General features: G+C 60.9%; 3 protein-coding genes and 1 long non-coding RNA gene across 7 annotated transcripts; 2 read left to right on the plus strand and 2 right to left on the minus strand.

The window, feature by feature from the left end:
* Positions 1-2,943: 2,943 nt before the first annotated feature.
* On the minus strand, positions 2,944-10,327 carry LOC131275009 (uncharacterized). 2 transcript variants are annotated; one of them, XR_009182368.2, is made up of 2 exons: positions 8,972-10,327; positions 2,944-8,363 (listed from the first exon to the last, which is right to left on the minus strand). It is a non-coding gene; the product is annotated as an uncharacterized lncRNA (long non-coding RNA). The 2 variants fall into 2 exon arrangements; XR_009182367.2 differs by having other exon boundaries at positions 8,987-10,320.
* GGT6 (gamma-glutamyltransferase 6) lies at positions 5,456-7,958 on the plus strand. Of its 2 annotated transcripts, XM_071210386.1 has the most exons (4): positions 5,456-5,571; positions 6,165-6,367; positions 6,450-6,563; positions 6,925-7,958. In XM_071210386.1, exons 1-4 carry the CDS (start codon positions 5,456-5,458, stop codon positions 7,956-7,958), a joined length of 1,467 nt encoding a protein of 488 aa, XP_071066487.1. The 2 variants fall into 2 exon arrangements, with proteins under 2 accessions (XP_071066487.1, XP_071066486.1); XM_071210385.1 differs by lacking the exon at positions 5,456-5,571 and having other exon boundaries at positions 6,004-6,367.
* Positions 10,328-10,353: 26 nt separating the features above from the next.
* Positions 10,354-24,815, plus strand: MYBBP1A (MYB binding protein 1a). The gene is given in 28 exon segments (XM_058283744.2): positions 10,354-10,595; positions 10,775-10,870; positions 11,521-11,604; positions 11,699-11,773; positions 11,874-11,981; positions 12,821-12,996; positions 13,135-13,302; positions 13,418-13,535; positions 14,801-15,096; positions 15,287-15,397; positions 15,964-16,089; positions 16,200-16,367; positions 16,456-16,549; positions 18,449-18,545; positions 18,645-18,796; positions 19,068-19,163; positions 19,254-19,397; positions 19,481-19,657; positions 19,770-19,927; positions 20,981-21,233; positions 21,444-21,476; positions 21,478-21,570; positions 21,649-21,717; positions 22,170-22,283; positions 22,480-22,581; positions 23,616-23,764; positions 23,911-24,174; positions 24,424-24,815. Coding segments are annotated over 28 exon segments (4,071 nt in total). The 5' UTR covers positions 10,354-10,388; the 3' UTR covers positions 24,767-24,815.
* Positions 24,816-25,149: 334 nt separating this feature from the next.
* Positions 25,150-60,371, minus strand: SPNS2 (SPNS lysolipid transporter 2, sphingosine-1-phosphate). Of its 2 annotated transcripts, none has more exons than XR_009182366.1 (13): positions 59,849-60,371; positions 46,978-47,043; positions 37,380-37,516; positions 33,409-33,560; positions 33,142-33,208; positions 31,562-31,704; positions 31,046-31,198; positions 30,747-30,936; positions 30,457-30,522; positions 28,243-28,341; positions 27,972-28,135; positions 27,381-27,541; positions 25,150-26,820 (listed from the first exon to the last, which is right to left on the minus strand). XR_009182366.1 is itself a non-coding variant. In XM_058283743.2 (13 exons), the coding sequence occupies exons 1-12, from the start codon at positions 60,207-60,209 to the stop codon at positions 27,385-27,387; spliced, it is 1,641 nt and encodes a 546-aa protein (XP_058139726.1). In that variant the 5' UTR covers positions 60,210-60,326; the 3' UTR covers positions 25,150-26,820; positions 27,381-27,384. The 2 variants fall into 2 exon arrangements, 1 of the variants encoding a protein (XP_058139726.1); XM_058283743.2 differs by having other exon boundaries at positions 27,381-27,427; positions 59,849-60,326.
* Positions 60,372-64,288: the final 3,917 nt, after the last annotated feature.

The raw sequence follows: 64,288 nt of genomic DNA on the forward strand, positions 1-64,288 counted from the left end.
GATTCTGGATCCAGCTTGGAAGGCTACGGGGCAGCGAGAAGAACGACGGGGCGGGAGGGTGGTGCGGTGCGGAGGGCACAGGCACGAGGCGCCGGGGAGCGCTGGGGGGTCTCGAGCAAGGCGCGGAGCTGGAGGGTGGATTTTAGTGGGGCCAGGAGGGGCCAAGGATTCCAATTAGGTGTGCACCTAACTCAGCCCGGAAATGAGTTAAGCCAAAACTGGTCGAACTACAAAGAGTGAGAAATCCATTCATCACGGGGGGTGGGGGGTGGAACTCGTAGACGCGGCGCCGCTCAGCCCCTCCCGCGTCCCCAGCTCCCTTCCTCCCCGCTCGGCCCCTCCCGCGTCCCCAGCTCCCTTCCTCCCCGCTCAGCCCCTCCGGGGTCCCCAGCTCCCTTCCTCCCCGCTCAGCCCCTCCCGCGTCCCCAGCTCCCTTCCTCCCCGCTCAGCCCCTCCGGCGTCCCCAGCTCCCTTCCCGCGTTCCCCAGCTCCCTTCCTCCCCGCTCAGCCCCTCCGGCGTCCCCAGCTCCCTTCCTCCCCGCTCAGCCCCTCCGGCGTCCCCAGCTCCCTTCCTCCCCGCTCAGCCCCTCCGGCGTCCCCAGCTCCCTTCCTCCCCGCTCAGCCCCTCCGGCGTCCCCAGCTCCCTTCCTCCCCGCTCAGCCCCTCCGGCGTCCCCAGCTCCCTTCCCGCGTTCCCCAGCTCCCTTTCTCCCTGCTCAGCCCCTCCGGCGTCCCCAGCTCCCTTCCTCCCCGCTCAGCCCCTCCGGCGTCCCCAGCTCCCTTCCTCCCTGCTCAGCCCCTCCCGCGTTCCCCAGCTCCCTTCCTCCATGCTCAGCCCCTCCCGCGTCCCCAGCTCCCTTCCTCCCTGCTCAGCCCCTCCCGCGTTCCCCAGCTCCCTTCCTCCCTGCTCAGCCCCTCCCGCGTTCCCCAGCTCCCTTCCTCCCCGCTCAGCCCCTCCCGCGTCCCCAGCTCCCTTCCTCCCCGCTCAGCCCCTCCCGCGTTCCCCAGCTCCCTTCCTCCCCGCTCAGCCCCTCCGGCGCCCCCAGCTCCCTTCCTCCCCGCTCAGCCCCTCCGGCGCCCCCAGCTCCCTTCCCGCGTTCCCCAGCTCCCTTCCTCCCCGCTCAGCCCCTCCCGCGTCCCCAGCTCACTTCCTCCCCGCTCAGCCCCTCCGGCGTCCCCAGCTCCCTTCCTCCCCGCTCAGCCCCTCCGGCGTCCCCAGCTCCCTTCCTCCCCGCTCAGCCCCTCCGGCGTCCCCAGCTCCCTTCCTCTCCGCTCTGCCCCTCCGGCGTCCCCAGCTCCCTTCCTCCCCGCTCAGCCCCTCCGGCGTCCCCAGCTCCCTTCCTCCCTGCTCAGCCCCTCCGGCGCCCCCAGCTCCCTTCCTCCCCGCTCAGCCCCTCCGGCGTCCCCAGCTCCCTTCCTCCCCGCTCAGCCCCTCCGGCGCCCCCAGCTCCCTTCCTCCCCGCTCAGCCCCTCCGGCGTCCCCAGCTCCCTTCCTCCCCGGCACGGCGCCGTCGGCTCCGCCAGGCCCAGCTGACACCCCCCAAGTGCCGCAGCCCTCGGGTCTCTTCCAGCCGCTCCCGGCTGCCCCCTTCCCCGTCTCGCCCCAGGTGGCAGCTCGGGTCTTCTGCCCTCTCCAGGCTCCTTCTACTCCCAGCCCCGCCCCCAACTCCAAGCCCACAGCTACCCGCAGCGCCTCTCCGCCGCCCCAGCCGTCTCCTCGGTCCTCCAAACCTCCCCTGGCGCCCCACGCCTCCTCCAGCGACGGGAGGCGACGAGGACCTCGCGGCTGGCCGTCTCCTCCCTCGAAGACAGCGCCACTGTCGCTTCCAGGCCTCGCGTCCTCTCCCGTCCGCCCAGCTCCTCCAGTTCTCCCTGGACGCTATCTCGGCCCATCTCTTTTCCCACATCTGCCCTGTCCCAACCCAGTTCAGCCCTGCTCTTCCCCCAGTCCTGCGGCCGCCCCACGCTTCCCTTGCCCCCAGCGCCTCGGAGCCCTCCCCGTCCCCAGCAGGCCCTCCGGGTCCTCCAGGCCTCTCCCAGCGTATCCACCCCCAACCCCCACCCGGCAACGTCTCCTGCCACTCCCTCCCCTCCTCCCCCCCTCCCCCCCTCCCCTCCTCCCCTCCCCTCCTCCCCCCCTCCCCCCCTCCCCTCCTCCCCTCCTCCCCCCTCCCCCCCCCCCTCCCCCCTCCCCTCCTCCCCTCCTCCCCCACTCAATTGCCCCAATGTGGCCACAGTTATCTGTGTGTCCCGGGAGCTATTTTTCCTCTCTGGGTTTGCAGGAGTTAGGAATTGTGATAGAAACCCTCCTGCAGTGGTTTAAACACGCGGAGCAGGATGTGAGAACCGGACTTGCCTGTCTCAGTATCAACTAAGACTCCAAGACAATAGGTGCCAATGCCGCCTCCGTTCCACGGTGACGTGAGACCACCAAAGCAGGCTGCGAAGGAGGAGGCTTTGCGACCCTGAGCTGATCACCCCCTCACTCACAAAAGCAGCCGGAGAGGCTCAAAGGGCTGAAAAAATTAGAGAATTTCTCTGGAGAGATTATGCAGTGTTCCCACTACCAACCCCCTGCAACAAAGGGGGTGTGTGCTTGTCGCTCGCCTCAGCACTAGGGAAAGGGGCTTCAGTAGGATCACTCTCAGAAAGTTCAATGTGCATCAGTCAGTCAGTCAACAAACACTGAGCACCTACCATATGCCACAGACTGTTCTAGGAACTAGAGGTACAACTGAGGGTGAAATAGGGGTCTTCAATAACAGAGAATATAGAACAGAGAATATATAACTGGTCTCTTTAGTCATGCCTGAAAAATCTAATAAATGGCTGTAGTCATGAAAACTGGTGAATTTTACATGATATAAATTTTACCTCAGGATACAAGGTCAATACACAAAAATCAATAGTATCTATTTAAATGAACAATAATTGAAACATTGAAAATTTTTAAAACACTTTTATAATAGCATCAAAAAACTCAAAACACTTAAGGATGTGTTTAACAAAATATGTGCAGACCGGTACATGAAAAACTACAAAATACTGCTGAGATAAATTAAAGAAGCCCTAAATAAATGGAGAGAGATACCATGTTATGGAGTACAAGACTCAATATTATTTAACCTGAAAAAAAAAGGCTCAGTATTGTTGTCAGTTCTCCCTAAATTGATATATAGACGATCACAATCACAACTAAACAAACAAACAAAAAACACTAGGCTTTCCTTTGTAGAAATTGGCAAGCTAAAGCTAATTCTAGAATTTAGCCAAAGGATATTTTTAAAAAGAAGAAATGTGCTGGAAGACTCAAACAAAGACCTGACTTTGAGCCTTATGACACACTACAGTAATCAAGATAGTGTTTTCCTGGTGTAAAGATAGACCTAGATATCAATGGAACAGAATAGAAAGTCCAGAAATAAACACATATATGGTCTGTTGATTTTTAACAAAGGTGCCAAGGTAACTCAATGAGGAATAATTGGATACTTGTATGCAAAAACAAAAATAAACTTGATGGTTTCCTCACACCATGCTCAAATATCAATTTGAAATAAATCATAGACCTATATATAAGAGTTAAAACTGTAACATTTTTAGAAGAAAACCTGACAAAACTTTATAATCTTGGGCTTAGATAGGAAACAAAAGCAAATTATATGCTAAGTGAAAGAAGCCAGATATGAATGGCTAGACATATTAATGATTTCATTTACATAATATTGTGATAAAGGCAAATGTATAGGAATAGAAATCAGAACGGTGGTTGCCAAGAGTCACAATGAAGGGGAGGGGCAAGAGGGCCCTGGGAAACCTGTGTGTGATGGAAATATTCTTTATCTTGACTATTCACTAAAACTGGTGCATTTTCCTTGATGTAAATTATAACTCAATAGATCTTGTTTTTTAAATCGAATTGTGAGAGACTGGCCAATAGTGGTTTGCTGGTAAACTGAAGGGAGGTTGCTGCATTGGAAACTGGTACCCGTAAAGTCTATTGGGGAAAAAGAATGTTTCCTGTGGCCCACATATGGGCCAAGGGAAAAAAGGGCCAGCAACCAGCCCAACAGCGCCACCTGGAGGATGACGAGACCTCAGCAGCGAGAGGCCGAAGGTCAAGACTTGAACAGCCAGGGGACCTAGAAGTCAGCTGCCAGGCACACCCAGGAACTGCGAGTGAGAGCCTAATAATGGTGGGCATAGAGGGTCTTGGAGAAGCTTACAAAAGCTCACACTAGCTGAAGAGTCAGCTTTTGTGCCAGCTCACAAGAGTACTAGTCAAAATAAGAACTTTCCATGAACCTTGAAGGCATCACGTTGAGGGAAATAAGCCAGATACAAAGTGACTATGTATGACCTCATTTACATGAAATAACTAGAATATGCAAATTCCTAGAGACAGAAGGTAGATTACAGAGTGCCAGGGCCAGTGGCGGGGGTGTGGAATGCAGAGTTCGTGCTTAAGGGGTGCAGAGTTTCAGTGTGGGGTCATGAAAAGTTTTAGTAACGGATGGTGGCGATGGTAGCACAAAACTGCGAATGTCATTAACACCACGGAACTGTCTACTTGAAAGTGACCAAAACGACTAATTTTAGGTTGTGTATAAGTTACCAGAATAGAACTGTACAACCCAAAGAGTGTATCTTAATGTAAACTATGGACTATTGTTAATAGAATAATTAAAATAATATTATTTATCGTAACAAAGGTATCACACTAATGCAAAATATTAATAATGGGGAAAACCGTGGTGGATATATGGAATTCTTTCTGCATGATTTTTCTGTACAACTGTTGTAATAAATTTGTTTTCATTAATGAAGTGATATAAAATAAGACCTTTCCTGCCCCTTACCTCCTTTCCCTCCCCCACTTGAACCCCAGAGTAACCGAAGGCAGCCTAAAAAGTGAAGAGGATCCCAGGGTGGGTGGGCTCCCAAGAGGTCTGTGGCGCCACCTGCTGGACAAGAGGCCATACGACAGGCCCTTGTCCACCAGGAAACTGCTCCCCAGATAGGGAAACCCAGAATTCAGGCTGAACCCTGACCCCAGGCCCAGCCCAGATGCACGCACCAAGCTGAACCTAGTCACGTGATGTGCCACAAAGTAACTGCAGCTCTAATTCAAGCTCCGCTGTTCCTACACCAGAGTCCAGGGCTGGGTGGGGGACCCGTCCAAGGGGACCGGGCCAGCCGGCGTCCAGGGCTGGGGTCCCCCTCCTCGACAGGGATCCACTCTGGGCACCCTGCTATGAGAGCCCCTGGTCCCTGGTCCCTACAGGGCAGCCTCCCGCTGGCGCCCCGGTCCTCCACCTGCACAAACCTGTTCTAGCCTCCGCCACCACCCTTCCCCAAGGCCGCCTCCGCCTCCCTCCCACCCACCCAGCCTGGGCAGGGCCAAGACTCAGCCAGGCAGGCTGGCAGCCAGGAGGGCTGGGCAGGCACTGGGGGCCATGGAACCCCAGTACCAGAAGCTACTGCTCTTGGAGCCAGGCTTGGAGTCTGAGGAGGAAGAGGAGCCGTCGGCACTGCTGGTTCCCCACCCCCGAAGGCCCCAGGAAACCTCTGGGTGAGTCTGGGTGCCCGGCTCCTCAGGTCTGAGGCTGGCAAGTCCCTGAGGGGGACCGACAACCCCACGCCTGGCTCAGCTCCAGGAACTTTCTGGTCGAATGGGGATGGGAGGAACCTGGGCTGCAGCCCCAGACCAGGCCGGGGCTGGGCAGCCAAAGGCCTGTGAAGTGGAAGGGGCATTTGTACCAAGCTAGCCCCTGCCTGTCGCTCTGTCCCAGCCCCCACCCCTGGGGCAGGAGGCACCTGCCTGACGGGTTGGAGCCTGGCTACACCTGGCCAGCCAGCTCTGCTAGGTATGTCTCCTCGGCCTCTTCTCCCCTGTCAAGGCCCCCTCAAGCCCCTCTGCCAACTAACTTGATCCTGCCTCTCCAACCTCCTTCCCAGACCTTCCCTAGCTAGCCTCAGTTTCCCCAACGTTGTTCCCATCTCCATGTCGTTGTCCATCCTGTGCCATCTGCCTGAAAACTCTTTCTCCCTGGCAAATGCACACTCCTCTTACAAGACCAAACCTCCTTGGGAAACATTCCCTGGTTGTCTTGGGGCTCTTGGGTACCCCCAGGGAGCTCTGGCTCAGGACACCCTTCTCTGCAGGAACCAGGTTGGTGGCCTGCCCGGAGCCTGGGCCCGGCTAGTTGCAGCCCTGCTGCTGCTGGCTGTTGGCATCTCCCTGGCCCTTAGGCAACTCCACACCTGGGGCGCCTCGACAGGGAGTTTGAGCTCTGCGGCCCCTCCGCCCACCGGACACTCCCACCACCCCGGCGTATACCCCCACGGGGCCGTCATCAGCCCTGCAGGTCAGAGCTGGGGGCAGCCTGGGGAGAGGCAGGGGCCACTGGTCCCTGGCCCCTTCCCGTAACAGAGCCTTCCTTGCTGCAGCCACGTGCTCCCGCCTGGGCCGAGAGCTGCTTGTTGCCGGGGGCAATGTGGTGGACGCCGGAGTGGGAGCAGCACTGTGCCTGGCGGTGGTGCATCCTCACGCCACAGGGCTAGGTCAGTGACCCACGACCCCAGAGGCGACCCAACCCCGGGCTCTGTCACTGACTTGGAATTCAAGCATAGGCAGTGGCCCTGACCTCACGGCTGGCTGGTGGGCTGGCCCTAGGATTTAACAGGCAGTGATTGTGACCCCTAGGCTGTGACCTCTGACCCCGAGCCTAATCTTGACCCCAGCCTTGGTAGTTGACCTTTGTCTGCAGGCCTGGGCAGTAACCCCTAATCCCAGGCTCAGTTGCTAAGCTCAGTTTCAAACAAGCCAGTGACCCCTGACCTGAGATCGCTGAGGGACCCCGACCCCAGTCCTGGCCAGTGCCCCTGGCCCCTCTGTGAGCCCTTTGTCCTCCCCTCCCCGCAGGTGCCATGTTCTGGGGCCTCTTCCACAATAGCTCCTCTGGCACTTCAACTGCCCTGACCTCGGGCCCAGCGCAGACCCTGCGCCCTGGCCTGGGGCTGCCCGCGGCTCTGCCCACCCTGCACTTGCTTCACGCCCACTTCGGCCGCCTGCCTTGGCCCCAGCTGCTGGAGGGCCCCACCTCGCTGGCTCGGGAGGGCTTCCTGGTGGACGCGCCCCTGGCCAGGGCACTGGCAGCCCAGGGCACAAAGGGCCTCTGCCCACTGCTTTGCCACGCCGACGGGGCACCTCTGGGCTCTGGGGCCCGGGCAGCCAACCCGAGACTGGCGGCTGTACTACGCGGGGCAGCCCTTGCCCCCACCCCAGACCCACCCGGCGATGCCCTCCTGGGTCTGGTGGCCAGTGAGCTGGGGCTGGAGGTGCCCTCGGCTGGCCCCATGCCCACCCTGGAGCCAGCGCTGCAGCTGCCCATGGCCCAGGGCAGAGTGTTCACCACCCCCAGCCCCTCGGCCGGCCCAGAACTGCTGGCGCTGTTGGAGGCAGCCCGCGGCTCCAGGGCCCCCAGCCCTGCCCCCTGCCCACAGCTCCTGCAAGCTGCCGGGCCCCCCGTGAGCAGCGTCCTGGCCGCCGTGGACAGCGGCGGCTCTGTGCTCCTTCTCACCTCCTCGCTCAACAGCTCCTTCGGCTCCAGACGCCTGTCCCCCGGCACGGGGGTCCTGCTCAGCAACCTGGAGGCCGGGCCTGCAGCAAGTGGCTGGGCCTGTCCCCTCATCCTCCGCGGCAGCACAGATGACACAGAGGCCGATGTGCTGGGGCTGGTGGCTTCGGGGGCCCCCGCGGTGGCCAGAGCCATGACTAGCACCCTGCTCAGTCACCTGGCAGCACCCCAAACCCAACACCAGCACCAGGCCCAGCAAGGACCGACGGAGAGCCCCCGGACTTGTGGCCAAGGGACCCTGCTCCAGGTGGCAGTCCGTGCAGAGCATGCTCACGTTTCCAGCGTCCCCCGTGGCTGCTGCCCCTTCCAGGGGTTCTAACTGGGGAGGGTCTGGCAAGGGGCGTGCACTTACTATGTGCTCGCCGCAGCTTCAGCCCCAACCTCTGGCCTGGTCAGTGACCCCTGAGCTGGTCAGTGGCTCCCAAACCCAGACCTTGTCAATTACCTAGACGTTCAGGGCTAGCTCAGTGCATCTTAGAAGCACCCATGCTGGACAGAATCTTTGGCTCCTTTTAGGAGGCTGAGGTTAATGAAGAGAGAGCAGCCGGGCCTAGGGACCCAGCTCTGGGATGGTCAGGTAGCAGAGGGCCACTGGTCAGGGCAGGTGGACTTGGGGTGCAGCTGGCATCTCCATCCTCCCCTTTGGAACCCTCTGGGCCAACTCCAGTGTTTCCATGGAGCTCTCTTCTGGACACCGGGGCCATCGCCTGTTGATCTCTTACAGCTGGACAGGAAACAAAATAAACATCAAGTCTGGATGCTAAGTGCCATTTTCCTGCCTTTTAACTTCCCATCAGCACCTGGTGTCAGGGCTTCGCCATGTGAAGGGGCATCTTTCAGCTCCCCCTGCTCCAGTCACCTCCTGCCTCCTGGGGCACCCTAAGGACTTAGTAAACCTCTTCCCTTCACTTTCTGAAACGAACTGGAGAACAGGAAAGGGTTGAGAGGGTGAGGAGGAGGTGCCCCAGAGGCCTGGGTACAGAAGGGGCTGGAGCTGGGCATGTGGAACTTAAAGGCCACCGCCGGCTCTGACCACCCCCTGAGGGTGAGGGTCACTCAGAACCACAACTCAGAGACAGCTTCTCAGGCCAAAAAGCAGGGCTGGCCAGTAGCAGCCTCTGCCCCAGTTGTAAAAGGCATCTCTGATTTAGTAAAACTCTTGATTTCACCACCTCCATCCCCCTCCACCCTCCAAAAAATTTTCTCTAGAGCTTAGACTATGGGACTACAACCCACCCAGTTATTTTAGCTCCAAACCTGTAATCCCTCTCTTTTCCTGTCCCCAATTCCAATCCATCACCCCGACCAGCTCATAACTGGCCAGAATCTTACCCCTTCTGACGTTACCTTCATCCAGTCTGCCATCCGCTCTAGCTGGCCTTCCTGCTTCTACCTCTGTGCTCCTAGAATCAACCCCCACACAGCAGCCAGAGTAATCTTTTAAAAATGAAGCTCTGATCCAGCCTCGGCCCTGTGTAAAACCTTCCACTGACTCCCACCACACTCAGCAGCAAATCCAAACTCCTGATCCTGGTCTGAGGGCAGAGAGGATCTTGCTTCCCTAACCCTCCTTGCCTGCCCTGTCCCAGCCAGCTCTGGGGCCTTGGTAGCCACAGTGTCCACCCTGTGGAATTCTCTTCCCTCTAAGATCCTTGCGCTGGGGCTCCTTGTCCTTGTGCAGCTCTCCCCCCACAGGTCCTTGGCTCAGGGAAGCCTTCTCTGACCATGCCCTCACATCAGCATCCTAGGACCTACTGGGCTTTCTTTTTTTTTTCAAAGATTTATTTTTTGTTTATTTCTCTCCCCTTCTGCTCTGTGTCCATTCACTGGGTATTCTTCTGTGTCCACTTGTATTTTTGTCAGTGGCACCAGGAATCTGTGTCTTTTTTGGTTGTTGTTGTGTCATCTTGCTGCGTCAGCTCTCTGTGTGTGAGGCACCACTCCTGGGCAGGTTTCCCTTTTTTCACGCCGGGCAGCTCTCCTTGAGGGGCGCACTCCTTGCACATGGGGCTCCCCTACGTGGGGGACACCCCTGCATGGCACGGCACTCCTTGCACACATCAGCACTGCAGTGCACCATCTCACCACACTGATCAGGAGGCCCAGGGTTTGAACCCTGGGCCTCCCAAATCCGCTTCCCGAGCTTTCTTTTCAATTGAAATGTTTTTGTTTTGTTTTTTGCTTTTCTTCTGAGGAGGTACCTCGGATCCAACCTGGGACCTCATACGTGGGAAACAAGTGCTCAACCAGTTGAGCTACATCCATTCCAGGCAATGTCTTCAGTAGGTGATAAATCCAGGCGATTTAGAATTGAAAAGCCTCCTTCTGACCTGTGTCCCTCCCCCCATTTATTTTCTTCATACTAATTACCATTTTGAGAATTTCCTTGGATGCTTGTTCATCAGCTGTCTCTTCTCGCATGGAAGCAGTATCTTTGTTTCTACGTCTAAGCACAGCGCCCAGCACAGGGGCGAAGCCGTAGAAAGGTTCAATATTCCGAGCGCAGGCGCCACGCCGGGACCAGGCGGATCGATTTGTTTCGCGTGCTTCTGTTTTTTCTAAGATGAGCTCCCGAAATGCCCTCAGCGGCCGGGGAGAGGGTCCCAGGTTGGAGCCGCGGCACAGACCAGCGAGGGTTTTGCCCCGCCCCGCCCCTCTCCGGTCTCCGCCTCAGGCGACCCAAGCGGTGCGCATGCGCCAGGACCTGACCTGGAAGAGGCAGGCTTCAGGGCCCACGTGTTCGCGCAGCATGGCGGAGATGGAGAGTGAGGACGTCGCTGAGCCTGTGTCTCCCGAGGAGGCGACGAAGAGCGGCCCCCGGCCTGCCGATCGCCAAGGCTTGCTGCAGCACAGCCGCGAGTTCTTGGACTTCTTTTGGGACATTGCGAAGCCGCAGCAGGAGGCGCGGCTTGAGGCCACGGAGAAGCTGCTGGAGTACCTGCGCACACGGCCGGAGGTATGGTGGCCGGGCCACGTAGATCCCCGCACCCGTGTGGCGGCCGGACCAGGGATTTGGGGCTCGCTAGGGACACGTGGTCCCGAACCGAGATGCCAAAGTGAGCGCTGGCCGAGGTGCGGGGCTCCGCGAGGGCGGGCTGACTCGCGCCACCTCGAGGCCTGTGTTTGGTTCCGCAGGGATCCGAGATGAAATACGCTCTGAAGCGCCTGATCACTGGGCTCGGGGTTGGGCGAGAGACGTCCCGGCCCTGCTACAGTCTGGCTCTGGCACAGGTGAGGTGCTGGCGCGGCCAGGTGCCCCGTCATGCGGGTCAGCCTGGAGGGGTCTGAGGAGGCGCGATGCCTCAGCTGCCTGGAGAGGGGTGTCATAGGTTGGAGGGATGCATGGAGCTGATAGGAGCCTGCCCAGTCTGAGGGAAGACTCGCCACATGGAGGGAGAGAAAAATGTGTGAGCAAAGATCTTGGCTACAAAGGAGCCCAGGCAGGTGGGGCTGGAGGATGGTCGCCCCTTAGGCATGTTCACTTGGAGGAGTGAGCTTTGAGGTCAGCACCCTCACCTCTGAAGGGTCAGGGGCCCTCCACCCCCAGGGGGCTCTCCATGATGCTGGGGTGACTGGAAGGGTAATAAAGACCCACAGCCCGCGTTGGGGGCCTTAAAGCAGGCTTTTGGTGATAGGGTGTCAAGCAATCTAGGGGCCAAGGCAGGTATTTTCTAAAACTCAGGTGGGAATGGGGCTGAGAAGTAAAGTTCAGCTCCATTTGAGCAGCAGTGTTCTGTCATCTGCACAGTGGGGTGCAGCTTCAGAGGCATCCAGGGGTGGGATCAGGGACCCAAGACCTTTTGGCAGAAGTTGAAGGGATAAGGGGGAGGAGATCTGGAGGTGGGTGGGCTGCTCCCCTGAGCCCCTTTCTCTCCTGGCAGCTGTTACAGTCTTTTGAGGCCATCCCCTTGTGCAGTGTCCTGCAGCAGATACAGGAAACCCATGACCTGCAGAAGGTGAAGAAGGTAAGTGGGCCTCCAGGGAGGGTGGCAGCCCCAGGTAATGGTGGGGAACGGGAGGGCTTGGGCTCTTCTCACCAGTGCCTGGAATTCTTTCTAGACGATGATAAGATCCGCTCTCTTTGCAAACCTGTTTGGGGTGCTGGCACTCTTTCAGTCCGGTCGGCTGGTGAAGGTAAGAGCTTCCCCTGGGACACCTGGACTGGCCTGGGGCGGGGGACGATGACACAGGAGCGTGCCCTGCTCACACTTTCTGCCCCTCTGTGTGGTACCAGGACCAGGAGATGCTGATGAAGTCGGTGGAGCTGCTGCAGGTCTTAGCTCAGCACCACAACCATTTGCAGGAGCAGCCCCAGAAGGCCCTGGTGGACCTCCTCTCTGAGGTATGGGCTGACCAGCCCTCTCTAGAAACCTTGGGAAGACTCAGGGGAGCGTGCAAGGACGCTCCAGAGCAGCGCCGTCTGCTCGAAAGAAGAAGGCAAGCCATGTCTGTCACTTGAAGGTCTTTAGTCACTGCATGAAAAAAGCAAAAGGGTACAGGTGAAATTAATTTCCATCTATTTCTGTTAACCTAGTATATCCTAAGACTCTCCCATCTCAACGTGTAATCAATACTCTAAAAGTTATTGGGATGTTTTGCACTTAGAGCAGCTCTCAAGTCTGCTAGTCACGTTTCAGGTGGTGGGTAGCCACTTGTGGCTAGTAGCTGCTGTAGTGGGCAGTGCAGCTCTAGAACAGTGCCTGGCATGTGGCACATGTTACATCTGTGTTTGTCATCGTTAAATATTCCGGGTAGGGACCTCCGCTGCCCTACTTGGGCAACTGAGGCAGATTGGTACTAGACCCCCTTCCCACCTCTGAGGACTGAGGAAGAAGGCAGGAGGCTGGTGTGGCCACAGCCCTGGTTCACAGCTAAGGGCTCCTTGGATTTAAAAAAAACAACCAAAAACCAGGCTGGTTTTCTGAAAGCCAAAAATAATTATCAAAAGATGACCCTGGGGTAATTTAGCCTCAGCGGAATGCTTGTTAAAAACCCGATTTCCTGGGACTTGGGAATTGGAAATGTCTAACAGATGCTCTCTGATGGTTCTAAGGCATAGCGAGCTAGCTCGTGGCTGTCCCTCCTTGGATGGTGCCAGGGTCCCTCATGGGAGCCGGGCAGGTAGAAAGGCTAAGGATGCTGTGAGTGAGCCTCCTCCACTTCCCGTCTCCCCACCCCTAGACCCCAGAGGCATCGCTGAAGGAGATCCTGCCTAAGGTCCTCCCGGCCAACTTGAACATGGTACTGGGCTCTCCCGAGCACCTGGAGCTCTTCCTCTTGGCCAAGCAGAAGGTCCCTGAGACACTTGAGAAGCTGCTGGGACCAGTCAACCTGTTCTCAGACGAGAATCTTCCCAGGTGCGTGTTTGTGCAGGAAGCGGGTGGGCTGGCTCTCAGGAGTCCCACGTGGTGAGGTCCGGGGTGGCCCCTCTGCTCTGGGGACCTGGCCCTTTCCTGCTAGGTGGGCGTCCTGACCCCTCTCTGCCCTCCTCACAGGCTGGTGGACGTCCTGAAGGTGGCCTCCATTGCCGTGAAGAAGGAGCGCAGGCTGCCCGCCGTGGCGCTCAACCTCCTCCGGCTCGCACTCCAGGAGGAGCAGTTCCCGCGGTTCTGGGAAGACGTGGTAGAACAGGGGCTGCTGAAGAAGGAGTACTGGCCATCCAGGTGCGCGCGGCCCTGGTCCTGTCTGGACTCCCTCCCCCACCCCCGGCGGGGGTGGGATGGCAGTCCCGAGGTCCCCCTGGGCAGCCGGGGGCTCTGACCAGGCTCTGTCCCTTAGCTACCTGTGTTTCCGCCTGCTGGGCGCGGCCCTGCCCCTGCTAAGCAAGGTGCAGCTGCAGCTGGTCATGCGGGGAGACTTGATCCGCCTAATCGGGGAGCATTTGATCAGTGCTAAGGTGGGTGCCCCCTCGTGCAGCTTGGCACTGCCAGGAAGGGCTGGCAACGGGGCTGCTTCCTTCTGTGGGGGGAGAGGAGGGACTCCTCAGGGCTCGGTCAGCTTCTGGAAAAGGGCGTCGGCTGCTCTTTGCTTTGACATCAAGGCTCCTGGCCTGGGGTGGGCGCGCGGAGCTGCTGTTGGCAGGGGCCTGGGCCCTAGGCATTGCTTACCCTCTGGGAAAACTGGGCCACTTGGAGCCCCTGTTCTCCTCTCTGAATAGAGATGTGGCAAGGCCAGACCCTGCTGCCCCCTGCTTATGTTAGAATAATGACGGTTGTCATCGTCACGGGGCACGTTCTGGGCATTATCCACCTGCCCCACACTAAGCTGCGTGCTCAGCGTCAGAATCAGGCGATGGTTCCGAGCCCACAGAGTCCAGGGCCAGGCTGCCGTGTCCCCGCCCGACACCACCGCTTTCTGGCTCTGTGGCTTTTCACGAGTTAGTTGATTCCCCTGTGCCTGACCTTCCTCGCCTGTAAAACGCAGCCAACAGGACCCTCCCCCTGTTGGGAAGATTAAATGGGTCGAGAGACACAAAGCTGTGCCTGGTGCATAGTAAGTGGTCTCGTATCTCACTACCTTGGTCTCTACAACCTACTCCAGAGTGTGGTCATTCCCACCTGACGGGCGCGGGGCCGGGCTCAGCAGGTGCAGTGGTGGTGAAGAGCCTGGTGGCCGTCCCACCCCCTGTGAACCCTAGGACCCTGAGAGTTACTTCCGAGCTTTTTTTGTGCCTGATTATCCTCATTCAAAAAATGGTGATGACAATGACCAAGCTCAGAAGGCTGTTAGAAAGATTCCACAAGCCGCTACACAAAATAATTGTGTGTGTGTGTTGTGCTACCTGGCTTGTAGGGAGCAGGTGAGGGGTTGGTGTGTGTCCCCAGACGACTCTGCCAGAAACGGGCAGAAGTGGGGTTTGAACCCAGGGCAGTTTGACGACCTCATCTGGATCGTTGGCCACTGCGCTGTCCTGCCTCAGGCTGTCCTGATCCCATGAGGACTGGGGGCCAGGGGGGGGCCTCTGGAGCCAGGCATCGGGGGGGCTTGGTGCCAGGCAGAAGCACTGGGGTGGCCAGGAGCGCCTGCAGTGGAGTGGGGAGGATTCTAGGCTCAACCTGGCTGTGTACAGGGGAGCAGGCTTCCTGGGCCTCAGTTTAATCTGGAAGGGGCTGGCGACCCCAGAGCCAGGCCCTCTGCCACAGCCATGCCCGGCTCTTGCAGCACCCGGACCGGTTCAAGTTTGCCCCAGAGATGGACGAGTACGTGGGCACCTTCCTGAAGGGCTGCCAGGACGACCCCGAGCGGCAGCTGGCCTTGGTGGTGGCCTTCTCGTCCCTCACCAACCAGGGCCACCCGGTCGTGCCCACCTTCTGGCGGGTGGTGCGGTTCCTGAGTCCGCGCGCCCTCGGGGACTACGTGGCCTGGCTGCAGGCCATGTTTCTGCAGCCCGACCTGGACTCCTTGGTCGACTTCAGCACCAGCAACCAGAAGAGGAGCCAGCACTTCTCCCTGCACGGGCGAGTGGGCCGGGGGCCCGTGGGCGGGGGGAGGCCGCTGGGCCACGGAGCAGGCCCTCCGGCTCCTTTCATGCGATCTCAGCTGGCCACCAGGGTGGGGGAGCGAGGTGTTCCTTTATCGGGGCGGGGGAGGGATGACGGGGTGCCCTCTCTCTAAATGGCTTCCGTGGCCTCGACTCCGACCCCACAGGCCCGAGCGGGCTGTGTTCCGGCTTCGGAAGTGGATCATCCTCCGCCTGGTCAGCATCGTGGAGGACGCTCAGGTGGAGAAGGAGGAGGCTTTGATCGAGGAGACGGCCAGGTGCGGCCACGCTCGGGGAGGCCAAGGGACGGGGTCGGCGGCCTGGCCCTGGTTTGAGCCCCTAGAGCCAGAAGCAGACAAGCCGTTCTTACTCCTTAGGCATGGGGGGATTTAAGGGAAATCCCCCAGGGGCCTCGGAGGCGGGGGTCGCAGGGCCCTCCGGTGCAGGCTTGCTCTGAGCGTCCTGCAGGCAGCCTCTGCACACCCGCCACGCAGGAAAGGCCTCTTGCCCGACACCTGTGTCATCTGCGCCAGGCCCAGAGGCAGGTGCTCGCTCGTCCTCACCACGGTCCCGGGGGCGCTTTGTTAGCCCTCATTTTATAGAACCGGAGGCCTGACTTGGCACTGTCAAAGTGAGGGGGCTCTGGTTCCCCCCAACCCCACTAGGGATCCAGGCCTGAGAAACACCCGCTCCCTCACGTTGCCTGGCTCCTCGGGTCGTGCCCAGAGGACAGCCCCCTCCCCACCTCGTGCCCTGCCTTCGGTGGCACCATCCAGGGAGGGGAGCTGTCACCCTGGGTAGTGCTCCCTGAGGCTAATGCTGATTGCTTTCACGCCCACCCCAGGTTTTGTTTGTTCCACTCGTTCTTCGACACAAAGAAGCCCATGTCCCAAATCCCAGAGACTGGACAGCCGTTCTCCTTCCCTTTGCAGAGCCGGACCCGAGAAATTGTCAGCACTGCCTTCTTCAGGTGGGCCGTGGGCTGCTCGGGAGAGGGCCGGGGGTGAGGGTGGGAAGTGGGGGGGAGCTGCGGGTGGCCTGAGTCCAGCCCTGGGGTTCTCATCCCCACCCATCGCACAGTCTGCTGCAGGCCCTCGGCTCTCCAACCAAGCAGGGGCCGGGCCAGACCCAGGACGGGCGGCCCTGGACCTACCACTTGGTGCAGTTTGCAGACACGCTGCTGAGCCACAGCCGCAACGTGGCCACCGTGACGGCCTTCAAGGCGCAGCAGCGCCAGGCCTGGAACCGGTGAGCGGGAGGCCTTGCAGGGAGTGGGCAGGTCCCTTGGGGTCTGGCACTGGCAGCAGTGGCTTGAGGGCACGCTCCCTGGTCCCAGGATGCTGCAGACTGTGAAGGAACTGGAGACCCGCTCCTCAGAGGCCAAGGCCTTCCAGCACCTGCTGCTCCTGGTGGGCATCCACCTTTTCAAGGTATGGCCGGCCTGGAGTCGGGGAGCCTGAGCTCGAGTTCTGGGCTTGTGGGCTGTGGGGTGGCCAAAGGAGGCGCTGGGGAGTCAGTGCTGGAAGGTTTCCCAAGCCGACGTGGAATTCCACAACCCAAGGAAAACAGTCCACCCCGCGGGCACCAGCCAGCATCCTGAGCTTTCTGTGCAGGATCTCGTAAACCTCACGCTTCTGAAACAGGCACTTCTTCCCCCTTTTGATGGGGAAACAGAGGCATAGAGGCAGAGTAAATTGCTCTAGGCCGCACAGCTGACAGCTGGGATTCAAACGTAGGATCTCGATCTGCTGTCCCAGGGAGCCTCCCAAAATTTTTGCTCTACTGGCCAGAGGGGCTGGAATGTCACAAGGAAAAGTGCTGCTTTCCCGTGCATGAGACCCACTCCGGCATGCCTGCCACCCTGGGGGTGCATTTCTTCCATTGTTTGGTACTTAATGAGTGCCCAAAAAGGGGTCCCTTTTATTTTTGACTCTTACCCACCAGGAATTAGTGGTAATGCATTGGGATCTGTGCCCCTCTGCACTCTTTATCGCGTCATACATCCGTGCACTAAATAAGTACGCGGTGCTGTTTCCTTTTCTTTTTTTCCACCCAGAACCGTGACCAGACCTTACAGTCATTGTTAGGAAGTCTTTTGTCCTTGTGGTTTCTTTTTGACTCTGAGCCCTGGTTTCCTGGGAGGCGTTCCTCTCATGTTGCATAGGAGGCTGCTGTGGGGAGCCCAGTCCGCTGGGCTCTTGTATGTGGCTGTGGTTCTTTTCGCTGCCAGGCCCAACCTGTGGGTGACATGTGGCTAATGGATGGCCAGAGTGCCTCTTCCGGTTCTTAGCCTTGGGCTCTTGCAAGCGGCAGGGTCCCTGGTGGTTCCAAGATGCACGCAGAGCAGATCCTGGGAGCTCTGAGCTTGATAGGGATGCAGGAGGCTGCAGTCTGGGGCACGTCAAGCCTTGGATAAGGGGGCGCAGCTCGGAAGAGGGCAGGGACCTGTCTGGCTGCACAGCCCGGGAGTCGGAAACAGCATGGCTAGGCCTCTGACCTGCCCTTCTCGCCTTCTTTCTACCACCCCTGGCCTAAATGTCGAGACTGTCTGTTGCGTTATGAGAGAAAAGCGTTTGTTTTAGGTGTCACAGACCACGCAGTGTATTTTCAAAAGGCCCCCCGACCTCGCTGGCTGCTGGCGGGAGGCTGGGCTTTTCCCCAGCAGGATAGGTTTTAATTGGTCTGAGTTTTAATTTAATGAACATCAGCTAAATTAAAACGGGTGGTTTTAAATGCCGTCTTTGTCACGCCACGCTAGGTGTCAGGGGGACCATCCGGTATTATGAACCTGGAAATCTGGGGTCTGCTCTTGTGACCCTGACCTTGTCATTGTGCTCCTCACTGGCCTCGGTCTCTGGGAGTCTGGTGGAAGGTTCCCTCAGGGCTCTCGGGGCCTACGGCTGCAGGTTAGGTGTGAAGACACCTGGGGAAGCGGACGTGGCTCAATCGTGTGGGCTCCCATCTACCATACGGGAGGCCCTGGGTTCGCTTCCAAGGGCCTCCTGGTGAAGGCAAGCTGGCCCACGCCCCCCGGAGAGCTGATGGCTCACACCCACGCAGAGCTAACACAGCAAGATGACGCAACAAGGGGAGACAAGCAGACAGAAAAAACGTGCAGCCAATGGACACAGAACAGACAGCAAGCCAGCGGCAAGGGGGGCAATAAATAAATCTTTAAAAAAATAAAGACACCTGGGGTCTGAGGGTGAGGGTGGCCAAGGCCACCTGGTGGCTGGAGGCTTCAGGGCCACATGGCGAGCCCCTCGCCTGGCTCCGCAAAGGCTGGGAGTGGGGCCTGGCCCCTGACCTCCCCCCTGCCCTGCCTACAGTCCCCAGCAGAGAGCTGTGACCTCCTCGGCGACATCCAGGTCTGCATCCAGAAGAGCCTGGAGGGCAAGACCCGCCGGACCCGCTCCAAGGCCGCTGGTGGGTCGTCCCCTCCACAGCGGGGGTGGGGGGGCGTCCTTGGGCCCCGGGAGCCTGGAGTGGGGTACCTCCCCCGGCTCAGCCCCTTCCTGCCTGCAGACTTGCAGGAGCCCCCGTGGGCAGAGGTGCTGGTGGAGGTCCTGCTGGCCCTGCTGGCCCAGCCCAACCACCTGATGCGCCAGGTGGCCCGCAGCGTGTTCAGCCACATCTGCCCGCACCTGACCCCGCGGGCCCTGCAGCTCATCCTGGACGTGAGTGAGGGCCCTCGGGGGCCTGGGGCCCTGCCGTCCCCTCGCCCTCCTCACCACAGCCCTGCGGGTGCCTCCGAGACAATAGGTTCTGTTGACAAGGGCGCTGGTACCTGGGCACCTGAGGACGCTGCCTTCTCTCCTCCCTGAAATCAGGGCCCTTTGACCAGGGCCGGACCGGGGTCAGCAGGGGGTGGGCGAGGGCCTGAGGAGCCCGGGGTGGCTGAAGGGTCGGGGACAACTGGCGGGTCCGCGACCCGGGCCTCCTCCTCAGGTGCTGAACCCTGAGAAGAGCCAGGAGGAGGATGACAACGTGGTGGTCGTGGATGACTCTGAGGAGGAGGAGAAGGAGGAGCTGGAGGACGCGGAGGTTCTTGCCGGCAGGGGGCGAGGCGGGCGGTGGGTACGTGGTAACGTGGTAGCGGGGGGGAGGGACACCATAGACACCACCCACCCGCAGGACAAGAAGAGCCAAGACGGCTCCGACAGGGAGGACAGCGAGGAGAGCGAGGAGGAGGAGAGCGAGGAGGAGGACCGCGATATGGACGTGGACGAGGGCTTCCGGGAACAGCTGATGGCGGTGCTGCAGGCGGGGAAGGCGCCGGTGAGCAGGAGCCGGGGGGCGGTGGCCTGTCTGCGGGTGCCCACACCGGGGGCCCGGCTGACGGCCGGGCGTCTTCCCCTCAGGGTGAAGTGGACAACGAGGAGGAGGAGGAGGAGGAGCTGGGGGACGAGGCCATGATGGCCCTGGACCAGGAACTCTCCAGCATCTTCGCCAAGCAGAAGCTGCGCATCCAGGCCCGCAGAGATGAGAAGAACAAGCTGCAGAAGGAGAAGGTGCTGCGGAGGGACTTCCAGATCCGGGTGAGCCCGCGAGCCGCCGCGCCTCTGCCCGGCCGCCCACCCCCCCGGGCCTGGCCGCCCTGCTCCCGCCGCGCCCACTCCAGCTCTCTGAGCCTGCCCTTCCCGGCCGCAGGTGCTGGACCTGATCGAGGTGCTGGTGACGAAGCAGCCCGAGCACCCGCTGGTCCTAGAGCTCATCGAGCCTCTGCTGCTCATCATCCGCCGCAGCATGCGCGCCAGCAGCACCAAGCAGGAGCAGGACCTCCTCCGCAAGACGGCCCGCATCTTCATGTGAGTGGCGGCCCCCCCCCCCGAGGCTCCAGCAGAGCCAGCCCTCGGGGCACACACGAGCTCGGCCAGGGGCGGGAGCCTTGCCGAGGCCGCTCAGCTCGCCTGGCCTCGGCTGCCGGTCCTGCAGGCGCTCAACCGGGCGTTAGAGCCAGGGGGCGCCCCCAGTCCTCTCCTTGCCCTCACAGAGCTCAGTGGAGCTGGGAAACCAGACTGGTCATTGGGCGGTGGCCGGCGGGCGGGCGTGGGCTGGAAGGGGGCCAGTGTGGGACATGGGCGTCTGAGCCATGGCAAGGTACCTGGGAAGTCCTCCCAGGAGGGGTGCCAGCAACACTGGGAGTTGTGGAGTGAATGGGAGCTGGCCCGGCCAGGAGGCCTAAGGCAAGCAGGGGGCCAGGAAGGGCCTCGGGGACCCTGGTCCTGGCAGTGTGGGGAGCCCCAAGGTATCCCCAACGATACATGTTGGGGGTTGCTGGGTCTAGGGGCTGTCTGAAGCCAAGGAGCACGGCAAGGGGCAATGGCAGGATGGGGGGTACAATGCAGGAGGCAGGTACAAACCTGCCTTCAGGAGCTCAGGTCGGGGTGGGACAAAGGCATGGACACTTGGGATCCAGGGAGACAGGCGGGCAGGGGTGGGGGCATGTGACCGGCGGGGCCAGCCCCCGCTCGCTCTTCCTCAGTTACTTCTCCCCACCACCTGCTTGAACAAGCTCAGTGGCCTGCTTCTCACCCCCCCACTCTGTTCCCAGCCCCTCAGGGCCACGGAGGTCCTGAGCACAGACACTGACTCACTCCACCCAGGGCCTGAAGGCCACCGCCCCATGAGCGATGGGTGCTGGCGGGCGGTGCTGGGCCCGTGGTGAAGCGCCACCCCAGCGCCCTTTCCCCTCTGCCGGGCCTCTCCCGTGACCTTGGTCAAGTCCCTTTTCTCCTCTAGCTCCATCTCCCCACCCATGAGATGGGGCTGCAGGGCCCCGCACTTGGGTTTGGCTCTGCATGGCTGGGGGCAGGGGTGGAGGGAAGCTTCTGACCCCTCTGCTCCTTCCCACCCCCCAGGCACAACCTGTGCCACTCCCGGCATTACTGCCGGAACTTGGGCGACTCCGTGGGGACGCTGCACACCCAGGTGGAGCGGCTGGTGCAGCAGGCCGGCCACCAGGCAGACTCCTCCATCGCCCTCTACTACTTCAACGCCGCCTTCTACCTGCTCCGCGTCCTGAAGGGCAACACGGCCGACAGCGAGACCCTCAAGGCCCCAAAGCAGCAGAAAGCCAGCAACGGCAGCAGCCCCGAGTCCCAGGCCCCCGAGGTGAGGAGGGCCGGAGGCGGGTCTCCCTGCTCAGCCCTGAGGGCAGGGGCCCAATTTAGGAGCAGGCGATATCCAGGAGTTGGCTTCCCCTTTCACAGGTGGGGGCCAAGGTCAGGTCTCCCCAGGGCTTTCTAAAGGCAGCCTGGGCCCTGCTCCCCACTCCACAAGCCCCTCCCTGGCACCACACTGGTTCCTTCTCCCCCGGCCCAGGCTGCCAGCTGCTTGGACTTGAGCCTCGTGACCCCCAGCCTACTCGGCGGCGCTGAGCTCCTTCTTGACCAAGCGCAATTGCCCACTCACCATCCCCATGTTCCTGAGCGTCTTCACCCGGCACCCGGTGAGTGTGGCTGGCCCTGCCCCGGGGAGCCCCTGCCCAGTCCGGCCCCGCCTCACAGCCCCTGTCCGCCCGCCCCAGGTGCTCTGTAAGAACCTGCTTCCCATCATGGCTCAGCACATGACAGGCCCCACACGGGCCCGCCAGCAGGTAAGCGGTGTCCCGGGGCCCGGCGGGCAGAGCCACAAGCCCTCTTCTGGCTGGTGAGGCTCGAGGGAGCTGCCCCGCTGCCCCCGGCCAGCCCCTCTCCCACCACAGGCACAGGGCAAGGGCTAGGGAGGGCGGGTGCTGTGGCCGACAGGCAGCCCGGGCTGGGAGGCCAGCGGGAGGGGGCGCGAGCCAGGAACTGCTCAGGCTGAGGCCCCACCTCTGTCCAGCCAGGAGCACTTGCCGCTCCCCAGGCAGCGCTGTCCCCACCTGCACAGCGAGGGGGCACGGGATGGGTGGTGGCCGAGCGGCAGCCCAGGCAGGTTGCACCCGCCGCAGCAGGCGGCTGCTCACGTGCGGCCTGGAGTTGTCATGGCCTCGTCGGGTACCCTGGCTCCCTGAACCTTGGCCCGCCTGCTGAGGTGCCCGGTGACCGCGTTCCCCCCGTCCTCCAGGCCCAGGCCTGCCTTCTGCTCCAGAAGTCCCTGTCCATATGCGAGCTGAGGTCGTGCTTTGAGAAGCCCGAGTGGGAAGAGCTCATTGGGCAGATCCTGGCAAAGGTCACTGAGGTAACACCGCCCCCCCTCTTGCCGACCCCATCAGAAACCGTTCTCTGGGAACCAAGGGGTGAGGGTTACTCGGCCCTAGGCCCCAGGGTGAGATTTGGGGTCTCCTGGGGAAATATTTCCTCCATAGTCTCCCTCCTGGGGAATGGAGAGGCTGCAGCCACTCTCCAGGGTGCCAGCCTTGCCACCTTCTCCCTAGAACCTGCAGACGCTGGGCAAGGCACAGGCCAAGTCGGAGCAGCAGAAGGAGCTGTCCTCCGTAGAGCTGCTCATCACACTTCTCAGGGCTGTGAAGCAACAGGTAAGGCCCAGTGAGCCCGGGCTCCATGGGGGGACATCGCAGGGGGCGTCACGGGGTTTCAGGCAGGACCAGGGAGGGTGGTGCAGGAAAGCAACTGAGCAAAGCCTCGGGGTGGGGGAGTTGTGGGGTAGAGGCTTTGAATGCCAGGGTGCCGAGAGAGTTGTGGATGAAGGGGATGGAAATGGCCCGCCCTGGCCTGGCCGGGGTGGGGTGAGAGGTGCCGTGCTCCCGTCGAAAAGCTGAGGAGGGCTGGGAGGGCTGCAGACGGTGGGCAGCAGTTGGGAAGGAGCCCAGCATGACTCCAGGTTTCCAGGCCTGGGGAAGGGGGCAGGACAGCCGATACTGGGAGAGGGGGCGGCTCGGGGGCTGGTGATGAGTTGCGTCCGGGGCACACGCGTGGCTCTCGGGCCATCCGTGCATTTCTGCCGTCTGATTCCCCCCAGTCTGACCCAGAGGGGAGGGGCTGGGAGTCCTTGGCGTAGACACTAGTCAAAGCCCAAGTGGAGGTGAGCTCTCCAAGAAGGTCCTGGGGTGAGGAAGGAGGGCGTAGGATGGGGCCTAGCCAGACAGCAGCTCTGCAGGGGCAAGCAGAACCGAGAAGGACCCTGAGCAGGGGTGAGAAAGCCAGGGGAGAGGGGTGTCCTGGATGCCAGAGAACCGATTCAGAAGTAGCCCATTCAGCATGTGGCCAGGAGGATGAGCCAGGGAGAAGGGCTTTGGCCACCATGAGGTCACTTAGTGGTGCCCTCAGGGGAGGGGCGGCCGGGTCCCTGCAGGAGCCGGGGTGGGGGGTGTGAGGCAACACGGGGCCTTGGGGAGAGCTGACAAGGAGGTGAACACAGTATCTGGGAGACTCTTTTTTTCTTCCCTAGAAGAGAGAGACTGGTGATGTGTCAGTGGGGGCGGGATGGAGGATCCAGAAGGGAGGGTGGGAGTCAGCAGAAAGGCAGGGCCTGCAGAAGGGTGGGGACCAGGAGCCCAGGAGAGGCCATGCCTCCCGGCACCTCTGCAGCCGCAGCCTTCCCCCCTTGCAGGATCTGACCGTGGACCTGACGACGATCCTGGGCGTGCTGCAGGGCGTCCAGCCCAGCCTGCGGCAGAGCCTGCAGCAGGGGGAGCACGTGGCCGGCTCCAGCCGCCTCTACGACCTCTACTGGCAGGCCCTGAAGTTCCTGGGGGTCCAGTACGCCAGGGGAGGAGGTCCCCCCACACCTTGGGAGGGGGCTGGAAAGACCGTCCATCTGCCCACGCTCTGGTGGGGGAGCCAGGCAGCCGGGGTCCTCCCCCGTCCTCGCAGCGTCCTTCTGAACCTTGCTCTTGCCCTTCTAGGCGCCCCAAGTCAGAGAAGAAGAGTGTCAGGGAAGTTCCCAGTGCCCCCCAGAACCCCATCAGCATGAAGCGGAAGAAAAGGGGGTTCCTGCCGGAGACCAAGAGGCGCAGGAAACACAAGCCGGAGAAGACCCCCGAGGACGAGGCCAGGCAGCCCTCCACTGGCGGGGAGCAGCCCCCCAGCTCAGGCAGGAGGAGGAGGAGGAGAAGGATGAGGGCGAGGGTCTCAGCCCAGTTCCAGGTAAATGGGAGGCCTTCTGCCAAGTGCCCTGCCACTGACACCCCAGCCGTCCCCATAAAGAGCCCCGGCACCCCAGCTGTCCCCGGAAAGAGCCCCAGCACCCCAGCCATCCTCAAAAAGAGCCCCGGCACCCCAGCCACCCCTAAAAAGAGCCCCAGCACCCCAGTCGTCCCCAAAAAGAGCCCCAGCACCCCAGCCGTCCCTGACAAGAGCCCCATCACTCCAGCTCTCTCTGACAAGAGGCCCAGCACCCCAGCCGTCCCCACCATGAGCCCCAGCACCCCGGCCATCCCCACCACGAGCCCCAGCACCCCAGCCAAGAGCCCAAAGCTACGGAAGAAACGTCAGAAGCAGTCCCAGGTGAATGGAGCCACCCCTGTGGCCAGCAGCGAGCCTGCCAGTAAAAAGCTGCGTCAGAAGGCTCTTCACAAGAAGGGGAGATCGGGCAAGTCACCCTGGTCCACCCCACCGCAGAAAAGATCAAGGCTGTCTTTTTCCAACGGGATCCCCAGCTTCCTCCGAAGTGGGGCCAAGAAAAAGAAAGTGCAGCCGAAGACGGGGCAAGAGCCCTGCACGCAGACTTTGCCCCTCAGCCCCCACCTCCAACAGCCCTAGAGACTCCTATTTTTTTCACCATAATTTTAATAAACAAGCCGCTATCTAAGCGATTACTTTCTGGCACTGCGTGAGGGCCAGGGGCGCAGAGTCCTGCTGCAGCAAGAACTGTCTACACTGGTTCCCATTTGGTCCCAAAGGGGTATACAGATCCCTGGGCCTGGGCTGAGCCCTGCCTCTGCCATCTGGCTGGCCAGGTTCTCTGGCCAGAAAATGCTTGACCTCCGAGGGGCCAGGGCCTCGGCTCCCGTGGCTGCATGGCCCATGTCCAGGGTCCGGGCAGTTGGGCCGTACCTGGGCCCAGGTAGGTGCAGGTAAGCACTTGCTCCTCCCACGTCCCCACCCCCACCCCAGGCCTCTTTGCTGCAGGAGCTACCAGAGCATGATTTAAATAGGTTTATTTCTTCATTTACAAGAGGAATATATTTGGCTTCTCTTAGACTCTGAGATTCACAATCAGCAGCTCTAAAAAATAAAGGAGCAGTTTGGCTTCCGGAAGGAAGAGGAGGCAACACTTGGACCTGGTTCTTGTACAACAAGAAAACATTGCTGGGGTCCCAGCTGAGGCTGGGGTGGGGGTGAAGGCCAGGCTGATCCTTGGGGGTCACCACCCCCACCCCTGGTGTTAAACCCCTCAGGATGCCCCAGAGCGTGAAGGAGAGGGGGGTTCCCTAGTTTGCACACCACTGAAGCCACGGCCAGCCAGTAATGAAGGGGCGAGGAGAGCATTGTCCAAGCCGGCTCTCGATTCTGCAGCCAGCAAGGGCCTCCTGGGCCAGAACCACCCTAGGTTCCAGCAAGTGTGTAGGCCGATGAGGTCCGCCAGGGAGCGGGAGGGCCCCTGGGGGGTCGGCAGCTGCACGCCGGTGCGTGGCGGCGAGGAAGGTGGTGTGTTTGTGCACTCGCACGTAGGAGTGGGCGTTGATCAGCGGCTGGGATGAAGGCCTGGCCCGCAGGGTGTGCCGGGAGTAGTGGTGCTGATGTGAATGTGTGTGAAAGCAACAGCAGACCAGTTCTTAGGTGTGTCTGGAGGGGTCCTGGGCTGCCGGCCCGTGGGGTGGTGTGGGGGCCTGCCTCTACTGACCTCATTCCCTGGGTCAGGAAGCCCTGGATGGCTGCTTCCTCTGGCAGCCAGAGCCTTGGCTACCACCCCATGGATTCTGGGAATGGTCTCCTGGGTCCTGCCCCTGGAAAAGACCCAGCCCTAGCCTCTGGGAAGGAATGGGTTCCTGACTGCTAGTGGGGCATGGAGTACGGCATGGACGAAGGTACATGGTGAAGGTGCTCCAGGTGCTGCGGGGAGCCCCCAAAGGCCAGCCTGGCGACAGGCGGTGTGCAGCTACCACGGGCCTTCAGCCCTGGTGGTGTCAGCTCCCCGCTTTGGAGTGGTCCCCACCCGGCTGTGCAGCCCATGCCCTCCTGAGCACCGGCTGGTCTGGCAGGCCCGGGCTGGGAAGCGCTCAGCAACTTGGGTGCCCGGCTCTGCTTGCCAGGCCGAGTCCGGCATCCCCAAGGGCGGAGGCCCAGCCTAGAGGCACGGTACCCGCACTCCAGGCCCACCGGAGCCTCAGAGCCTGAACTGCCTCCCCGAGGCCTGGGCTGCTGCTTCTCCGTACGGTCCAGGAGCTGTTGGATCTTCAAAGCTGCCGAGAGTGCCTTGCCCAGCAGGCTGCGTGGGAAAGTCCAGCCCCCTGGCCTCTCGGTCTTGGGAGGGCAGGGACTTGCCCAAGATCACACAAACCGGTGTCAGGCCGGGCTCTCTCCAAACACGCACTTGGGGTTGTCGTCTCCCATGGCCCCAAGGGCCATGCAGCCCAAATCCAGGGCTGGGAATCTGTCCAACCGCATGACTCCAGCCAGTGCAGCCTTCCAAGTTAATTGAGGACGCAGCCTCTTCTCGGAGCCAGGGCCACTCAGCAGTCCCAGACCAGAGAGGGCGGGCACCCAGCCCTGGGTCACACAGAAAGCTTTGGGACAGCCCAGCAGGCCCGGGATGCCGTAGGACACCTCCCGGGCCAGGTAGGAGTGTGGATTCTTCATTGTCCCAGCAGCACCTGGGGGCAGCCAGAGGTCAGAGGCGGGGGCGCTGGGAGGCGCCATCCCGGGGCTCTGCTCCCTCATTTCCCTTGCCTTTCTCCAGTTTCTGGGGTATGGCAGGAAAGGGGTGTGGGCTGCGGTGGGGGGAGCAGTGACCTTGGGCCCGGCACTGCCGGGAAGCTGCAGCCCCCAGAGGCCGGCCCTGGGGAGGGGCAGGGGGCAGAGGAGGGCCGGGGGCTCCTCTCTGGCCCTTGCTTATCTGTCCTGCCGGGTGCCTCGGAGCGGGGAGTCCCTGGCCCGGCCTGGCCCTGACCTGTGCCCCCAGCCCTTCCAAGGAAGGAAGGAGGAGCTGGTTTACTGGAAGAAGGCGCCGGCTCCCCCGCCCAGAGGTCCAGCAGTACCAAGCACAGGGCAGGATGTCCTCAGGCAGGAGGTGACTCGGGGGTGGCTCCTGGTTCCTAACACTGCGCCCCCTCCCCCCCACCGCGGGGGCCGGGCTCGCCCGCTCCCCTCCACGCTCTCCCTCGCGGGTGGAGGCTGCCCCTCGGCCCCCGGGGCCTCCCTGGCCTGCACTCACCGCCTCAGACTTTCATGGATGCCGGCGGCATCGTCAGCTGGTTCGCCCTGAGGGAGAGACGGGCGGGGGTCAGGGTGGCGCGTCAGCGGGGGCCGGGCCCAGGCACTGCTCTGGCACATCGCATCACGGGGGCCAGCTGACCGGAGGTTCTGGGCAGGGACCTCGTCAGCCCCAGGGGGAGATGGGAGAGCCCAGGGGTGGGGAGAGGAGAGAGAGGAGGAAAGAGAAGAGGAGAGAGAAGTCAGAAAACAAGAGAAAAGAGAAGGGCAGGGGGCCCCAGCTCTGAAAACCGCCTAACACCCAAGAAAGCCCCAAGGATAGAAGCCCCCACCAAGGGGCCTCACTCACACCCAACGGGGACCCAGAGGCCGGGCCTGGGTGGGTGGCCGAGGGCCGGGGGCGGGATCGCAGGACAGGAAGGCCTGGGGGCCTGTCTGCCAGGGGCAGGGCGGCCCCTGGACCCCCTTGGCCAGGCTGCCCCCGACCCTCCCCAGATGCCTGGTGAGCCGCTTGCCCCCCCAACCCCTGGGAAGGGGCGGCCGTTGGTGGCTGCATCGCAGCGGGGGCAGGCGGCCCACCCCCCACACTCACTGCTGCTCGGCCCTGGCGCGGTCGCTGAGGAAGAAGAGCGCGGTGGCGAGGAAGAGCATGCCTCCCAGGACCACCACAAAGGGGCAGAGCATGAGGGCGTAGCCCAGGCTCAGGAACTCCCAGAGCGGCGAGTCCTTGGTGCTCTGGCGGATCAGGTCCGAGATCTGCAGGGACAGGGCGAGGGGTGGGAGCGGGTCGGGGCACGGCCCCCTCCCTGCCGTCCCCCACCCCGCTCTCCCCAGGCCCGCTCCCCACCTCCCGGGGTACTCACGAAGCCGATGAGGTAGGGGCTTCCGGCGTCCCCCAGCAGGTGGGAGGTGAAGCTCTGCAGGGCTACCGCGGTGGCCCTTCGCGTGGGAATGACCACACACTGCAGGAAAGATGGGGGGTCAGCGCCCCCGGAGCTGGGCCCACCCACCCGGCCTCCTCCCGGGGTACTCCACAAGCCCCCACACCCTCAGGCTCACACCTGCCCTGGTTCCTGAACCTCCCCCTGCTGGGTCCTTCCTCCTCCACCACCCACTTTATTGCCCACCCCTCTGCTCTGCCCAGGCCCTCTGCTCTTCCCCATCAGCCACCTCGGCTCCCTGGAGCCCGATCTGGCCACACGCGGCTCAGGCCGCTCCTCCGTGCAGTAGCTTCCGGCTTCACACATTTGAATGCCAGGCCCCCACTGTCCCAGACACCTCCACGTGGATGACCCTAGACTCTGGCCCTGAACCTGCCCCAGACAACACCCGCCTCCCCCAGGTCCCCATCCAGGGGACGGACATCTCCACTTCCCTCATCCCCCATGGCCACTCAAGGGGAGAACAGTCTGGGGTCACCCTGGGCCAGTCAGGACAGGCCTTCAGTGTGGGGCTCTTTGAGCCGGGGGACACCTGTGCCATCAGAAGCAGTCAAGGCTCAGAGTTTTGGGCCAAGCTGCCTCCTCCAGGCTGTCCTGGGGAAACTGAGGCCCAGAGAGGCACGCGTTCCTGAGGGCTCACCACGAGGAGTCAGGCACATCGGGGGCAACCCAACCCCGGCCTCGGCTTTTCGCCCTTGCCTCCTCACGAGCTTAGACACCTGCACGCAGAGCGGGGCCATGCAGGGCCAGCCAGCAGGACCCTGCCTGGGCGAGCCTCCACTTTCACCCACTGGCACGCTTAGGGCTGAGTGCCAGGGGCTGCCGGGCCCAGGGGGACAGCTGGGAGCCCCCACCAGACTGAGCAGGCCCTGGCCCCCGGGTCTGCATTTCCAAGGCCAAGGTCAGACATGAGGGATTGGTGGCAGAGCAGCAGCTCAGTGGGTGCCCCTGGGCAGCCCCCCGCTCCCTGAGCTCCAGCTGCCCCATCTATTCAGAGATCACAAGCCGTCCTAGCACCAGCTTTTGTGGACAGTCTGAGAGCCGCCAGCACCCACTGAGCACCCTGGGAGGTGGGGGAAGAGACCTAGGTCAGATGAAATTACGTGGCCCCGTTTCCAGCAATAATTAGTTGCTTGCCTGAGACATTTAATAAAGTAGGACACGATTTCCCTGGGACCCAGGCCCTGGAGATGGAGCTACCCCCGGGCGGAGGCCGAGCCCTTGACTCCACGTCACTCCTCCCCTCACCCGGGAACACGCAGTGACCCCTGCCCCACCCCTGCCAGCCCACCTGGCTCTAGGCCGCGGCACAGCGCTGAGTCACCTCAACCCCCCGTCCCCCTACCCCGTGCTGGTGGGGGAGAGAGTAGAGGAGCGAGCTGCACCAATGCCCCAGCACCCTGCGGGTCAGCCCACGAGGGGTCCTTCTCCCTCTGCCCCAGGGCCTGCCCTGGCACCTCCCAGACATTCTTGCCACCCTCCGCCCCTGCGCTCTCCTCTCCCAGGCTCCTCCTGACACTGCCTTGGAGGGTCCCCAAAGGAAGGCCAGGTGGTCCCCGCCCCCAGGCTGCCACAAGTGACTAGGGCCACAGCCCCCTCCAGCTCCTCCCAGAAGGCTCCGGTCCCGCCCAGGGACACCGGCCCCTGCTGGCCGCTCAGACGGCCCTTTGTCCCCGGCCGGCTGGTCTGGAGCCCATTGTTGGCCCCGTGAAGACGGCCTCTGTCCTCCCGACACCAGCCGCGGGCACTCGGCCTGCCCGCCTGGGATGCGGGCTGAGCTGGAGGGACAGAGCGCACCGGAGCACGGGCTCTGGAGGAGGAGCGCCGGCAGGCCGCGCTGCCTCGGCGCCAGCCTGGCACTGCCAGCCTCCCCGCCACGAATCTGAGCCTCGAGACAGCCCCTTCCCCACCCGGTCCCCACATCTCACCCTCCCACCTCCCCAGCCCTCTTGTTTCCAGGCTCTGCCCCAGGACCCCCAAACCTCTCACCTCCTGATCCCCTCCCCGCCTCCAGGTCGAGCCTCCGCATGTGCCTTCTTCTCCCCCAGCCCCAGCCCTGCCCGCTCTCCCCAGCTGCCCCGCGTGAGGTCGAGAGGCCTTGGTCAGCACGAGGCGGCCTTGGCCGGCCCCACTCACCATGAGGATGTCGGCAGTGATGGCCCAGTTAGAAAACAGCAGCGTCTCCCCCACAAAGATACAGACCTGCCCGGGAGAGGCCAGAGCAGCGTCAGGCGCCTCCCAGCCCCTGCACACTGGCCTCCCGGGAAAGCCTCCCCGGGGTGCTCCTCCTGGCAGTCCCGCCTCCGAGCGATCTGGGGGGTTTTATGCCCAGACTGAGCCGTGCCTGCAGCCCCGGGCAGAGGAGAGGCAGGTGCGGGCTCCCAGCGCCCCCCAGGGAGAAGGAGGGCCCGGGATGCCGCACTCACGTAGGCCCCCACGATGCTGCTCTTGGCGGCCACGAAGATCAGGCAGATGAAGATGGCGGAGCCCAGCATGCCCACGGCGCACACCAGCGGGTCGGCTCGCTGCGTCCGCAGGCGGCACCAGCGCGTGGCGCCCGCGCCCGTGACCACACCCAGGAAGCCCGTAAAGCAGGTGATGGCCCCAAAGATGAGGCTGTGGGGACAGGACCGCGGGCACGGGTTGGGGCGCACCTGGGGGCACAGGGCTTCTCCTGCCCGGTGTCCCGCGCCGCGCGGCCCCATGCACCCCCGCCTGGCCCCACCTGTCCTTGGCCCCACAGGGCGGGCTGCTGCACGTCTCCGCCGTCTTCTGCACGACTTGGGCGCGGTGCAGGTAGAGTGGGATCCACATGCCCAGGGCCCCTGTGGCGAAGGACACGGCCGACGTGGCCAGGGAGGAGAAGACGTAGCTGCGGCTGGGGAGAGGCCGGGGCAGCGGCACTGAGCAGGGGGCCCGGACCACGGGGACGCCAGGGAGGGCCCGAGGCATCGGGGCCCTGGGAGGCTGCCTTCCCCCACCCCACCCCGCCTGCCGGCTCACACCTTCCCAAGGACAGAAGGCCTCAGACACCTTCCCTTAGAGGCTTTGGGGGTGAGCGTTCAGGTGCAGGGGCTTCTGGGGTGTAAGAATAAGCACTAGTGGCCAGATGTCACTCCCAGCACTGTGGGCATCGCCCGGCCCCTGGGCAGGGTGTCTGCTGAGGGTCCTAGGTGAGCTGCCCTGCAGGGGAGGGGGCCTGCTCCCTCTTGCCACCAGACCCCCTCCCAGCAGGACTCACTTGCGGATCAGAGCCTTCATGTCCCGGAGCCACGAGGTCCGTGCCTTCAGCTGCCCCCCGAGCTGGTCGGCATGGCCCCTCCTCGTGGCTGGGACCAGGATAAGGATGAGGGTGCCTGTGATCATGCCCAGGATGGGAGACACCTGGCAGGGCAGGGAACAAGCAGTCAGGACACCGGGGCGGCTGGCGCCAAGGAGCGGCCCTCAGGCGAGCGACACGTTCTCTGGGCCCCGGGCTCCTCCCCTGAGCTGGCGTCTGACCAGCCTTCCCTCAAGCTGCTGAGCAAAGCCACGGGAGATGGTGTCGGTGAAGGACTTGGGGATTCAAAATGGACTGCCCAGAGCAGGGGCGGGATGGGGGGTGGGGGGCATGCAGGGAACAGACTATGGAAAAAGGGAGGGGTCGATGGGTGGATAGCAGGAGAGGATGGAAGAAGGAGGAAAGATAGTTGAACAGATGGAGGTAGAATGGTTGGAGAGATGGACAGATGAATGGATGGAAGGAGGGATGGAGGAATGGATGGAAGGATGGATGGATGGAGGGATGGATGGAGGGAAGGATGGATGGATGGAAAGAAGGAAGATGGATGGATGAACACACAAGTGGAGTATGACCTTGGGGGAGAAATGAGAGTTTGTGAGGGCAGAGAACCAGATTCCAACCCTGCCCAACACCTTGGAGCCGGGAAGGTTCTGCAGGCCAGCCCTTCATCCTGTGGGGCTAGGAAGGACCTGACTGGCATGAGCTTCTATCTAGTAGACTAGGTACCTCATCTCTCGGGAGGAGCTCGTGTGGGCTCCCCGGTAACAGGGCCTGAGGAGCCCCCTTGGTCTGCCTTGCATGCAGACCAATGTCAAGAACAGAATCTCCGAGGCCCCAGGCCTCTTTCCAGATGGAAGAGGGGCCCCTTGGAAGCCTGGGTTCCAATCTCCTGGCCCCTTCCCAAACCCATGAGAAGAGGGAATCCGCCCCTGCCCCCACCAGGCACGGGAGCCCATGGGCTGGGGAGTTCCTCTCTAGGCCACTCCTCTCACGCCCCATCAAGAAATTCCACGGAGGCTGCTTCCTTCCTGCTTTTGAGGAAAAAACACTTTGTCTTAAGCTTCCGCTCCTCCCAAGACTGGGGATCTCTGTTTCCTCCAATTGCACTGTCCTGGGGCCTTGGCAAACTTGCCCCAACCCTCGAGCAGGGCAGGAAGTGACTCCAGGCCCTGGGGGCCCCACGCGGAGGTCTTGTCCAGCCTCACTCTCACACAGCATCAAGGCCCAAGGCAGGAAGTGCCACCGTGGATTTGGAATTTCCTGACATGGCAGGAGAGGCCTTGGAGCTTCATCCTGGGGCTTCCAGGGGCGGAGATTTCAGCACTGAGACTGGGGCGCCTGAGGACAGTGCCACGCCTGGCTGCCCAGGCCTCCTGGTGCACCTCAATCTAAACTACCCCAGAAGGACAGGGGTGCAGAGCTCAGGCCTGCGAGGCAGGAAGCTGGGAGGACCCGACCTGCATCTAGCCTGGACTCTCTGGGCCACCGTGGCAAGGGCTGGTCTGAGGATGTCTTGTGTGGAAGGGCCCTGGCCTTACCCGCAAGGCCCAGTGCCAGTCTCCGGCCGCCTGCTTCACACTGGAGCCGGTGATGTAGCCCAGACCGCTGCAGAGAAGACAGGTCCCAGGTCAGGCGTAGCAGGGACAGAGGCACAGGGACCGGGGGACACTCGGCCAGGTAGAATGTCCCCCCCTCGCCGCGAGGCCGGCTGGCCAGGGAGCGGGCACAGGCCTTTCTGCCCTCCCCAAACCCCAGGCACCCCTTGCCCAGATCCTCGCCCAAACCCTGGGACCTCAGGCTCTCACCTGCCCAGCGGGATGGCAAAGTAGAAGACGGATAGCATGAGCGTGCGCGTGTTCTTGCTGAAGAGGTCGCCAATGATGGTGGGTGCTATGGTGGAGTAACTGGCCTCGCCGATGCCCACCAGCCCCCGCGATAGGACCAGCAGCCAGAAGTACTGTCGGGGAGGGGCGGAGAGAGCCGCGGGTCTGCACTGCTCCTCTGCCTGATCCCACTTGGTTCCCGGTCTACCCCCTACAGGGTCGGGGGGCAAGGGGCGAGGAAGGAGCCCAGCCCCCACCTCAGGGGGCCTGCACCCTCAGGCCACTCTGAGACTCAGGCTCCCTCTCTCTGCAGTTGGCCCTGCGCTGGGATGAGACTGGACTGTCCCCATAAGCACTGGGGGGGTGGTGGTGACAGACCCCACCAGTTGGGAGACCTCCTTCCTGGGTTCTGGCCCCACCTCGGGAGCCTCAAGACATCGCCCACCCGGTGTCCCTCCCCCAAGCTGGGCGACTGCGCTGACGATGGCAGCACTGAAGCCCACCTGGGTGGGGAGTGGACAAAGCAGCCAGTGGGCACCCCCTCCCACACACGCTTCAAAGAGCAAAGCCCAGTGGGCAGGGAAGGGTGGGGCCATGCTGGTGGCACTACCCTTCGATGTGGACCCCCACCCCGGGCCCCCAGGTCCCCAGGGCCTGGGAAGCCAGGCTGGTCATCTTTTCCCAGCCCCACCCTGTCTGCCCATCTGGCCAGCGTCGCCCACGTCCAGCCCTCCCGGGGTCTCCGTGCGTCTCTCCCTCCATCTGCTCATGTCTTGCCTGGGCCTTCCTTGGCATCTCTGCTTCTGCCCGTCCATCTCTGACCCTCTCTCGCATCCGTGGCTGTTTCACTTGTTTGCTCTCCCAATCTCCATGTTCCTCCTTAGCTCTTTTCCTGGGAATGTCTGCCCACAGCCTTTTCCTATTTTTCTCTTGGGTTGTTTTTGTATGGATTTATATCAGCTTTTTGGTAAATTCTTTATTTTTTAGGAGGTACCGGGGATTGAACCCAGGTCCTCATACATGGGAAGCAGGCGCTCAACCATTGAGCTACAGCCACTCCCCAATGAGAGCTGGTTTTTCGTTTGTTTTGTTTTTGTTTTTAGGAGGTACTGGGGATTGAACATGGGACTTCATACGTGGGAAGCAGGCGCTCAATCACTTGAGCTACACCTGCTCCCGTATGTTAGCTTTTTATATATCACGGGCATCAATCCCTTATTATAGATGTCCCAAGTATTTTCTTTTGTCTTTCAACTTTGTGGGGGGCGTCACCATAAAGAAGTTTTGTTTTGTTTACGTCAATCCTGTGAAATCTGTTGATTTTTTTCCTTACTGGCCTTTGGATTCCACATCTTGTACAGGAAGGCTGACTCCATCCCAGATCGTAAAAACAATCTCTTAAAGTTTATGCTTGTCGGAGATGAGAGGAAGAATGGCTCAGGGCCCATCAATCATTCTCCCTAGTACAATAGCAGGCAGATACGAGCGCCTTCACCCAGGGAGCCTGTTTATCCCCACCTCTGCCCACAGGAACCCATCAAAAACTCACGTATTTGTCGTGAGCCCTTCTCTGTCTTTGCTTGCACGTACACATATGCACCCAAGAACAACACGTGCCTGTGGGTGCTTTAAAAGAAAGAACATCCAAGGGGCACTTCCGTACACCTGATCCCCCAACGTGCTTTCGCTCCTCCATCTTATCTGTTTGAAACGCATTTATGCTGGTTAATATCGATCTACATCATTCCTTTGCTGTCGAGAATTTCCTAGAATGAATACACCCATTTTATCCGTGCATCCCCCAGGGACGGGCATGGAGATCTTTGCTGGGGCTTCTCTTTCTATTACAAGACTGCACCAAACACCCTTGCTTTCGTCACTCCCTGTCCACGAGCTGGAGTTTCTCTCTTGGGAAGGAGAAGACAGGGCCGTGGGTTACACAGTTTGAGTTCTACGAAACTCTCCAAAGAGGCTCTATCAATTTACACCCCATCAACAGCCTGAGTCGGGGATTCTCCACAGCTTTAATAACACTTGGTATTGTCAGCCTTTTTAATTGTTGCCAATCTCATGGGTGTGAAATGGGATCTCATTGTTTAAATGTGCATTCCTTATTAACTCAGAGCGACATCTCCTCCTATATTTACTGGCCATTTGGGTATCTTCTTCTGAATTGCCTGCCGCTGTCCTTCGCCCATTTTTCTACTGGGTAATTTGTCGTTTTCTTGCTGATTTATAGGTCTAGATTTTTATACTCTGCTTGCTACCTTACCTTAACCTATCTGGAATTTCTTTTGCAGTATGGTTTGAAATACAAACCAAACTTTATTTTCAATCCGGATGGATAATCAATTCTCCCCAAACCCTTCATCTGCAGTGCAACCTTCCTCGTACACTCTATCGCCGTGGGAATGAGGGTCGCGTCTCTTCCACCTCCTCCCCTCGCCCTCTGCTGTATCAGTCAGAAGAGCCACATTGTGACGTCGGATAGGGCAAGCTCCCTTTCGCTGCTGTTTTTCACAAATTGCCTTGGCTGTTCTTGGGCGTGTTCTCTGCCAGATGAATCTCAGAATCACATTGCCAAGGTCCACCAAAAAACCCCCGTGGGACTCGGCAGGGCGGCGGTGCATCTTACAGATTAATTAGGGGTGCTCTGTTTCTCTCTCTGCCTCCTGCTCATCCTCTCCCCCCGAGCCGCCCCCCTCAACACACACACCCGGAGACGGCACAGCCTTGGCACTGTGGCCCCGGGCCCGCTGGTTAGTTCCAGAAGCAACCCCAGAGCCCAGCTGGCCGGGGGCCCTCCCTGCCAAGGCAAAGCGCTCTCACCCTCGCTGCCTCAGCGCGCCCCACCATTTCCTGCCTTCCGTGGTCTTGCTGCCTCTGCCCATCCTGTCTCCACCACGAGACCTGCTTTCCCTGTCCTGTCTGTCCCGCCCAAACCCACCTCCTCCAGGAAGCCCTCCCTGACCTGTGGATTTCAAGAGACTGAGCTCTCCTCACTGAGGACTCTTGGCGCTTTGTCTTCACGTCTTGAAGGCTCTGAGGGTGGGAGTTCCTGTCACATCTCCTTCCCACCCCCAGCCTGGGTGGTCCCAGGTCTCCTCCTTTGTCCCCCACTTTGAAAGCTCCTTGAGGACAGAGCCCGATCGTCACCCCTTCTTCCTCCATCTCCCTTTACAGCAGCCGTCAAGTGATTGTCCATCCTCTGTTTGAACACCCCTAGTGGTGGGAAACTCACTACCTCATGGGGCCACACATCCCCTCTTTGGAATAAAAGACAGTAATGATAATTTGTTGGACACCTGACATGTTTCAGCATCTGGCCATTCCTTAGCTCAGTTATTTCTCACAATAAACCTAAAGATGAGAAAACTGAGGCTCAGAGGTTAAGTAACTTTCTCCAAGTCACAAAGCTGGGGAAGCAGCAGAGTTGAGATGCTCAAACCTAGATCCATCACAGCCAAGTGAGAAACACCCTTATGATGAATTAATGTTTTCCTCCCTGGAACTTGACCCGGGGATAAGCCGGTCATCGGGCAGAAAAGTGAACTGAGCAAGACCCAGAGCGGGGTCTTGACTCCCCTAGGGCTACAGAGCAAGGTGACAGCAGAGCCAGGACGGAGCCCGGGGCTCCTGACTCCCAGGCCGGATTGGCTTCCACTCTTCCTTGCTTCGGCCCCAAATCATGGGGCGGCTCAGAAAAAGCCAGGATACCACCAGGGCTGCAGGCCGTCAGTTCAAGCCTGCAGAGGGAAGGCCCGGTGCGCAGGGCTGCGTCACAGAAGCAGCGCGAGACCCCGCGTGCCACTGCACTTGGAGATCCCGTCTGGCGTTCGAGCAAAGGGACCGGAACCCTCCGTCTCGGCTAGCCCAGATCAGTTAGACCGGCCGCCCGCGGGAGGGACCGGGACGCACGGACAGGCGGGGTGGGGAGCCGGGGCGGGCCTCACCTGCTGCGGGATGAAAGAGCTGGAGAAGGTCACTGCCGACCAGAAGAAGATGCCGCAGCTCAGGATCACCTTCCTGTTGAAGCGGTCGCCCAGGTAGCCGAAGATGGGGGCAGCCACCATGAAGCTGCAGATGAACACTGGGCGGGGAGAGGACGGGCTGAGGGTCCCGAGGGCCAGGCCCACAGCCCCACGGTGCCCGGGCTCGAGGCTGAGTGCCCGCCCCGGCCAGGAACCGAGGAAGCCGACCCAGAGCCGGGCCTGGTCCCAGGAGAGGCCTTTCCGGTTCGGGTGGTACCACAGCTCCTCCCCTTCAAGGCAAGGCGAGGCTCGTCCTGTCTCGGGAGCCCCTCGGACGCTTTTTAAAAGAGCACGCGCTGCCTTGAAAGCTCTCCACATCCGGCGCCGCGCCAGGGGTGGACTGCGCAGCCTCTCGTGCCTCCTTCCAACCTCCTTGCAAGCTAGGGCTGATCCTGCCTCCTCACGGGTGGGAAGACAGATTCAGAGAGGGGAGGTGTCTCGCCCAAAGGCCCCACAGGCAGTAAGTGACCCCATGGGGATTTGAACCCCCATCTGAATGACTTCGCAGCCCGTGTTCTCATGTTCTTACACTTTGCCACATTGTTCTCCTTATACGTGGGGAAGTGGGCTCAGAGAGGGGAAGGGACCTACTCCAGGTCACACAGCAAATCAGGACAGAACTGGGCTTGGAACCCTGGTCTTGTGCCTACCAGGTCACCCAGTTGCCCTCGTGCCCAAGGCTTTCCTGACAGAAACACCGTCATTCATCCATTCAGCAAAAAAATTATTCTGAGTATCTACAACTCACTGCTTTAGGTACCTGGGATACATCAACAAACCAAACAGACAAAGCTTCCTGCCCTCTCGGAGCTTTCATTGTAGTAGGGAGAAACATACAATTAAAAAAATTAAAAAAAAAAAAAAGGAGTGTGTCAGATGGTGACAAGTGCTAAGGAGGGAAAAAGGACAGAAGCAGGAGAGAGGAAGAGTGAGCATGTGTGTGAGAGAGAGAAAGCAGATGTCACAATTTTAAATGGAAAAATCAGAGAAGGTGACATTTCAGCAAAGACCTGGAGGAGGCGGGGACACAAATCACGGGGGGCAAGAACAGCAGGTGCAAAGGCCCTGGGGGCAGGCGCGTGCGTAGCGTGTTTCAGGAGCAGCAAAGAGATCGGAGTGGCTGGAGCAGAGGGAGCGACCGTGAGAGGCCAGACAGGGTGGGGCCTATGGCCCACCGTAGGGCTGTGGCTTCTGTGAATGGGAGACGGACACACGGGGGGATGCTGCGCCGAGGAGTGACACGACCTGGTTTTGTTCTTCTAGGACAGGAGAGCAGCAGAGTCTTGCAGGACTCCCTGGGGATGCCGCTGTCAGTGCTGGGAGGGGCCTCGGAGGTCCCAGGTGGGCTGCCAGAGCCAGGCAGGATAGGCCCGAGGTCACGTGGCGAGCAGCCCCCGCCCCACCCCTGTCCCTGGAAGGCAGTCCCGCAGCTGACGGGCAGATGGCCAAAGGCCTGGGGTGGGCAGGCAAGGCGACCGGTTGGCTGGCCTCTGACCGCTAGGCCGAATGTGTGCGTGGACTCGGCTGCTCCGCCGTGGATCTGAGGCCCCAGGGAGGCGGGAGGGGAGGAGGGAGAGGGAGGGGAGGAGGGGGGAGAGAGGGAGGTGGGAAGGCAGAGGGACTGGGCAGGCGTCTCCTGCACGAGGCAGCAACGGTGTGGCTACTTCTGTCTTGCTCTGCGAGAGCAGGACAGGGGCTATGTGTGGGTGGGGGGCCCAGCTCCGGGACGGGGACCTCGGGCAGGATAGGCATAGAGAAGTAAGAACGCGGGCCCCAGGGCAAACCGCCTGGGCGCGAATTCAGCTCTGCACCTTCCTAGCCGGCTGACCCGGGGCAGGCCCCGGCCCTTCCCTGCCTCCACTTCAGTGGCGTGCTGCTGAACGGGTTACAAGTGAATCTCTGAAAAGGGAAGGAAAAATGTAAAAGCCCTGATTTGTAATGTCTGCTGACTCCCGTGGTGTAAATACACCCACCGAGGCGAATGTCAGACTACCAAAGCGACATCGCCGACCACAGAGCTGCGAAGACTGAACAAGCAGCCCCCGCTCTGTGGGATTTCCACCACGCAGACACGATCGGCGCAAAAACCCCAAGAGCACAGATCGTAGTAAGACATAGCGGAATAATTAGGAAGGGATCAATTTTGAGAATCCGTGACATGCTCCTAATATAATTTCATTGTAAAGGTACATAATTTGATTTTTAATCATGGTTGTGCTGAACAACCAGCTCACAAAATTCCTGAAAATTTAACGATCGACTCTCATGAGTTGGTAAAGCCAGCTCCAGCAAGCCAACTTTGTCGTTTGCGAAATGAAGATTAAAATAGCAACTCCCTGGGTTGCTCTGAGTACAAGATAAAATAATGCAGGTAAGGTAGTCAATGCCATGCCCTGCCCAGAGCAGGCCAGCCTCGGTCAACATCAGCCCTGGTTTAAATTAGCCAAGGTGGAAAGTATTTCCTCACATCTAGAAAAAAGGAGGATTATTCCTGCTGGGCCTGCCTCCCAGGACCTGCTTGAGCGCAGATCAGAAATTTAGGTCGCATGAGGCTTTACACACGTTATAGGGGGCAGTGGAAGAATTGTCCCCTCTGACCCTGTCCATGCTGGGGGGGGGAGTGGCAGAAGGAAAACAGAGTAGGGGTTGCCCCCTGTCTGGCCAGGGAGAGGGGCCGCCCACCCGTGGGTTGCCCAACTTAAATGGCTAAAATGCAGGGGAAACAGCAAGGAGGGCCAGCTTTTGCCAGGATAGTAATGGGAGGCTTCGTGGAGGCGGTGATGTCAGAATTGGACTCTGAGGGATGAATAGGAGTTTACCATGATGATAATACTTAAAATTGATAATATATACAGAAATGACAAATCTTATAAGTAATAATAATACAATGGTTAATGACCCACAATGCTTACTATTAATAATAACTGTCTTTTTCACTTATGGAGCACTTACTATATGCCAGGCCCATGGATGCGCCCTTGACATCGGCACAGATTATCTCATTTAATTTCACTACTATCTACATGGTACAGAACAAACAAAAGGGGCTGAAAGGGTTGACATCACACAGCTAGTGCATATCGGAGCCAGAATTTAAATTTCGATTTGTCTGACTCCAGAGCCCTTTCTCTCAATCATATTACAGGCTTCCAGGCTGGGAAGGGTCCTGGCTGGCATTCCCAAGACAAACTTGTGATGGGGACAGCAAGGAGCTGGGTCAGCCTGCAGCATGGGAAGACCATGGAGGAAGCAGCCGGAGATGAGGCCACGGAGGGAGAGTGGACCCTAAGCACGATGACCGGAGCTGGCCTCCAGTTAGAGGGCAGTGGAGAACCCCAGCAGGTTCTGGTCTCCCCTCGCAAGGCTGAGAGTTTGGAAGAGCCCCTGCTGGGTGGCTGGAGAGGGGCCCGAGGGAGGTGACCCCGGCCCCTGGCCAGACCTCAGCCATGCTGGTCCATCCTGCCGCTGGAGCGGGAAGGGCAGGCCCTCCTGGCTCTTGCAGCCCCTGGACTTCAGCCTGCTGTCCAAGGGGAGGCACACCGTCCCCACTGGCCAGCCCCAGCCTGCTGCAGGACACGCCCTTAGCTCACCTGAGCCTCACCACGTCTGTTCCCATTCCACAGCTGGGGCCGCTGAGACCCCGCGAGGTGGAAGAACTAGCCCAGGATGCCCGGCGGGTCGGGCAGGGACATTCTGGACCACTGCCTGGCCCTCGACGCCCTCCCCTCGGGGACAGAAGAGAGGGGACCTGTCCTGAAGGTAGAGGGACGAGAAAGGATGCTCCTGGCAGATGGAACCGCCCAGGCAAACACCTGCACGTGTGACTGTGCCCCGTATGGGGACCCAGAGGCTAAGGCAGCCAGGACGCAGCCTGTGCTGTTCACAGAGACCAGCCCGGGCAGGGGCCCCAGGCTAGAAGCTTCCCGTGCCAGTGCCCCCCACCACGTGGTCTTTGTCTGTTGGAGGAGATCTTTCTGGGCAGTTCGGTCGGGGTGGCTTTCCCAGCAGTTCCCGCACGAGGACATCCTGTGGCCTGGGCGTGGGGACGCCCTCACTCGGCTCACGTGTGCTGAGCCCACAGGTCCGGGACAATAGAGCTGCAGGGCGGGGAGCCAGGCCGAGGGCGCGGGGCTCCCTGCCCCTCGGGCGCCAGGCGACCACGTGCCCGAGGCCTCGCTCTGTCCTCCCTGTGGTGGGATGACGCCCCCCCTTCGTGGGGCTGGTGAGAGGTCATTTGAAAGACGGCGGCCTTGGCCAGGACCGAGCGTTTGTCCGCCCCTTGGGGCTGCCCGGCACTCAGAGGACTCTACCGGCTGAGCCTTCTCTCCTGGTCACAGCCTGCTTGGGTGGCCTGCAGAGGGGGCCTGGCGCCCAGAAGTTCAGCCCAGCCTCGGCTGAAGACTGTGCCTGAGGAGCCCCCCACCCGTGGAGCTGCTGAGTCACCCTCACCCCCTGCTGGCCCCGCTGGACTGCAGGAGGCGGTGCTGGGGCAGGAGCAGGCAAGGGCGGAGCTGCAGGAGCCCTGGAGCCTGCGCCCAGGCCCGCACCAGCCGGGGCTATTTTTACAAAGTCCAGTTCGGCCGTCCTGTTTTTCGGGCCCGGCTCGCCTCCCTCCACATCCTGTGGGCAGGGAGGATGCTCAGGCCGGGGTGGCACCAGCCCTGCAGCGAGCCGGGCGGGGCCGGCTGGGGGGAGCCCTGGGGCCTGCAGTGCCCCCCGCCCCACAGCCTGCCTGAGGGACGGACGGCAGCCAGCCCCTCCGAGCACAAGGCCAGTGCCGGCCTCTCGGCCTCGGGGCCTTCCTTCCGACAGGAGAGTCGGGGGCCGCCCAGCTCTGCCAAGCGCGGGGATGGGGCTGGTCGGCTGAAAGGGGCAGGGGAGCAGGGCCAGAACGAGACGCAGCCCAGCGCAGAGTCGCCGTCTGGTTTCAGTCTGAGCTGGCCCTTCTTCTGCCCATACACCCCCTCGCGGCACTTCCTCCTTAGGGCCCTAAAAACTCCAGCCTTGAGCCGCCTTCCGGCCCGCTCTGCCATCTGTTCCCGCACTTGGGGACACCCTGAAGTACAGTTCTTACGTGTCGCTGCCCTGCTCCAAAACCTTCTCTGGCTCCCCTTTGCCCAGAAGTCCTACGCCAGCTCAAGCCTTTCACAGCCAGGCCCCAGCTGCTGTCCAGCCTCCCGTCCCTCCGCCCAGCCCACAGCCGAGGGACCAGAGGCCTCTGAAGCCAGGCAGCGTCCTCCAGAACCTTTCCTCCCACGCCTCCCTCTCCCTGGGCCGCACCCCTCCCTCCACCCCAGGCCGGGTTTGGGCTGATTTCCTCAGCGCCATCTTCTCATGCACTCATTTTCTCTTCAGGTGGGTCTGAGCTACTTGTTAACTCCCAATTATTAAAACTGTTATTTTCATAATTACGTTTTTCACTTCAAGAGTTTTGAATTTGGAACTTTTAAACATCTCTTCTCATGATGTGCTCTTCCTGTCTTGTGTATCCTCTTTTCTTCAGAGCTTTGAAAATAAAGCAAACTTAATTTCAAAGTCCCTTAGCGATGAGTTAATCCTCTGCTGTTCTTTGGGAGTCAGTTCTCCCATTTCTCTTGGGCCAGCTATCTTTCACTCTCTCATGTGTTCTACTAATTTGGAATTTGGGGGAAGCAGATGTGGCTCAACAGATAGAGCGTCCGCCTACCATATAGGAGGTCCAAGAGATGGATACCCAGGGCCTCCTTGCCTGTGTGGTGAGCTGGCCCACGTGCAGTGCTGCTGTGCGCAAGGAGTGCTGTGCACAAGGAGTGCTGTGCCACCAGAGGTGCCCCCGCCTAAGAGTGTCCCCCCCTGCAAGGAGTGGCCCCTGCGCAAGGAGAGCTGCCCCACGCGAAATCACAGGCCGCCCAGGAGTGGTGCCACACACGGAGAGCTGATGTAGCAAGATGACACAACAAAAAGAGACAGGTTCCCGGTGCCACTGACAAGAATAGGAGCAGACAGAGAAGAACACACAGTGAATGGACACAGAGAGCAGACAACAGTGGGGGAGGGGGATAAATAAGTCTTTTAAAAAAATTTTTTGAATTTGGGTTTGTCTTCCATGGAACTATCATCTGTGTCCATGCACAGAGGCATCCTGCAGGGGCTGGAACTAAGCGGGAGACCCAGGAAGGAGACAGGCATCCCAGAGAGGGAACACGCCGGAAAACTGCCCACCAGCCCAGGGGCACAGCTGGGAGCCAGGGAGCTTGCCCTGGGGGCTGGTGGAAAGCGAGTCATCCACGTGACACTAGAACCCAAGCCTGCACTGCCCCATCCTCAGAGTGAAGAAACCCTGAGCCTGGAACCTGGGCCAGTCTGGTGATACTTTGGTGAATCTGGGGGATGGGCAGGTGGGGGTCTGTTGTACTTTTTATTTTTTACGCATGTTTAAGATTTTCATGATAAAAATGGCTATATTAAAATAGTTTAACAAGCTTCTAAGACATATGTCTGGTCCACAAACTCTGCATCATTCGGCTTCAATTCCAGCTTCTACTCCAATTTTTGAGTTCAACTCTTCATTTCTGGCAACTGGAAATTTCCCTGCTAGCTTAGCATTTGAGCTTAACTATATGCTTTCAATATGTTTTCTCGGGATATTATATCCAGCTTCTCCAGCAGTTTGAAGGGGACAGGAAGCTTCTCACATCTGTTCAATCTGACAAACGGACTGAAGTCCTTTCCCCTGGGCAAACTCTAACTCATTCTTCAAAGCCCCAATCAAATGTCCCCTCCTTGGGGAAGCCTTCTCAACTTGCTACCACCCAGAGCTAGGTGCACCCTTACCACCGTCCCCCTAGGCTCCCACAGTCCCCCTGTGCCTGGGTGAAGATTGGATGGTAACTTCTGTGTTCTCATCAGTAGAGAGAATCTACTTGAGGGCAGGAACTAAGTCTGCAGTGGAACCCTGCATGGGGCCTGGGGAAGAGCAGGGTAGCGGCAGCTACCCGTTTTGGTGTGGCCTATGGGGGCTCCTGATGTCCCCAAACAGCAGGACCCATGAGCTGTAATCTTGCTATGGCTTTTGGAGACGCTGAGCTGTGGCTCCTGCAGGCTGCTCAGGGCCAGCCCAGAGCTGGCAGGTCGGCAGGCTGGCTACCGCGGTACGGGGGCTCCTGGAAGCGGGTTCTTCCCCAGCCAGCCCCGGTGCTCTGGTCCCAAGTGCACACAGCAGGGGCAGGCCCAGGCTGATCCCTCGGCCACCCCCACCCTGTCTCCCGGCGCAGCGGCTCCTGGTGCCGGCAGATGGGCAGGAGGCCTGCCCTCAGCCCTGGCCCTTTGATCCAGGCAAGCACCAACACCTGGCCGGCGCCCTCCTCCTCACTCTGACCTTATCGGGCTTGGGGAACAGACAAATGTCTGGGGCTCAGGCCAATTAGGTGACTCGCCCGGTTGCCCAGTCACATCCTGGCCTAGCTAGACTGGCTCCTTGGCTCAGGTGCCGACACTCTGGGGAGCCATCCCAGCGGTCGGTGCCAGGGGCTGGTGGCAGGGGAGGGGCCATAGGTAAGAGCCCAAGGGTCTCTGGGAGCCCGGAACTCTCACCGTGACCGGGGGCAGCCCGGGTGAGGACAGCAGGACCGTCAGACGCCTAGAACGCCTCCCCGATGCCTCTGTCCCCCACATGCCTCCAGGCCCTCTCTCACGCCAAGACGGAGCTCGGAGGCCGATTCCCAGCCTGCCACTCTCCCTAAGCTGTCCCTCGCCCCGTTTGGTCCTCTGACGCTTTGGCTGCAAAGTGGAGCCGACAGGAAGGAGCGTGGGGGATCGTTGGAGGAACCCTGTGGGTGGGCCGTCCACCTCTGGCCGGGCTGCTGGAGACAGGTGGGCCCTGCGTGACTCCCGGTCACAACCCCGGCAGAAACCAGGCCGCCCTGACCTCACACCTTGCCTGAGCGCAGATGCCCCCGCCCCCCCCTTCTCTCCCCGGGAGGCTGGGCTGGCCCTGGCCCCACTGGCTGGGGTTTGGGAGGAGAACGCTGGGAGCGGAGCAGAGCCTGGCTCCAGATCCGCCAACGAGGCCGGGCCCCCAGGGGAGGCTGAGGCTCGGGCTAGGTCCCGAGGGACTTAGAGGCCAGGGAGGGAGGGGACCCTTCCCTCACCCGCTCCGCAGCCTGCACCCTCCCACGCTCCCCTCTGGCCTGCATTTGATCTTCCCTTCTGTGAGGGCTGGTCGCTGCACAGGCAGGGCCCCAGAGGCTGGGGACAGGGACCTGTCCCAGGCCCCGGGGCGGGCTGACTTGCTCTGGCCCAGCTGGGGAGGCCCAGGAAGGAGGCAGGGGACCAAGGAGAGGCTTGGGCGCACAGCATGGAGATGGCAAGTGCCAGGGCAGGGACCTGGCCACCCTCAGGAGGTGCTGGACTACACGGCTTTGCCCCAGTGCCGCCTCGGTTAATTCTCACTTTTCAGGGCTGAGCCCTGGGGCCTCTCTCTGAGCCCCGAAGACCCCGTCTGGGATAGGCAGACAGGCTGGCTGAGTGCTGTGGCATGCTAAGAGCTCACAGCGCTGTTCTCTCAGGTCTGGCACAGCTTGGGCTGGAATGCCACCCGGACAGGTCTGGCAGGTTCCCATCCCGGCTCACAACCACCCCCTCCCTCCCCGGACAGCCCAGGCCCGGCCAGGGGTTTGTGTGATGGGAAGGACTGGAATTCTGATCTTAGATCTGATGGGGCCTCCCAGCGGGAGGGGCTCTGGGAGCAAGGGGTCCAGACACGGGCAGGACCAGGCCTCCTGCCCGCAACGCTGGGATCCAGCTCTGGCTCTGGGGCTCTGCCCAGGCCTGGGGGTGGCCTGCTGAGGGACGGCCAGCATAGCCACGGCGAGGGGGAGGCCAGGGAGCCAGGAGGCTAGGTCCCACATGGGGGTCCCATGAGGGGGCAGGGAGAAGACAAGGGAGGCAGGGTCCCCTAGAGCAGGCAGCAAGCATCCCCGGGCGGCCTGGGCTGACGGGCTGGGGTAACGACTGAACGACCTGCCACAACCCCCGGCCCAGCTCAGCCCAGGTGGTCTCGGGCTTCTCCCAGCAGGCAGCTTGGAAGGCTGGGGGCCCAGGGGAGAAGCGGGCAGGGTGCTCCAGCCCACGTCTAGCCACGACCCTCATTCTCAGGCTCCTGGCCCCAGGTGTGCCAAGCAGGTGGCGTTTTCTGCTTTGTCATGGAAGGCGATAGCCAGGGTTGAAGGCAATGGAAGGGGGGGATTTGTGGAAACGGGGTCTGCTGGCATTCCCACTTCCTGACCCGAGGAGTCCCCTTTCCTTGGGATGGAACCCCATCTCTGGGGCCGGGGCCCCTCAGGCAGGTGTCATCCACCTTGTCATACAAGTAAAGAAGGAGATGCTCAGAGAAGGGGCTCCATCTGTGAGTGGCCATGGCGGGATTCCGATCCAAAGCCCGGGCTCTTTCCAGGAGAAGAGAGAGCTGGCGGGGCCGACCGCCAGCAAGAGAGCCCGAGAGGCCAGGGCCTGCGGAGGGGCCAAGGGGCGGGGGGCTCACCTGACTGCAGCAGGCCGGCGCCTCGGTCCTTGACCCCAAAGTGCTGCTGGATATCCAGAAGGACGCCTGGGAGAGAAGGCGGAGGGTGCTCACAGGTGTTGTCTGATGCCTGGTGCCTCCCATGACCCCTCCGGGTGTCCCCAATCCCGGCCCAGCCTGCTGTCCCCCCTACAGCAGCCCCAGCCCTGCTGTGACCTCCACTCTGCCCAGCGGCCGCCCGAGGGAGCCTCGAGCCTCCAGCCTCCCATCCTGCCTCCACCAGAGCCTCCCACCTGCACCTGCGGAGAGGACCCCACCCTTTCCCTCGGCTTCTGCAGGCTCCTCCTGGGTCCGAGCCCGGGGAGGGGGGCGGCACTTAAGCCCCCTACCCGCCAGCCTGGACCTCGGCCTGAACCAGGCTCTGGGAGCTCAGGATCAGGCCCAGACCTTGACCTCAGGGAAGAGCGCAGAGCCCACTGCCCAGAGAGGGGTGGGCAAGCCGGCAGCTGCCAGAGGCTGGGGACGCCCTCTGGCAGGGGAGAGGGCAAGGGGAGCTCACAGGCAACACTCACGCCCACTCACAAGCACTTGCACACACGCGTGCTCGGCCAGCTGCCCTCTGGACTGTCACCAGGAACCCCAAATTTCGGATGTGGGTGCCCAGTTGCAGAGGGCTGCGGCGAGGCTTCAGGCCTCCTCCCGTGGGGGGCAGCCGGCCCGGCTCCCTCTCCTTGCCCACTAGGATTTGCCACATCCAGGGGGCGGCCGGAACAACTGGACACCACCACCAGATGGCTGCGGACAGACGGACGGAGCCGTGGCTGTACGGAGGGCCGGCCAGCCTCCTGGAGCCCTCCCAGCTCGGCGCCCTCAGCCTGGGCTCCTGAGTCATCCCCGGCCCCTGCCCCTCCGGCCCCAGGGGCCCCCGGGCTCAGGCTTATCTCTGAGGACAGTGGGAGGTGGGACCCCAACCCGCGCCCCTGCCCACAGGCTTCTGCACTGAGAAGGAAGAGGGCAGAGGAGAGGAGGCAGGCCCTGCCGTCGGGGGCTCCCCGGCTCTTTGTGACAATGGAGATAGTAAAAAACCCTACAACTTCTCTAATACTTAAAAATATGTATTCTAATGACACAAATGAAAAACGATGCTGGTGGCATTACTGAGCCTTAAATGCCTGACTTGTTCAATCCTCACTCAGCCCCATAAGGCTGGTACTATTACCCCAGTTGACAGAGGAGGAAACTGAGGCACAGAAGGTTAAGCCGCATGCTCTGAGTCACACCGCAGAAGGGAGGGAAGTGGAGTCTCCAAGCCTGCGGGAGGGTCAGTCTGGCCGTGGGGGCTGGGGACAGAGAAGGAGGGGAGGGGACGGCCCTGGGCCCTCCCGAGACCAGGGCTGGGATGCCGGGCCGTTCCCCAGGACGCAGGACCGGAGCGGGCCAGCCACCCAGCAGCCTGATGGCCAAGAGGAGCAGGGCGCCCCCGTTAACGCCCAGAGGGGATCTACCGTAATTACCGTAATGAGAGGGCAGTGCGGCCAAGGTAATGACTTAAAGATTTATTTATTTATTTGTTTGTTTCTCCACACCCCCCCCACCCCCCCCACCTCCGCTTTCATGACTTAATAACTCGGCCTGGCCTCGAGGCGGAAGCCGGGGCTCAGATCAGGACCCTGCTCGGGGCCTGTGCTCGGCAAGACCACCTGGCAGGACCACCTGGCCCTCCCGGCTGCCCCCACCCCGCCGCAGGGGCCGGAAAGCTTTTGGGCCACGGGCGGCACAGCTGCACCCGACCTCGGGCCGCCCCCCTCGCCTGCCTGCCCCACGGCCCTCTCCCACTCCTGCGCCGACCTGGTGGGGACCTCCATCCCTCCTGAGGTCCTGAGCTGATCACACCCCTCTCCTGCTTAGTCAAAGTGCTCCTGGCTCCCTAGTGCCTCGGGGAAAAGGTCCAGGCTCTTCACCCGGCCTGAGTGAGGGTCTGCTGCCCAGCCTCACTCCTCAGGACACCACCCCCCCTCGTGGTCCTTCAACTCCACACACTTCCTCTTCTGTCCTGGCACCACCATGTCTGCCCTGCTAATTCCTTCCAGTCCTTATGACTAGGTCCGATGCCTCCTCTTCTGGGAAGTCTTCCCAGATCTCTCCTCCCACAGCCCTCAGTAAGCAAGTTGACATCCACCCCAGGCTCATCCTTGTCTTGTTTTGGGACCTTGTCACACAGTAGGATGAGTTAGTTTTATAAGGAATACATATAGGGACATGGATATGTACTCCTTGGGCCCACTGTGACCACTACAAGCCACTAGTTACTGGTTCCTGCTAAGTTCCAGGCACTCAGATGGTTTTTTGATCCGCACCACCTATGCTGGTATGATTATCATCCTCATTTTACATCTGAGGAAACCACGAAGTGAAAGTAACATAAGTTGTCTGAGTGGAATTTGAACCCAGGTCTGTAGTTCAAAACCAAAGCTTGTTCTTCTGCCGCACTGCCTCTGTGGGAGCCGCTCTGCTCCCCCAGCCCGGGCTCAGCACACAGCCCACTGGTCTGCGAGCACGGGGCCGTGGCGAGTTACCTACAGAACCCAGAACGGGGACCGTCACGATTTAGGTGTTGGGTGGGCGAAAGGCTGGGTGGGGCCGAGGGGGCAGGGGGCATCCACGTCCCTGGCGCTGAGGTGGCACGTGGCTCGGCAGGAACATCAGACTCACTCTCTAGGAGGGAGGCCACGTCCAAACGGGCCCCATGAAGACGCTGTGTCCACAGCAAGTCAAAACACTCCTGCTTCCTCCTCGCGGACCTGCTCCCCTTCAATGACCCCAAGACCCAGCTTTTGCCTCTGCCTCCAGGAAGCCTCCCCTGACTTCCTCTGCCACACAGAGGTCCTGGTGAGGGGGAGGGCCGCTTCTCCATATCCAGATAGGCGTCTGAACCCCTCGCAATGCCTGGGCCCACCTGGATGGGGTCTAGACTGAGTATGCAGGAAGCCAGGCATGTCGACACCCCTTTTCTACCTCAGCCCCCCACGCCCCAGAGCCAAGGCCTGAGCCCCAGGCAGAAGGCCAGACAGAGCCTCCCCGGGAAGCAGGGCCTTGCGCAGGCCGTGAGGCCCCAGAGCGGGCACTGCCTGAGACTTTGTGGGCTTGTTTTCCCTCTTCCGGGCCTGGAAGGGGCCGCGGCCGCAGAGGGGCCGGGTCCCGCGGGCCGCTGGCGCGGGAAGCGTGTGTCACAGCCGCTGTGCCGGTCGTCGCCTCAGATTTTCCTCTGGGCTCCAGGCTGGCCCGGGCCCAGGCGCCCCCGCCCGCCTCACCACAGCCTTATTTTTAGCCTCTTTCCTGGAGGCTGAGGTTTGGTGGGCCCCAGGACAGGCCTCGCGCCCAGGACCAGCCTCCAGCAGCTCAGGCCCACCCCACCCCACCGGCCCCACCTGTTCCGGGGCACGGAGGGCGGGGCTCCCACCCCAGATGCAGCCCCCCCCCCCCCCGCCGTGCCCCGGGCCAGGCCTCCCAAGGCTGCCACCCCACAAGCCACGGCCAGAATCTCCTCCAGCCACAGGTCCTCCTCCGCAAGACCAGGAGTCACCTCGGAGCGGCCGGAGCACCTGAACCGCCTCGCCCAGGGACCCAGCCACCTGCAAGCCCCCGGGCCGGGCCTCTCATCCAAAGCCACTGCCCCTCTGCCGCCCAGGGACCCTGGCCCCGCACCTGCAGCCTCTCCCTCCTGCAAACGCGCTCACTCCCCTCCCAGCTGGTGGTGAAAGAAGCCCTGGCCTGTCCCCTCTGCCAGCGGCTGCTGCTCTCTCCTCCCTGCACAGCCGGAAGACTTCTCTCCCCTGCCCACCCCTGTCCTCACCTCCGTCCCTCCCCTGCCCTTCCACCCCCTGGCGGCTCAGCCCCACCACCTTGCCCCATCCCTCTCACTTTCCCAGCTGCCCAGACTCCCGCTCCACGGGTCTGCCCCTTGGCCCCTGGTTCCTGCGCAGCACCACTGCATTTCCCAGGCCAGACACCGGGAGCCGGCCCTGACACCCCGCTACGCCCCCTCGGCCCCGTGAACGCCTGTCGCCAGGCCCCAGCGATTCTCTGTCATCCTCGCCCGGGCCTCCGCCCTGGGCTCCCTGCCTCCAGCCTCGCTGGCCACCCAGCAGCCCTTGCGCGGCCTGTGTGCCCACGCACTCCCTGATCGCCTCCTAAATTCCAAGCCCTGGGATGAGGGTCCGGAGACCACAAGACAGTTTCTGGACTCAAGGAGCTAGTGCTGTGGCCCCTGGGTTGTTGGCCCTCAGGCTGGGCCTCAGAATCACCCACTGGTGGCACGTAATACAAGTAACAACAATGATGGAGTTACTATTATCAGCAACTAATGTGTACTGAGTGCTTATCACATGCCAGTTTTCCCAGTATCAGCTCACTGCATGTGGATCCCCAGGAGCTCTCACTGGCTCCCCACTGCCACCGAAATCAAGCCCATTTTCCTAGCACTTGAGGCTTCCAGGGTCGGGTCCAGAGCTGTCCTACACACGGGAGCCCGTGCACACGGCCCTTAGGCTCCAGGCAAAGGGCAAAGCCGCGAGCTGACCTTTGCCCTCCCTGGACCTCCGTCTCTTTCTGTGTAAAATGGAGAGACGGGGGAAATCAGTGGTCCCCAAAGCTGCCTGACAGCCCAGTCGCCTTGAGGAAACATGCTTGCTAAAATAAAGCTTCCCGGGTCCATCCCCAAACCTCCCGGGAGGTGGGACCCCCGAACCTCCTGTTTGAACGCACGGCCCGGGTGGGACTGGAAACCACTGCGCAGCCTCGCCGGAGGCCCCTGACGTTGCACGGCAGCCTGCGGGCCCCTGCGTTGTTCCTGCAGCCACAGCCCCTCCTCGGGCTGTCCGCCTCTACGCGTTCAGGCCAGCCTCGTCCTCCAGCGCCCGGGTCCGAGGCCCTTAGGCAGGGCGCCCCTCGACCCGCTCATCTGCGGCTCTGCTGAAGGGGTGCCGGGTGGAGTTTGGTGCTGAGACCCCAGCTGGCTGGTCAGGGGCTCGTGGTGCTGGCCCAGCTCTGCCGGCCCCTGGGTAGCCCTCCCCCTCCCCAGGCAGACCCAGCCGGCTGGCATCACGGAGGCCTTGCAAAGGCCAAGGTGCCGGGTGAAACCCTCCTCTCAGACCAGCCCCGGGGGCAGGGCCTGAACAGATGACTCTGAGCCGCTTCCTGCCTACTTAGCTGGGACAGGCCACTCGGCACCTGAGTTCACCCAGCCTTCATCGCCCCGTGTTCATTCAGAACAGGAGGCAACTTAGCTGAGTTCCCAAGAGCATGGGCTCCAGAGCCAGACCATCTGGGTTCAAATCCTGGTTTCTCCACCTTCCCGCTGTGTGACCTTAGGCAAGCTAATTAACCTCTCTGTGCCAGTTTCCTCCTCTGTATAATGACTTAATTTTAAGGCCTGTACATATGGCTGTTGCGAGTCTTAAATGGGTTAACCCATGTAAAGCGCTTAGAACACGCATAGCAGGCACTAGGTAAATATTACTGCTGATCATTAACCACAGAACAATGGAGAAATTCCACCCCAGTTTCTTTTCTCCAGAATAGAAACATGCTGGAAAGACAAGGTCTGGGCGTCCAAAGGGACAGACTGTGCCTGCCATCGGCCAGGCCCCCTCCAGGGGACCCCGGCCCTCCTCTGGAGGCCCCAGGGCTGGCTCGCTCCGGGAGCCTCACCCCTTCTCCGAGGCTGGCTCGGCCGCAGCTCCCTCCCCGGTAATTACAGGGGCCCGGGGGCCTGGCTCTGCTGACCCGGCTCTGGATGGCTAAGGCTGGAGACCACAGCCTGGCCCTGAGGCACCCCCACCCGCCTGAGGGGACAGGGCCAAGGCCGCGCCCCAGCCGGGGCCTCTGGTTCTCAAACCCCCTCCCGCCTCTGAGCTCCCCGAGCTCCTGCCCCTGTCCTTCAGGGACAAGCCAGGGGACCTCCCGGAGCCTCTGGCTCCTCCTCTCAGCCGCAGGGTGCCCATCTAAGGAGCGGCCTAGGGTCACAATCCATCTTCGCTGAGCCCCACTGAGTTTGTTCTATAAGTGCCAACCCTCTTCCTGCCACTCCACAAATCTGGGTCATTCCGATCAAGACAGCCTCATGGTCCTCTCTGCAGGGAGCCCGAGGATGGGTCCCCCGGCCCAGGGCCTCAGCCGCTCAGAGAGACCCCACGCCCTCCCCAGAGCCCCTGGACCCTGAGCTCCCCCCCGCACGGGGCACTGCAGCTGAAGACACTGCCCCTCCCTCCCCAGGAGCCCTGCCTGCCGCCCACCCTGAGCCCGGAGTGGGCGGGGACGCGCAGCCCGGCCTCTGTCCTGCGGTCATAGTCTATCATTTGGGGCAGCTTTCCTGGAACCAGGCGCTGCCTTAGCAATTTGGGGACTTTGCACAGCCACTCCTCGCCCGGCTCAGCTCCCACAGCCCTGTGCTGGCCCAGGGACTCCCAAGATCGCCGGGACTAGGGACAAGGTGGCCTCACCCTTCTCCTACCACAGAGGGTGTGGCTGGGGTGGCCACAAACAGAGGATAAGGCAGGGCCGTAGAGGCGGGAAGAGATAAGCGACCTCAGAAGGGCGACTCTCAAGCCAGTGGCCTCAGCCTCGTGCCCGTGCGTCCCCGCGTAGCCCTGGGAGAACACTTCTCAGACCGAAAACAGATTCAGAAAGGCGACGGGGCCAGAGGCTGCCCGGCCAGGCCGGAGCTAGGCCAGGCTGACCCCAAGCCCAAGGCCCGGCCGTGGGCCCCACCTGCACCCTGGCAACCCCTCAAAGAGGCGGCAACCCGCCCCCTCTCAACACACACACCAGCCGCCCTCACATGGATGCTATTAACGGTTGTGTGACCAAGTACCACCACCCCTCTCCAGGCACAGCCCTTTACAGTTTACAAAGCCTAATCATGTTCCTTGGCTCCTGGGACTCCATTCGGCAAACCCGCACCTGGCGGGTCACGGACCGCAAAGATCTCATCGGGTTATCGGTTGGGGGGTGGGGGTGGACGGGGGGAGACCCTCGCTGGGTCTCCACTAGAGCAGAGAACTTAGGGGGTGCTGGGAGGACAGGATTCTGTCCTGAGCCTCCGAGCTCTGGCCAGTGCGTCTCTCTCGCTTATTTCTTGCTCTGATATAGATGCCACCGCCCTCAGCTCTGTCTCCCCCAAGACCCCCCAGCCAGCAGGAGAGGCCCATGCCCAGCACAGACCCCCACAGCCAGCACCCTGCTCACACCTCCTCGCTGTGTACCCTGGGCCCAGCCCTCTACCGCGAGCGCCGCAGCTGCAGAGCGGCCTCGGTGCCCCCTGCGTGTGCGGAAGCCGCTCTGCCCAGCTTGGGGGTGGGGGCAGGGAGACCCCATTGTCAGGCCCGAGGCCGGGCAGACAGGGACCGCCGCTGACCACTTCCTCCCATTTCCTTCCTGGAGACGCAAGGCCCCGCGGTTCATTGTGTGTCCCGGTCAGGACAAAAGGGCAGCCCCAGCCGCCACCAGCGAAGCCTCAGCCTCAGCACGGGGATGGGCAGGGACCGGCCAAACTACCAGCCCCCTGCAGGTCACACGCATGGGTGGATCCCAGCTCCGCCACTCCATCGGGCCACGAGGCCCGAGCCCACGCCAGCTCCCCACACACGCCAGGGCCACTGAGACCACCAGGCTCGGCCGCTCGGAGGCTAGGAGGGAGCTGGTTGCCCTACACAGGGCTAGGTACTGTGTTGGGTGCAGAACGGTTTGATTGAAAGCCAGGAGTTAGGCACCTGGCTCAGCCCAGGGAGCTGGGGAAGTCTTTCTGGAAGGAGGGCAGAGGCACTGACGAGCACTGCTAGGGAAACTGAGGCTAGCTCCTGCAGCTCCTGGGGAACAGACCTGGTTAACCCAGGGGAGGGAGGTGCAGGCAGAGCCGTGGACCAGCAGCCAAGAGTTCCTGAGACCGACTCTTAGACCTTTGGCCACTGTGAGGGAGAAGGAACATCATCTCTCGTGGACTCAAGGCCCAGAGAGGGTCAGAGCCTGCCTCAGGCCACAGGGCAAGTCTGGCAAAGCCAGGAACAAGAAGCTCAGCCCAGGAGACCTTGAGGGCCCAACAGGGAACCCAGGCCTGGGAGTCTGGGAGTCACGTCAGTCTTCTCTTTGCCTCCCTCACTACACTCAGGATTTCAGGCCCTATGCCCAGGCAGAAACAAGAGCCACTTCCTGTCTGGGCAAGGAAGGGATCAGGAGCTCCCCCTGTCTCAGCAGCTCTGATGGGACGGCCTCACTCTGCCCCATTCACAAAATGGGAAACTGAGGTGCGGCCTAGGGAGGTAACTGGCCCTGGGCCCCAGGCTAAGGTGGTGAGTTTCAAGGCACTTCCTCTGACAGGTCAATAGCACAGCAGAGGGGCCGGCAGGGCCAGTAGAAGGTGCCAGAGGAGGAAGAAGGCACAAGAAAATGGGCAGCTGTGGTTAGTCACCGGGACCCTGGCATTCCAGGCCAGCTCAGTGGCTCACCTGCAGGCTGACCCTGCCAGGTGCTGACACACGGCTCTGGAATGCAGCCTGGGACGCCCGCCCCTCACTCTTCAGCAGGAAGTCTCCCTACAGTGAGGACATGGCCCGGCCAGGGTAGGGACACCCGAGGGGGCAGGGCAGGGGGGTGTCACCTACCCTCATTCTTAGAACTACAGGCCCCACCCACCCAGGGACCCCGCACATGGCCCTGGGCCTCAGTTTCCCCTGTTAACTCTGGACAGGCTCACCCTGCCAGATAAAAAAGAGGCAAGAGGAAAGTGAGCCCCAGCCTGGCACCGCCGGGGCTGGCAACTCTCTCCCTCTGCACCCAGCTCGGCTGTTTGGGGAAGCCCCCAAGCCCTGCCAGGCCTGTGTTCCCAGCTGGGTCCCTGGGCTCCTCTCTTCTTCCAGGTTTGTGTTAGTGAGGGGTTGCCATGGATACCAGTCTCAGCTTCTTTGGCAGAAAAGGACTCCCCCAGGGCCGGGCTCTGCCTTTCCTCACCAGCCCCCTCCCCACCAACTCCAAGTGCCCTAACAGCCACGGACTAGATCAGATGGAAGGAAAACGGGTCTCAGGAAGGGAACAGATGCGCCAGAGAGGCGAAGTTGGGGAACGATCTCGGTTCTCAACATGGACAGGGTCCCAGGAAGCTCTCCCTTTGCTGAGCAAAATGCTGCCACCTACTCCCCCAAGCTCTGCTTCCATTTTGCAGATGGAAGAACAGAAGCCCAGGCGCAGAGGCGGCTTGGCCCCGGGAGCTGGGAAGAGGGGGGCCCAGGACCCTCGTCTCAGAGGCTGCCCCTGCGCCTGACCCAGCAGCCACTAGCGAGTGGACTCAAAATGCAGAGTGGCTGCCAGGCTGGGAGGTGCAAGCGGGAGCCCCGTGTCCTAGGGGAGCTCAAACGGCCTTGGCTACCTTGAGCTGATATTCATCTGCCCAGAAAGGCTTCCGCTCTGGCCAGCAGAGCCTCCGTGTTTCCAGGCCAGAAGGGGGGGGGCAGGAATGGGAAGAAGGACCTGCCACCACCTCCACCCGAGGCTCCTGCAGCTGGAGAGATTGCTGCCCAGAGAGGAGGGGGGACGGGTGTCTGGTCCCACTCTGCCCGGCCTGTCAGTGTCCCTAACTGCACAAGGAGGGAAGGGTTCAGACGAGGTTTCTGGGCTACCTCAATTTCATCCAACCCAAGGAATGCGCAGGAAAAAAGTCCTGGGAGCCTGGCCTTCCTCACCTCACCTGGTTTTCAGACTACCGCCCTCAGGGGCTTCTCAGGGGAGGAGGAGAGGCCTTAATTAGCCCTAAAAATGCTTGGGCAGAGGCAGAGGCTCCTGAGTTCCCAGATGGAGACAGCCCTGCAAAGGGCTTCTGAACAGGGGGTCCGGGACAGAGGGAAAGGGCCAGGGGCGCAGCTTGAACGAGGCATGGCAGAGAAGGCAGCTGGCTCTCCTAGGAGCCTGGCCTCGTACCAGGTGCTTGGGACGCATTCTCATTTATCCCACACCACCTGGGAGGTGGAGAGGAGGAAATTCTTGCACAGAAGGCTCCAGTGATGTCCCCAAGGTCACACAGCTGGTAAGTTCTTCAGCCTGGACTCGAGCTCTGGCATCAAAGACTACAGGCCTGTGCTGTCCACGAGGGTGGCCCTGGCCACTGAGTCCCTGAAACGCGCCAGTCCCAACTGGCGTGTGCTGGACATGTAAAACACACTGGATTTTGAGGACTCAGTAGGAAAAAGAAGGCAAAATAGCCCTGTAATAATTTTCCTACGGGTTTTATGTTGAAATGAAAATACAAAGGATATATGGAGTTTTTAAAAAAGGAATGAACTTCACTTGTTTCTTTTTACCTTCTTAATGTGGCCACTAGAAGATTTTAAATTACATATGTGGCTCGTATTCTATTCTTCTGGGACAGAGCTGGTGTAGACCATGAAGACAGAAATGTACGGATGGGTTGAAGGGAGGTGAGTGAGGACCTGCCCCATTCTATGTTGGGGGCGTGGGGGTCTCAGAGGCCAGGCAGGGCGGGACATGGAAGGTGGCTAAGCAGCGCCCCCGCCTCTGTCCCCTCCGGGCCAGCCAGCAGCAAGTCCTAAGGTGGACTTAGGCCTGGGAGGACCATACCCCTCCCCCCAGACACATCAAGCCATAGTGGTTGTCACAGAGACAGTAAACATTCCTAAAAACTGACCTTGGGGGGGGGGGGGGGCGGGGAGGAGTCTACCATAAAGAGAGAGAGATGGAGCCAGGCTTATCCGGAGAGGAAATGTGTGCCTGTTGTGTGTTGGGGGCGGGGCTGGGACAGGGAGGGATGTACGCCCAGGCGGCTGTTTGCACAGGGGTTTCCTATTGCCCCCCTCCCCTCTTAGCCCCCGCTGCCCGCCCCCTTACCAATTTGCAGGAAAGTTCCTATCTTGTTCCCCCATTCGGACGTTCTGACTCTGGCACCCAAGTAGGGGTGGGGCAGGTAAGCACCAGGCTGCCCTGATCCCACTCCCCCTACCCCTCCAGCCCCAGGCAGAGTCAGTTCCCCGTCAGAGGGGGTGATCTGGGGCCGGAAAAAACAAGTTGGAAAGTGTTACGGTGCCAGAAGCACTACCATTCATTCCCTAGCTGAGAGAGGGTGGGGAAACCTCTTCCCAGGGAGACGCTTACTGGGAGAGCCAATGCCAGCTTTGTCATCCACTCTCTGTGTCCTCTAGGACAAGGGCCTGACGTGGGCTTTGGTTTCCCCAGGAGCATATGGGTGACTATTTTGCACTGAATGCGGGTCCCCAGTGTCCTCTGACTTCTCCCCACAGGGTGGCACCTAAGCTTCCATTCCCAGGCAGCACGGCACACATGCGTGCACAGCAGGGACCGCTGTGCCTGGGTGGTGCTCAGTGTTCCTGCTCCCCAGGCCAAAGGAAGGTTCTCTTGGGGATGACCCAGAGCACCAGAAACAGGTGGCCCTGGTGTCCTCTTCCAATGCCCAGTGGAGGGCAGAGCCAAGGGCCTTTGAAGCCAGGGGAAGAGGGGAGCAGCAGCAGCCTCTGCTCTCCCAGCAGAGTTCTCCCCTTCCATTTGACACAAAACCCCATTTGACAGACAGGGAGACTGAGGCCCAGAGAAGGAAACCCCAGTGGCGTGCGGGAGCTGGCCACCCAGATGGTCATTATGCCAGGAGTCTCCTCTATCAGTCGCCACAAAGTTCTTGAAAGTCTGTCCAAAATTTCTCCGGCTGTTTTTTGTTTTGTTTTTTGTTTTGGGTAGCTCCAGATTTTGCTAAACTGAGGTCAGGGTAGGCAGATTCTGGGCCAGCATACCAGGTACTCAGTCATGTCTCACCTCCCACAGGGAGCCCCCTCCTATGCCAGCCTGGCCAGAGTCCTTTTCTCTCAAGGCTGCACCATTTCTACCCAGGGACAGCTCAACCTAGGGCAAGTCACTATCCCCAGATCCCTGAGAAGGGAGGGAGGAGGGTGAGCAGACCAGAATCCCAGATCCCACCCATTCTCAAAGGGCCCAGGGATCCACGACCTCACAAACGGGGAAACAGACCTACACCCTAGCTGAGATTAGCCCAAGGTCACAGCACCCAATCATATTATGGTCAAATCTAGGGCTAGAACCCGGTTGTTCTGTCCACCCCGGCCCCATCCCCAAGGCTGGTTCCCAGAGATGCTCAGAGAGGATGAAGTCGCCCCTCTCTAGTCCCAGTGGCCTGCGCCTTGCCCCAGGCCCTGAGCTCCATGGAGCAGGGGGGAGGCGTCTTCAGGCCTCTAGCCAGGGCCAGCTGCAAACCGCATCCTGGGTCCCCAGGCGCCGCGGACCCGCCCCGCCCCTCCCTCGGCTCCCCGCAGCCGGGAGCCTTTGTCAGCCACGCGCTCACACGCTCACACACAGATCCGCGCTGCCACGCGCGCACACACTCGGTCTCCCTGGCGCACACCCGCAAGGGGCGCGCGTACTCGTCGCACGCACGCCGGGGGTTGGAGGCGGCCGAGAAAGGAAGGAACTGCTCGGCCACCGACCGACAGACGGCCCGGACTGGGGGAGGGGAGAAGAGGCCCGGGAACCTGAGGCTGGGGTGGGAGGGGGTGTGGAAGCAAGAACACAGCGAGACGCAGAGGAGACTCTGCCGAAGAGGACAACGGATGGGACGTCAAGGGCTGGGTTCCTCCGCGGGTGGGGGTCCCCCAGTCCCTGACCCTAAGGGCTGGTGGGGGGGGGGGGGGTCTCTGGCTTGGACATATGGAGTACGGGAGCATCAGCTCCCCAGTTGGTGCCCGAGCAGATGGTCCCTTAGGGACCCCACGTAGGGCTTGGATATAGGAGGCCTGGGACCAAAGGCTCCCCGGGGTACCTCGAATCGGGGGTCCTGCCCCTCGGGTTGGGTGGGGCACTCGCTCACCTGCCACGGTGTACCTGTCCAGGTAGTTGAGCACGTTGCCCAAGCTGAGGATGGCGGCGGCTGCCCCCCGCCCGCGGCCCAAGCTGGCCGGTTTGGGCTGCTGCGCGCCGGGGCCCTTAGCAGCAGCAGCACAGCCGGGGGTGCCGGGGTGCCCGGGTGGGGCCCTCCTCACGCTGCCGGACAACGTCTGCACCTCGTCGTCAGCGGTCGTGACTCCAGCGCCGCCCGCGCCCTGCGCCCCGCAGCAGCCGCCTCCACCAACCCCTCGTTGCGCCCCCCGGCGCCGGCGCCGCCGCTCCGCGTCCGCCTCCTCCTCCTCCGCGCCGCCCGCCGCCACCGAGGCGCATTCCAGGCACATCATGCCGGCCGGGATCGGGGCGGCGGGGGGCGCGGGGGGCCCGGGCCCCAGGTCGGGCCCGCTCAGGGCGCGCGTGAGCCGCGGAGCCGCCGCTGCACCATACCGGCCGGGCCCCGTCGGCTCCTGCGCTCCGGCCCAGGCTGCGGCGCCGCCACCGCTCAGCCCGCTGCGCCGCTGTCGCCGCGGCAGCTCTGACAGCTGCGCCCCGCCCCGCCCACCAGCCCCGCGCCCAATCGGCTCCGCGCTCCGGCCCCAGCCCCACCCCGCACGTGCTGCCCGGGAGGGGTGGGGGGCGGGCCGCAGCGCCCCTCCCGCCCGACGGGGGCGCAGTCCAGCCGGAGTCGCTGGGCCGCCGAGGCCCGCGAGGACCCGGAGGGGGTTTGCGCGAAGCTCCAGAGCCGGGAGTGGGGTTATGGCAGCAGGCCTCCCCAGCACCTGCTCAATGCCCTCCACCCAACCCTGCCCACGGGGTGGGCTCCCGGCGGAGGCTCTGGAAGACTGCAGGGGGCTCCGGCCCAGGGCATTTGGACATCGTGGAGAGAGGCCCTGAGACAGAGGCGCCTGTTGGAGAGCCCGTGGCCGTTCCCACAGCTGCCCACCTGCTCTAGTTCAATCGGTTCAGGGAGGGCAGCATAAGAACCAAGAAGCATGGAAGGGGGGTGCTTGGCCCAGGACCCAGGTCTCCCAGGTCTCTGCGAGGCCCAGAAGGCTTGATTGCCCACCTGCCCACTGAAGCCTGCCCCAGCCCCAGTCCCTCCCCTTGGGCCCAATCCTGCGCACACCCAGGCCCTGCCCTTGCCCCACAGAGACAGCTCCTGGCCGGGAAAACCCACCAAGCAGAGGGCATTAGGAAAGGGCCTCCCCGCCTTAGGGTACCATACCCCCAAGCTTCAGACATCCAGCTGTGTGTTAGGAACGGGGCAAAGTCCCAAGTGGAAGACAAGAGCCGAATCCTAGCCCTGCTCTGCCCCCATGTGCCGCATGGCCCTGGGCGAGACCCAGGCCCTCTCTGGGTCTCAGTTTCTCCACCTGGGAGTAGCTAGAAGGGTGGGCTTCACACTGTCTGGAAGTCTATGAGCACTCCCATGCAGCCCCCACCCCCTTATGTGGCGGGGGGTATTGGGGAGAAGGAGTCCTACCTGCCGTAGAAAGTGAGTGGGGAGCTTCTGTGTTCAGGCCACCATTGACACCCTGGCCCATCTCAGAGGAGCCGTGGCTCCATAAAGACCCCCCACCAGCCCTCCCCCTCATCCATCTGGGGGCTTTGAAAGGAAAAGCTTGTGAAAATGAAGCTCAGGGGACAGAACGTTAGACCTGACCGAGATCCTGGAGTCGAAGTTCACCGACAGGCCTCAGGGCACGGACATGACCTCACCATGGACCTGCAGCCAGTCAGTGGCAGGGCTGCGGCTGACAGCGTCAGCTCAGGCTGGCAGCTCAGCTCCCACTGCACACTGCTCCTGGGCCCCACAGCCCCGGCAGGTGCATTACGAGAAGGTGTGGGCCACAGCGCGTCACTGCGCAGCCGATGGTGCCACAGTACAAGCCCCCCGCCCGCCCCGGCAGAGTTCATCCCCAAGCTGGTGTTTCTTGGCGCCTTCAAAGTGTATTTTAAATTCTGCAAAGTGACTAAAAATATGCTTCAGCATGTTGGATATGAATGACTGTGACTCCGGGAGAGTTAGGAAAACAGTTCATTCGGAAAGTTGCCTTGCTGCCTCTTCCCAGCTTGCGTCTGCAAAGCCGGATGGGGGAAGTTCCACAGGGTGGCCTGGGATGGCAGGTGAGCCCAGCAAGGGTAGACCTAGCAGCTTCCCAGGGCTGGGGCTGGGCCCCAGCAGTGGCCCTCATGCCTGTGGGATGTGTCAGCTGGAGGATGAGGTCCAGCTGTGGGATGCTGCCGAGCCGTGGTGATTTCCGCAGCTGTGAGGGAGGCGTGCGCGCGGTGTAAGGCCGATCCCTGCCCACCAGAACGCTTCATGCTTTCACCCACATCCCTGACACCAGAACGCCTCATGCTTACACCCACATCCCTGCCCAGGGCATACCGTGGCCCTCGTTTTCCACCGCTGAGTAAGCCCTGGAGCAAAGGAAAAGTTTGGAACCTTTCTCCTCTGGGGGACCTGTAAGCTGCTACCACGTGAGCCAGCCACTCCTCTGTGTGGTTTTGCTGGGGTTTTAACTCAAGGGGCCACCAACAGCAGGCCCATGGGACAATAAGCCCTTCTGGGCTATGAGGGCCTGCGCAAATCACAGTGGCCTTCGGAGAGCTTCTGCCAGTATTCGGGGACCATCAGCTAGTAGGAGTTGTAGGGTTCTTATTTCTATTGCATTTCACAGGTAAAAGACACTGAGGCCTGAGGGCACACTTTGTGTGAAGGAGCCTGGGCTAAACCCAGCTATGTCTACCTCCTAATTCAGTGCTTCTTTTACTGCCCTATAATGCTGTTCTTAGTAATGAGAGGCTGAACTCAACAGCGGCTAATGGGCCTCCCAGTTTGGGTATTCATTCATTATGTCTAGACCATAATTTCAAAAAAGTGGGGCACAGGATGCTAACTAGCTATTATTCCAAGGGCAAGTATATTTGAGAAATGGTGAGGTAAACACAGAGAAGTAGTTTTTCTTATTGAAGAACTTTTCAGAGCCTTTAATATGAGAGTGTGTACTGTGAATGTCTCAGAGGGAGATATAGGCTACCATGTTCCCATGTGTATTTGACCATAGAACATCTTACCTTGCAAGACTAGAGCCCTGAAGAACACACTGAGAAACAAGGACCTAGAATGGAATAGCTCCTCCAAGGCCAGTACGTGGGAGCTCAGTCCAGCTCCCCTCTGCCCATGCCCCTATACGGAGTGTCTCCAAGGCTCGGCATCCCTTCTTACTTGGCACACTCTCCATAGGCAGCCTCTCACCCATGCCTGGGCTTTCAACCATCATCCATGTGCTCATGACACCCCAACCTCCATGCTCATGATGCCACAATATCTGTCTATAGACCTGGCCTCACTTCCAGCACCAGATCCATATGTCCAACAGCCTTTTCATAATGGTCCCTAGACATCCCACAGGTACCTTAAGCATGGAACATCCAAAGGAGCTCCTTCTCCCTCAACTCCACATCTAGGGCCTGTCATTTTCTTCTCCTTAATGCCTCTCCATCTCTCACCTGACCTTGTAAAGCTCAATGTGACCTGCCCCAGAAATCTTCCTCCAGTCTTTTCTCCATATTGCCTGCCAGTGAGATTTTCTAAATCACACACACGATTCCATCACTATCTTGCTCAAAACCTTTCCACAGCTCCGACTGCCAACAGGATTAAAAAAACATCTAAGTTCCCTAACATGACCTCCAAGACGTTTCATGATCCATGCCAGTCTCTAGCCTCAGATTCTGCTGCTTTTCTCTTAAAATTACATTCCCATCACACTGAACACGGAGCTCCCTGAACTCATTCACAGTTATTATACTTCTTGGAGCCTGGGAAGCAGCAGGAATTGGGGGCACTTGTCTCTAGTCCCTGCCCTCCGCTCAATAGGAAAGCCCTTGTCCTCCTAACCCAACGATGATTCAGGACCATGGAGAGCGTCGTATTGCCAACCTGCCCAGGCACACCCCAGCCCCTTACCCTGACCATTTGCTAATGCTCTTCCTATGCTGTCTAGCCAGCTCCCTCCTCCCACTTGTAGTCCTTGAGAAACCCAGCACAGACATGACTTCTTCCAGGAAGCCTTCCCTGACCCACCTGGACAGTCATTTCCTCCTCTAGGCTACTTGAGTAACTTACACCAAACTCATTATGCTGATTATGTTTGTGCATGAGTCCACCCCCAAGGCTGCTTGAGTAACTTGTGCATCCCTCCATCACGCAAAACTCATTATGCTGATGATGTTTGTGCGTGAGTCCACCCCCACCCTACAACAGACCGTGAACCTTGAGGGCCCATACCCAGTCTGATTCAGTCCAGAGGAGGCGCTCAGAGAATGTTTGTTGATTGAATGAGTAAATGACATTTAGTAGGTGCCCAGGAAATACGTGTTGATTTGCATCAAGTATCTGTTGCCTTGAGTGACTCAC

This window comes from Dasypus novemcinctus, chromosome 21, assembly GCF_030445035.2.
Source record: "Dasypus novemcinctus isolate mDasNov1 chromosome 21, mDasNov1.1.hap2, whole genome shotgun sequence".
Taxonomy (NCBI): domain Eukaryota; kingdom Metazoa; phylum Chordata; class Mammalia; order Cingulata; family Dasypodidae; genus Dasypus; species Dasypus novemcinctus.

What these genes read in the sequence shown, in the direction of transcription:
- GGT6 (XM_071210385.1), top strand. Translation starts at nt 6,004, where the DNA reads ATGTCGTTGTCCATCCTGTGCCATCTGCCTGAAAACTCTTTCTCCCTG. An exon ending in GGCCGTCATCAGCCCTGCAG is followed by an intron (nt 6,368 to 6,449) that starts GTCAGAGCTGGG and finishes TCCTTGCTGCAG; the next exon opens with CCACGTGCTCCCGCCTGGGC. An exon ending in TCCTCACGCCACAGGGCTAG is followed by an intron (nt 6,564 to 6,924) that starts GTCAGTGACCCA and finishes CCCTCCCCGCAG; the next exon opens with GTGCCATGTTCTGGGGCCTC.
- SPNS2 (XM_058283743.2), bottom strand. Translation starts at nt 60,209, where the DNA reads ATGATGTGCCTGGAATGCGCCTCGGTGGCGGCGGGCGGCGCGGAGGAG. An exon ending in CCCTGTGGGGCCAAGGACAG is followed by an intron (nt 30,937 to 31,045) that starts GTGGGGCCAGGC and finishes CTGTCCCCACAG; the next exon opens with CCTCATCTTTGGGGCCATCA. An exon ending in GCCCCTACCTCATCGGCTTC is followed by an intron (nt 28,136 to 28,242) that starts GTGAGTACCCCG and finishes CTGTCCCTGCAG; the next exon opens with ATCTCGGACCTGATCCGCCA.